Source organism: Castanea sativa, chromosome 6 (genome assembly GCF_040712315.1).
Source record: "Castanea sativa cultivar Marrone di Chiusa Pesio chromosome 6, ASM4071231v1".
NCBI lineage: Eukaryota > Viridiplantae > Streptophyta > Magnoliopsida > Fagales > Fagaceae > Castanea > Castanea sativa.
The window spans coordinates 58,232,855-58,304,943 of NC_134018.1; the positions used below are offsets into that span (position 1 = coordinate 58,232,855).

At 35.1% G+C, this 72,089-nt stretch overlaps 3 protein-coding genes and 2 pseudogenes across 3 annotated transcripts; 3 read left to right on the plus strand and 2 right to left on the minus strand.

Moving 5' to 3' along the window:
- Positions 1–2,602: 2,602 nt before the first annotated feature.
- Positions 2,603–7,739, plus strand: LOC142641275 (granule-bound starch synthase 1, chloroplastic/amyloplastic-like). The gene is made up of 14 exons (XM_075815682.1): positions 2,603–2,985; positions 3,361–3,738; positions 4,161–4,241; positions 4,355–4,453; positions 4,570–4,659; positions 5,407–5,470; positions 5,563–5,663; positions 5,762–5,871; positions 5,944–6,187; positions 6,288–6,464; positions 6,567–6,758; positions 6,879–6,965; positions 7,066–7,194; positions 7,349–7,739. The coding sequence occupies exons 2-14, from the start codon at positions 3,376–3,378 to the stop codon at positions 7,463–7,465; spliced, it is 1,854 nt and encodes a 617-aa protein (XP_075671797.1). The 5' UTR covers positions 2,603–2,985; positions 3,361–3,375; the 3' UTR covers positions 7,466–7,739.
- Positions 7,740–12,716: 4,977 nt separating this feature from the next.
- Positions 12,717–16,841, plus strand: LOC142640270 (granule-bound starch synthase 1, chloroplastic/amyloplastic-like; annotated as a pseudogene).
- Positions 16,842–18,648: 1,807 nt separating this feature from the next.
- Positions 18,649–19,841, minus strand: LOC142641276 (large ribosomal subunit protein P1-like). Its single transcript, XM_075815683.1, has 4 exons — positions 19,717–19,841; positions 19,509–19,584; positions 19,013–19,228; positions 18,649–18,905 (listed from the first exon to the last, which is right to left on the minus strand). Exons 2-4 carry the CDS (start codon positions 19,572–19,574, stop codon positions 18,852–18,854), a joined length of 336 nt encoding a protein of 111 aa, XP_075671798.1. The 5' UTR covers positions 19,575–19,584; positions 19,717–19,841; the 3' UTR covers positions 18,649–18,851.
- Positions 19,842–35,863: 16,022 nt separating this feature from the next.
- On the plus strand, positions 35,864–49,405 carry LOC142640870 (uncharacterized; annotated as a pseudogene).
- A 3,595-nt stretch (positions 49,406–53,000) lies between these two features.
- On the minus strand, positions 53,001–55,598 carry LOC142638567 (UBP1-associated proteins 1A). Its single transcript, XM_075812599.1, has 6 exons — positions 55,151–55,598; positions 54,881–55,013; positions 54,395–54,512; positions 54,225–54,261; positions 53,896–54,139; positions 53,001–53,806 (listed from the first exon to the last, which is right to left on the minus strand). The coding sequence occupies exons 1-6, from the start codon at positions 55,361–55,363 to the stop codon at positions 53,718–53,720; spliced, it is 834 nt and encodes a 277-aa protein (XP_075668714.1). The 5' UTR covers positions 55,364–55,598; the 3' UTR covers positions 53,001–53,717.
- Between the last annotated feature and the right edge of the window lie 16,491 nt (positions 55,599–72,089).

Here is a 72,089-nt window from a genome sequence, read left to right on the forward strand (position 1 = left end):
TTGAATTTTCATGCGATAGATATTGCGACTACGCAAAATTCAGTAATCCAAATGTTGGATGATCATTTGTCACTCCCACTTAATTTCTTTATTTTTGTAAAGATTCTCCAGTTCTTAACATAATTCTTCTTATTGTAAGTTACTAGATTTAGACGGACATTCGTGGTACTCAAAATTCTTGGCTGTCCCAATGGGTTGGCACTTTTTGTAACACACAAGATCGACCATTTCCTGAATTATGCATGAGAAAATTATTGAAAAGTAATCATAAGTAAAAGAATTTGTAAAAAAAATTGTGTAATGTAATTAAATTAGGATTTATTTAGAAAATGCCAAAAGCAATTTAATAAACACTTCATTAGTGCAGGGTTGCTTTATTCTAAGTCTCTAAAAAGCAAATAATGAGTTCTAAATGAGTTTCAGTTAGCTCAACTGGTGAAGTTTCTGATAATTGAATAAGAGATTTAGGGTTCAATCTCCCATCTATACCAAAAACCGATTGTTGTCTTTTCTTTTCTTTTTTTGAGAAAGAAGCTGACTTGGTTTTATTAATTTGAATCAACTACATCCATTTGTAAAATCGAAACAATATACGATGAGACATCTTTCATTCATACTTGAAAATCTGGTATGCGTAATCATAATAAAGAGCATAATCATCAGAAGTGAACGCCATAAGTTGAAACTAACTCTCTCTCTCTCTCTCTCTCTCTCTCTCTCTCTCTCTCTCTCTCTCTATATATATATATATATATATATATATAAACTACGAAAATCTCTTATCGTCGATGAATAAGAGATATGAGATTCGATCCTGCCTATACCAAAAAACCAATTGGTGTTTTATCAAATTAAAAAAATAAATCTGGAAAATATTTTTCAATCATTAATTTTTTTTTTATTCAAAAAATTTGAAGAAAAAAAAAGTAAAAAATTTGACATTTAACCGAAACATTTTTAAAAAAAAGTTGATGGAGGAACCTTAATTGAATAAACTTGATACTTAGGAGGACTGAAATAAATAAAAACAAAGCTAGAGGACTAAACGAATTCTGATGAAACTTAGATGGTGCATTTTGCATTTTAAACTTAAAATAATACCTTGAATAAAATTATACTTCAAGCTCTTTTAGAAATGTAACATAAATTTCATTATATATTCTATATTATATTAATAATCTATCATAACTTTTGTTTTTAATAGTAAAAGTTATTTCATACATGTCATGTTTGCATTATGTGACTTAATATAAAAATTACAAATCGTATAACATAATTTCACCATATGCTTAAATTAAAACTATGAATTCTTTAACTCTTTTTAAATCACCCACTCAATAATTCTCTATTAATTAAAAGTAACAGAAATCCTCTAAATACAAAAAATCATTCCATGTGAAATTATAAGATCTCTTCTATATATGTCTTCAAATCATATTCCTTGGCAAACAAGAAATATTCAGTAGTTTTTTATAATGATTAAATTATTTTTTTTACAAGGGTTAGACATTCCTTCCACACACACACAAAAAAAAATCCTCAAAAGTAACCAAGTTGACCTTTCTATCAAAAAAGGCCAAATAGGTATCAGGTATCCAATAGGAATGTGACAATTTTTGACATAGACATTATGATCTTCACACTACTCTCAATAAAAGTGTATTTAATTTCTTAAGCCACAACATTTATTTATTTTTTTATTTTAGAAACACACACATATATATAAAAAGGAAGGGAGATGAGATAAAAAAATACACACACACGTCAACACTAAAACTACATGCCACAACATTTAAAATTTTAAATGAAAATCACTTTGCTATATGCTAGACATAAAATCTTAATTAAAAATTGAGAGGATCATGTTCCATAGTTTGATGTCGTGATCTCAAACAATTATTAATAACAATGAAAAGCTCATTAATTAATAATTACATGTTGTGAGCCATCTATAGGTAATTAAGCTTTATCTATGCTATCACAATTTTTTTTTAATGTTTTCTGTAAAGCATTTTCTTGTATCATATTGATAGGATTATGATAGTTCAAATGATCTTTACAATCCTTACCCTTTCCCTATAAGCACTACACCCTGTAACCAACTAACTACTTGACACCCGGGCCCAACAAACTAATAGCCCACAATTGTAGTACAATAGCAGTACAATTTATCTGCTCTAGTCACTGCACACTCCCACGCACCCACATGCAGGCACACACGCACGTCGCACGCCCCTGCAGGTATATACACACCACCTTGCACACACACACACGCACACTCTCTTGCACACCCTTACACACTACAACTGTCACACCTACTTACAAATATCAAGAATATCAAGAATAGCATACACTGTCACAATGCCTGCTTACAAATATCCACATTAGCCTACAACCACTTTCACAATACAATACCTAGCACATATCTCATATGACTAAGATGAAATAAATAAATAAATAAACAGAGGGGAAAGTCCTAGAAAAGTTATGTTCTGTGGTGGGTTCCATCATCGCTAAAGATGATAATAACCACAAGAATTCTATTGCTCATTACCGTTTTATCCTTTATTTCAGTACTACTTCATGAAAAACACATGCTTATTGTCATTTGCAATTTGCAATTTGCAATCTGTAATTAGCATATCACTGGGCTCAGTCTTAAGTCCAAGAAGATATTAACAGAATGCAAACAATTTCTTTGAGCATATTCCACTTTTTATTCACAAAATAGTTGGCCCCATCATTCTCGTCTCTTGTCTTGTGATTTTTAAGCCTCAAAAGAATGGGCGTCTCAGAATCCCCAACCATCGTGTGGTGGCCACGTGGAAAGCGGGACTAGTGGCTTAAACCACTACAAATGGTAGCTCTACTTCTTCTTCCTAATTCATTCTCAGCACCAGTTCAGTGCAGCGTGTAGGAGTCAGGTCTAGGCATTGGTGCATAGTTCATTTGTATATGCTTGGAGCTGAACTCCATTAAGTCAATGTAAGTATCTGTGTTTGCTTTTGTTAATTGATTGGTATGTGGCTTTCTGTTTTATACCTGTTTTTTAATGTGCTTTCCCTTCCTATTTCATGTAGTAAATTTGTAATGTTTTCTTAATGCTCCAAGTCCAATTGGCTACTAACAAAGTGCAGTCAAGAATAGATGACTTTAGCTTTTCAGCCCGTGAATTTGCTTTTAATAACTTGTTCATCGCTTGACCCAAAAGTATATATGTATTAGTCACTTACTCTTGTGGTTAGTACCCACATGGGACTTACCACACCACTCACACGCATGAATATTCCAATATAACGTTAATAAGCATCAATGGTTTATATCAAATTGCTGTAATATTCTTGTTTCATTCTTTACCAGAACAAAATAGCACCAATGGCAACTGTGGCTGGTTCAAACTTTGTATCAACAAGTTCTCGTGTCAACTATGGATCAGTAACTTCTGGATCAGAGGCTAAAGTAGCACTGATGAAATTTGGATTAATAAATCACACCGTGACTCACAATGGGTTAAGATCTTTGAACAAAGTGGATGAACTAGTGCATGTCAGAACCATGGCAAAATTATCTGCCAGGCAAACCAGGAGTAAAACATTCAAGAGTGGGAATGCATGGACTTCACGGACCATTGTTTGCGGAAGTGGGATGAATTTGATCTTTGTGGGGACAGAAGTAGGTCCCTGGAGCAAAACCGGTGGACTTGGAGATGTTCTTGGAGGTCTGCCACCAGCAATGGCGGTCAGTTGAATTAGCATTCTCTTTTGCCTCATTCTCTCTTTAACTGATAAATGTATTGGAAGGACTCAATTGCCATATATACAAGTTTCCATGAGAATATGCCACCAATTGGCAATGCTTTAGGAAGTAGAGATTTAATTGTATAAATTTGGTAGTAGAGGTTTAACTATAAAGCTCTTTAGTATTTTGAATGTTTTGTTTGACAAATGACAGTAATTAGCGTTTTAAAGTTTTGGATTTATAAAGCATAAACAATGAATATTGTAAAGGTTTTTTCTTAAAAGCTTTTGCCTTAATGTTGTTTTCATCTTCAGGATCCTCTTTAGCTTTTGCAAAATTGTCAAACCTTCGGCAATTTCATCTAAAAATGCTTTGAGACACACTCTATAACTTATAACTCACTAAACTCAATCCTTGTCCAGGCCAACGGGCATCGTGTTATGACTGTCTCTCCACGTTATGACCAGTACAAAGACGCGTGGGATACAGAAGTTGAAATTGAGGTATATTGTAGTCTACATGCATGCAAACTTTATTTTTCATTTCCTTTTTGGAGGTTTCACTCTAATAGACAATTTTCTGAGTTTAAAACATTGAAATACCACTTGATATGTAGCTTAAAGTAGGAGATAAAATCGAAAAGGTTCGCTTCTTCCATTGCTACAAAAGAGGAGTAGATCGCGTTTTTGTGGATCACCCAGCGTTTCTTGAAAAGGTTGGTCCATTTCATTATCCTTTCATCTTACTTTCCAGGTACAATTTTTAATGTGTCAAGACTTTTAGAGAGTCAAACTAACATAGGCTTGAATCGATTGATAACTGAACATATAGGTGTGGGGGAAAACCAAATCCAAAATTTATGGGCCTATTGCTGGAGAGGATTTCCAGGACAACCAACTTCGATTCAGCTTATTATGCCAGGTTCATAATCTCCATCATTCTAGTTGTATATGATATGCTTTTCTGATCTATGCAGTGCTTCGCTGGAAAATAGTTTGAGAGCAACATAATTCGTTGCACAATAGCTTTCCATCATAACCTCTGCCATACCAAGGGAATGTATAGTAACCAAAGTAGTAAGAAAGAATGGGACTTCTATGGTATGCTGGTATTGTAAAAAAAGGACAAAATATTAGAACTTTAGTTATTAATACATCAAAGATTTAAGGGTTAAAGACAATAGTTTTGCACCAAAATATATAGATGACATACTTGAGCCTTGAGGCATGTATTAGCAATAAGATGACAAAATAAATTTCACAACTATTAAGATGACATGTTATGATTGGTGTATAATAAGAATAATGTCAGTACGCAGTGAATTCATATTGATGTAACACTAATCATAGCTTATCATCTCAACAAGTTATGAAAATTGTTGTCTCTAGTAATGCTCATGTCTCAATTTCCTTTGTGTGGCTCAATAAGGTTGTTTGAAATAGAGGTTGCACAATAAATTAATGAGTTCATAAAACTGTTGAGAATAGTATGTTTAACAATCACAAATTAGCGTGTGTATGCAATCCATGAATGTCTATTCTAGTTTCATATTTCTGTATTGATTATCTATCCTTTCTTTAATGTATCATGTTTATCCATATCCGACCCAAAAACACCATATTCACTCTGGTTATAGTTCCCAAATTAATCAACTTCTTTGGCTTTTAGGCAGCTCTAGAGGCACCAAGGGTTCTAGCACTTAACAGCAATGAATATTTCTCTGGACCATATGGTACGGACATTCATTTGTGAGGAAAATTAGAATATAAACTCCTTCCACTATATAAATTTTAAGCATTGCTTCTTTGATATTCCTGCGTGCAGGTGAAGAGGTCATATTCATTGCCAACGACTGGCACACTGCCTTGATCCCATGCTACCTGAAAACTATATACAAACCCAAAGGCATATACAGCACTGCCAGAGTAGGTTCCTTGTTTATCTGTCTTGAATTATCTATATAAGAATTCTGGTTAACACACCTTTTACTCAAAAATGGATTTGTGCTTTATAAAATTTTCAGGTTGCCTTTTGCATTCACAACATTGCTTACCAAGGCAGATTTGCCTTCTCAGATTTCTCACTTCTCAATCTCCCAGATGAATTGAAAAGCTCTTTTGATTTTATTGATGGGTATGATTTTGATCTACTCAATATAACAAAATACTATATGATGAACTTCATATGACAATAGCAACTTTGCAGGTATGAAAAGCCAGTTAAGGGAAGAAAAATCAATTGGATGAAAGCTGGAATTTTAGAATCAGACAAGGTTTTAACCGTGAGCCCATACTATGCCCAAGAACTTGTTTCCGGAGAAGACAAAGGAGTGGAATTGGATAACATCATTCGTACAACTGGCATTCAAGGAATTGTGAATGGCATGGATGTCCAGGAATGGAACCCCTTAACTGACAAATACACAAACGTCAAATATGATGCTTCAACTGTAAGAATCTTTTTACTAACCTGTGTGTTCACATCAATCATTGTTTTTGTTTAACATCCCTGCTTCATTACCCAATATTTCTCAAATTTGGCATTCATAGGTGTTGGATGCAAAGCCTCTTTTGAAGGAAGCCCTCCAAGCTGAAGTTGGATTGCCAGTGGATAGAAACATCCCTGTCATAGGCTTCATTGGTAGACTTGAAGAGCAGAAAGGTTCAGATATTCTTGTAGAAGCCATTCCCCATTTTACCAAAGAGAATGTTCAAATAATAGTCCTTGTAAGCCTTTTTATATTCCCCATTTTGTTTTAATATCATAATAGTGATCGTACCACAAAAACAGATTTGAAATTTATTGTGAGCTTTGTTATATTTTTTAAGGGGACTGGCAAAAAACCAATGGAGAAGCAGCTTGAACAGCTGGAGAAAATATACCCTGACAAGGCCCGAGGAGTGGCAAAATTCAATGTTCCCCTGGCTCATATGATAATAGCTGGTGCTGATTTTATACTGGTTCCTAGTAGATTTGAGCCCTGTGGTCTCATTCAATTACATGCCATGCGTTATGGAACTGTATGATGCCTACTCAAAGTTTCCCAGTCTGCTACCTATTGCTATAGCCAATATGTTTCTGCATCAAAAACTAACCCTTTCTTTTCTTACTACTTTACCCCCATTCCAATGACACTGCAGGTGCCTATTGTTGCCTCAACTGGTGGATTGGTTGACACGGTTAAAGAAGGCTTCACAGGATTTCAAATGGGAAGCTTCAATGTTGAAGTAATAACTCATTTCCTTTCACATGCTCCGTAACGGCAACTTTAACTTATGTGTATTTTGGTGTTGAGTTATACATGAATTCTAACCAATGATGTTCCAGTGTGAAGCTGTTGATACTGCCGATGTGACTGCAGTGGCTACAAATGTGAAAAGGGCCATCGCAACCTATGGAACTCCAGCTTTCACTGAGATAATACAGAATTGCATGGCTCAAGATCTCTCATGGAAGGTGGGTGAAACCTCTTGCCAAGTAGATTCAAGTATAGTTTAGCATCATGAAGCTACAATAGAACATTTCTTTTCTTTCGTTATAAATTATTGTTTGGTTGATTCAAAGTCCATAGAAGATATGCTAATCTGTAAATCATGTTGTATTGGCGCAGGGACCTGCTAAGAAGTGGGAGGAGGTGCTGCTAAGTTTGGGGGTGGCAGGAAGTGAACCTGGAATCGAGGGTGAGGAAATAGCTCCACTCGCAAAGGAAAACGTTGCAACACCTTAAGAGCTATGGGAGGCCTAAAGCAAGAAGCACTCCAAAGAATAAACACAAAGCATCTGCTACTGTTTGTCTAACAGTCATAGAGCTGCCTCTATCATTATTCATTCTCGCCGGGAAATGTGTTGTTGGTCTTAGAAGGTAGTAGTAATAGTATCGAAAAATGTGACACCAACAGTCAGTATTTAGTTTAGGATTTTGATAGCCGAATCCCAACTAGTCCTTATAACTCGGAGAGTATACACTATGAGGGCGTTTGGATTCACGTCCAGCCCACGTCCACGTTTTGGAGACTTTTTTTTTTTTTTTTTTTTTTTAAGTAGCCGCACATATTGACTTTTAGCTATGAACAGTACACAAAATTACTGTTCATGGGTCCCACAAATTTCACTTTTCATCAACTTTTTCATTAAAAATGGGTCCCACAATACTATTCACACATTTAAAAATTATTTTGCTACAGTGTTTTCAGTTTTCAGTTTTCAGTTTCAGCAAAATAAGTTCTATCCAAACAGACCCTATATATATGATGATATAATCTGCAAGTAAACAAAACCAACAATTGCATTCCCGAAGACTTTTCACTCGTTCTGTCCGTTGTGAATAAACCAATCGTCTTGTTATAAACAGACATGCCAACAAGATCAAACTATATGGTTTTCTTTATACAGTAACTTCCCCTTTCCCATGGTCGCTGCGATAAGGAACAATAAAGAAGTTACATGCCATTGTGCCATCCACTCCAGCACTGAAAGTAGATGTCACAGGCTCAATTTTGCAGGGTTGCTGGATGATTTTAACCCAATTGTAACAGAGGATTGCTGGATGATTTAAACCCGATTATAATTGACGACGTTTGGACGAGTCTTTCAAAAGCTCACATGTATATATAACATGGCATACAGGCTTTCTATGTGCAATAAAATGTTTGGACATGAACAATCTTTCAAATGCTCACATGGCTACATAACCCAGGCATGCAGTGCTTTCTATGGGTGCAATAAAATGCTTTCGCTATTAGAAGGATTCTTTTCTAGTTGCAAATGGTTTGATACAGGTCAGGCTTCTTTATGACCAGGTTTTGCTCAACCCAGAGCTACTTGACTGAAGGGGGAGAGATGGAGTTCATCTGGTCCAAAAGCTCAGGCAAGAGGCCCTAAAACTTTAAAAGACCACTTAAAAACAACTGACGATGAGTCAAGAAGAGCTGTAGATGCTACCAGAACATGACCATCTAAACTAAAACTGCAGAAACATTACATTCAGTTTTTTGGAGGTGAGGTCTACCTTTAGTATGATATAGAAGCCAATTAAAGCATAAACTAGCCTACAGAGCATTCACTCATCCAAAGTCAAAAAGAAAAAAGAAAAATAAAAAAGGGAGAATTCAATTTAAAGTAGCTACAATAGAGTCAAGATTTAGCACACATACATACTAAGCTAATGCATTTTTCCTTAATCACTAGTTAGATGCGGTCAAGATAGCATGCAATTTGAAGTGGGTTCATATACACAAAAGAACCATACGCCGGCATTAAAGCATCTATTAAGATAAAAGCACAATGCAAATAATTCACATTTACCAATCACACAAAGGCATCTTTCATAACATATACCCAGTGTGCAAGACATTGGACCATACAAACCTTCTACCATATACAGCGTAACAGCAGTGAAAGAAACACTACCGGATCCAGTAGCCCTAAAACCAGAGAACATTAATCTTATAGACAAAAAGATAAATCAACTCCCACTCCCAGCACAACATTTTTTTTTTTTGACAACTTCCAACACAACATAGTGTAGGAAGCTGACTACAAAGCCCTAATTGAAATCTCAAAACCATACACAGCAAAATGTATGGATGAAGAACAGAGCACACAGCGACCAAAAGATGTACCGCACAGGTCAATAGCGCCTCATTAACAACATTCAACTGCTAAACATACATCTCGATTAGGTAAAACTATTTAACTACTATAGCAACTTGTTAGCCTCATTGCATACGCGACAACACAAATTCAATGAATAACAGAAAGAAAAGTTTATTATTGTCTAAAAGTATTGATATACTAACATATCTTCAAAAACACAATCGATCAAAAACACACTTCACTTCTCATCACTTTGTCCTTAGAAGACGCAACTTGTAACTAAAAAAGAAACAACTACTACATTGACAAAGCCAATAACACTTTCATGAGCTTAACCGTCCATGATATACCAAGAACAACCTCCTCATATTCAATTGTTGATGCAGAATTCCTTGTAGAAATAAACCTTCCAGAATCGAGGACCACCCAACATTGCAATCACTAATTCCAAAAATGTTTTGTTGTACACCATATTTTCTTCTTTACTTTTCAGTATGCAAGAATTGATTTGCAATGGTTGGATTTATATAGGCTTCAAGAAGTGTGACAAAACCTATAAATCACGTTAATTTAATGATGATACAACAAACAATTTTTATCATTAAAACAAAGGCATGACTGGGATATAATTTTAAATTCTATATAAAGCAAACGTAAGGAATACACAACAATACTTTCCACATATTATTTTGTTTTTGATATATTTCAAAGCGCAACATCATCCAGATTTTTCTTTATTGAGAGAATCCAGATTATTACCAAATATGTTTATAGGTTTTTATTTGTACTCCTTAATGTTATTGAATTTTCTTTTTTGAATAAAAAGGTATCATTATTGAATTTTCATGTGATAGATATTGCGCTATGCAAAAGCCAGTAATCAAAACGTAGGATGATTATTTGTTTCATCGTGATCCTAGTCCTACCTAATTTCTTTATTATTGTACAGATTCTTTGCATCTCCAAGTTCTTATCATAATTCTTCTTATTGTAAGTTACTATATTTAGAGCCTTAGAGGGACATTCATGATTCTCAAAATTCTTGGCTGTGCAATGGGTTGGCACTTTCTGAAACACAAGACCTTCCATTTAACGAATAATGCATGAGAAAGTTATCAAAAGTAAATGTAAGCAAAAGAATTGGTAAAAAAATGTGTAATGTAATTAAATTAGAGTTTATTTAGAAGATACCAAAAGTAATTAAATTAAAACTTCATTAGTGCAGGGTTGCTTTATTCTAAGTTTCTAACAAGTAAATAATGAGTTCTAATATGTTTTAATTAATATGTAATAAAAGCCAAATAATATATAAAATTTTAAAAAATTAACTAATATATTATTATTATTCTTATTTTCCAACTTCCATTAAATTTTTTATAAACAAAAATCAGAAAATATTTTTCAATCATTAAATAGATTTTTTAAATTTTAAAAATTTTGAAGAAAAAAAATAAAATTTTGGACAAGAACAATTAACCATAACATTTAACAGAGGTTGATGGAGAGGATTAATTGAATAAACTTGATACATAGAGAAAACTGAAATAAACAAAAACAAAGTTAGAGGGCTTAATAAATTATTATAAAACATATAACATTATATATTAAAATTGAGTATCATGCTTGTGAGGGGTCCAAGAACCGAGGAGTATCAAACTGTGGAATAGCTTGCATAACCTAGGCCAGAAGGGGTAAATAAGCTCTGACGATTTCGCCCACCTTAGGATGGAAGTAGAATTAGGACAACTAGTGTCTTGTGAAGGCCTAGGGAGAGGAGAAATGACAATGATGGGAACAAGGATGGTGAGAGGAAGTTTCTTGAAGGGTATACTTCCCACCTCCGCATTCAATGTCCTACATCAACCTTATCAGCTGCATTAATATGGAAATGACTCCTAAACAGTAACTCCACAACTAACAACTCTTTTTACCACCTTCAGCAGAGTCCTGATAGAACAAGTATCCTGAAAAATGCCCCTTGAGGTACAAGTGGAAGGCTAAGATGCTTTGAAAGAGGATATAAAAGGAAGGGAATCCTCCAGAAGGAGGGGGATGAATCTTGAAAAAGCTATTAGAACAGGAAAAAGAACAAAGAGTAGTCTGATGTAAACTTGAACTATACTTAATACAAATAGTTGATCCTCGGACTTGCCCGAGAAAGACTTTATTCACAATTGCTGTATCGTTTATAACAATCTGTGACTTAGGCTCCTCAACCTTAAGCTTGGACTTAGTTTAAAATTGCATTTGGACTTGAATTTCTCTCTCTCTACAAATTCTATTGTTTGGGCTTGATTAAAAGAACAAGGTACCACTAATCTAAATGGGCTTGGGCCTTTATTTTTTAAGTACTTACACTACTCATAAGTTTGTTTACGAACACATTATTATATTTGTGTTTAACTCCTTTGATAGTTGAATCTAAAATTGGGCTTAATCTTAAGTAGTTGGTTAAATAAACAAATACAAACAAGTTTTTTCATGAGTCAAACCAAGTATATTTGACTTCTTAAAGTTGTCATTAAACAACTTAATTTATTTACAACATTAAATATCAAAACACAACTTGGTTTTTATTTTTATTTTTGGCAAACTAACCTAATGCGTTAACTCTACTTATCTTTTTTTTTTTTGTAAAAGAGTTTCAACCTATGGCGTTCGTTCTTGATGATAACTTTTTATCATCAAACCAAGACACCAATCAATTTTTGGTGTAGGCGGGGATTGAACCTCAAATCTCTTATTCAACCAACATAGACTTTAACAGTTGAGCTAACTAGAACCCACTACTTGCCCATTAAGTTGTGACTTGAATGTACTATTTTCTTTCCTCCCTAATAATTAGTTATAACATTTTATATAATGATTCACTATAAATATATTAAACTATTATCATATTTTACTTTAAGTGAAACTGTGTTATCAAATATTTAAACAATTAAAATACTACTCCAACTAAAGTTAATTATAGTTCTCAAAAAAAAAAAAACTTAATTATCAAAAGTTTTGAAAGTTTTAAAAATAACTTTATTATATATCTTAACTTATTAAATTATATATTTTGGTTGTAAATTAAATCATATTATTTCATTTTATTTGTTGATTGATTAATGAAATTGACAATCGCATGATCACTAAGGAGAGAACATTATCCAATAAATGTTCACAAATAATCTTCTATTGCTAGCCTTGAAATCTCTCTTAAATTGTTACTATTTCCAGACTTCCAGTAGATGAGTCTATGTGTCTGTGTATAGTGGATTTCAGTTAACTCAACTGGTAAAGTTTTTTATGGTTGTATAAGAAATCTGGAGTTCAATTCTCGCCTACACCAAAAATCGATTGATGTCTTAATCTGATGATAAAAGCTATCAAGTATATACATGGATTGCAAAAGGTTCCGAGTTGCAATATCTCATAGGAACATGAGGGTTCTATGTATAATAAAATTTATTTCCTTGGAAACTCAATTATAACCTAAAAAGTAAAATGAAAAAAAAAAAAAAAAAAAGAAGAAGAAGAAGAAGACAAGCAGAAGAGCAAAACTAAGTGCGGGAGAGAGAGAGAAGTGCTATTATTGTTCACAAAATATTTATGGGCCTATTGCTGGAGTGGATTTCCAGGACAACCAACTTCGATTCAGCTTATTATGCCAGGTTCATAATCTCCATCATTCTAATTGTATATGATATGCTTTTCTGATCTATGCAGTGCTTCGCTGGAAAATAGTTTGAGCATAATTCGTTGCACAATAGGTTTCCATCATAACCTGTGCCATACCAAGGGAATGTATAGTAACCGAAGTAGTAAGAAAGAATGGGACTTCTATGGTATACTGGTATTGTAAAAAAAAAAGGACAAAATATTGAAACTTTAGTAATTAAAACATCAAAGATTTAAGGGTTAAAGACAATAGTTTTGCACCAAAATATATAGATGACATACTTGAGCCTTGAGGCATGTATTAACAAGGTGACACAAAAAATCTCACAACCATTAAGTTGACATATCATGATTAGTGTATAATAAAAGTAATGTCAATAGTGAGTTCACGTTAAAGTGATATTACACTAATCATAACTTATCATCTCAACAAGTTGTTAAAAAGTTATGCAAATTGTTGTCTCTCGTAATGCTCATGTCTTAATTTCCTTTGTGTGGCCCAATAAGGTTGTTTGAAATAGAGGTTGCACAATGAATTAATGAGTACATAGAACTGTTGAGAATAGTATGTTTAACAATCACAAATTAGCGTGTGTATGCAATCCATGAATGTCTATTCTAGTTTCATATTTCTGTATTGATTATCTATCCTTTCTTTAATGCATCATATTTTATTCATATCCGACCCAAAAACACCATATTCACTCTGGTTATAGTTCCCAAATTTATCAACTTCTTTGGCTTTTAGGCAGCTCTAGAGGCACCAAGGGTTCTAGCACTTAACAGCAATGAATATTTCTCTGGACCATATGGTACGGACATTCATTTGTGAGGAAAATTAGAATATAAACTCCTTCCACTATATAAATTTTAAGCATTGCTTCTTTGATATTCCTGCGTGCAGGTGAAGAGGTCATATTCATTGCCAACGACTGGCACACTGCCTTGATCCCATGCTACCTGAAAACTATATACAAACCCAAAGGCATATACAGCACTGCCAGAGTAGGTTCCTTGTTTATCTGTCTTGAATTATCTATATAAGAATTCTGGTTAACACACCTTTTACTCAAAAATGGATTTGTGCTTTATAAAATTTTCAGGTGGCCTTTTGCATTCACAACATTGCTTACCAAGGCAGATTTGCCTTCTCAGATTTCTCACTTCTCAATCTCCCAGATGAATTGAAAAGCTCTTTTGATTTTATTGATGAGTATGATTTTGATCTACTCAATATAACAAAATACCATATGATGAACTTCATATGACAATAGCAACTTTGCAGGTATGAAAAGCCAGTTAAGGGACGAAAAATCAATTGGATGAAAGCTGGAATTTTAGAATCAGACAAGGTTTTAACCGTGAGCCCATACTATGCCCAAGAACTTGTTTCCGGAGAAGACAAAAGAGTGGAATTGGAAAACATCATTCGTAAAACTGGCATTCAAGGAATTGTGAATGGCATGGATGTCCAGGAATGGAACCCCTTAACTGACAAATACACAAACGTCAAATATGATGCTTCAACTGTTAGAATCTTTTTACTAACCTGTGTGTTCACATCAATCATTGTTTTTGTTTAACATCCCTGCTTCATTACCCAATATTTCTCAAATTTGGCATTCATAGGTGTTGGATGCAAAGCCTCTTTTGAAGGAAGCCCTCCAAGCTGAAGTTGGATTGCCAGTGGATAGAAACATCCCTGTCATAGGCTTCATTGGTAGACTTGAAGAGCAGAAAGGTTCAGATATTCTTGTAGCAGCCATTCCCCATTTTATCAAAGAGAATGTTCAAATAATAGTCCTTGTAAGAGCCATCACACCAGATCATGTAAAAATTTCCTCTATTTTACACAAAAAACCTCCTTTTAAAATTTTACACATTCATTTTTACAAATTACCCACATCAGTTCATCTATCCTACTCCATCTATTAATTAAATAATAATTTTTTCACTTTTTTATTAATTTTCTCAACTACCCTACGCGCGTATTCATTTCTTCTCTCTTCAGTTCTAATTAATTTCTCTCTCCTTCTCTTCATTTCTTCTCTTCATTTCTCTCTCTCTCTCACTCTCTTCTCTACCCAGATCATCTCTCTCACTCTCTCTCTACCCAGAGCTCTGATCATCTCTACCCAGATCATCTCTCTTCTTGATCCGATCTCTACCCAGAGCTCCGATCATCTCTACCCAGATCATCTCTCTTCTTGATCCGAGCTCCGATCGAGCGATCCGAGCTCCGATCCAGCGCTCCGAGCGCGCTCCGAGCGCGATCCGAGCTCCGATCCAGCGCTCCGAGCGCGACCCGAGCTCCGATCCAGCGCTCCGAGCGCGACCCGAGCTCCGATCCAGTCGCTCCGAGCACCGATCCACTCCGATACACTCCGATCCAGTCGCTCCGAGCACCGATCCGAGTTTCGATCCACTCCGATCCAAGCTCCGACCGCTCCGATCAAGCGCCGATCTATATTTGTGTATCTATGTTTTTTTTTTTTTTTTTGAGCAACTGTCTGTGTTGAGTTTTAGTTGGGTTGGTTGAGAACGGAAAGGAGAGAGAAAAAAAAAAGGAGGGAACGGAAATGATAAAATAATGCTATAAACGAGCTACAGTAACCGTGTATATTTACACGGTACTGTAGCTCGGGGATGAGTTTCCACATTTTTACCCAGTTTTAGATACACTGATGTAGCTCAAAATGTGTAAAATTGAAAAAAAATTGCATTATACATGATTTTAGATACACTGATGTGGATGCTCTAAGCCTTTTTATATTCCCCATTTTGTTTTACTATCATAATAGTGATCATACCACAAAAACCGATTTGAAATTTATTGTGAGCTTTGTTATATTTTTTTAAGGGGACTGGCAAAAAACCAATGGAGAAGCAGCTTGAGAAAATATACCCTGACAAGGCCCGAGGAGTGGCGAAATTCAATGTTCCCCTAGCTCATATGATAATAGCTGGTGCTGATTTTATACTGGTTCCTAATAGATTTGAGCCCTGTGGTGTCATTCAATTACATGCCATGCGTTATGGAACTGTATGATGCCTACACAAAGTTTCCCAGTTTGCTACCTATTGCTATAGCCTATATGTTTCTGCATCAAAAACTAACCCTTTCTTTTCTACTACTTTACCCCCATTCCAATGACACTGCAGGTGCCTATTGTTGCCTCAACTGGTGGATTGGTTGACACGGTTAAAGAAGGCTTCACGGGATTTCAAGTGGGAAGCTTCAACGTTGAAGTAATAACTCATTTCCTTTCACATGCTCCGTAACGGCAACTTTAACTTATGTGTATTTTGGTGTTGAATTATACATGATATCTAACCAGTGATGTTCCAGTGTGAAGCTGTTGATCCTGCCGATGTGACTGCAGTGGCTACAAATGTGAAAAGGGCCAATGGCAACCTACGGAACTCCAGCTTTCACTGAGATAAAACAGAATTGCATGGCTCAAGATCTCTCATGGAAGGTGGGTGAAACCTCTTGCCAAGTAGATTCAAGTATAGTTTAGCATAGAACATTTCTTTTCTTTCGTTATAAATTATTGTTTGGTTGATTCAAAGTCCATAGAAGATATGATAATCTGTAAATCATGTTGTATTGGCGCAGGGACCTGCTAAGAAGTGGGAGGAGGTGCTGCTAAGTTTGGGGGTGGCAGGAAGTGAACCTGGAATCGAGGGGGAGGAAATAGCTCCACTAGCAAAGGAAAACGTTGCAACACCCCAAGAGCTATGGGAGGCCCAAAGCAAGAAGCACTCCAAAGACTAACACAAAGCATCTGCTACTGTTTGTCTAACAGTCAGAGAGCTGCCTCTATCATTATTCATTCTCGCCAGGAAAAATGTTGTTGGTCTTAGAGGTAGTAGTAATAGCATTGAGCGAACGATGTGACACCAACAGCCAACATTTAGTTTTAGGATTTTGATAGCCGAATCCCAACTAGTCCTTGTAGATCGGAGAGTATACACTATATATATAATGATATTATGTGCAAGTAAACAAAACCAACAATTGCATTTAGACTTTTCACTGGTTCTGTCCGTCACGAATAGACCAATCGTCTTGTTATAAACAGACATGCTAACAAGATCAAACTACATGGTTTTCTTTATACAGTAACTTCCCCTTTCCCATGGTCGTTGCAATAAGGAACAAATAAAGTAGTTGCATGTCAGTGTGCCATCCACTCGAGCACTAAAAGTAGATGTCACGGGCTCAATTTTGCAGGATTGCTGGATGATTTTAACCGATTATAAAAGACGAAGTTGGGACATGAGTCTTTCAAAAGCTCACATGTTTATATAACATGACATACAGGCTTTCTATGTGCAATAAAATGTTTGGAAATGAACAATCTTTCAAAAGCTCACATGGCTACATAAACATGGCATGCAGCGTTTTCTATGGGTGTAATAAAATACTCTCGCTATTAAAAGGGGACTCTTTTCTAGTTGCAAATGGTTTGATACAAGTCAGGCTTCTTTATACCCAGGTTTTGCTTAACCCAGAGCTACTTGACTGAAGGGGGAACGACGGAGTTCATCTAGTACAAAAGCTCAGGCGAGAGGCCCTAAAACTTTAAAAGACCGCTTAAAAACTACTGACAATGAATCAAGAAGAGCTATCGCTCAGAAAAGAGGCAAACTCATTATGAAATATCCAGCATGAGCTGCACAACTACACAGTGCATTCACTCACAGCCTACGGATGCTACCAAAACATGACCATCTAAACTAAAACTGCAGAAACCTAACATTCAATTTTTGGTGGTGAGGTCTACCTTAAGTATGATTCAGAAGCCAATTAAAGCATAAACTAGCCTACAGAGCATTCACTCACAGCCTACAGATGCTACCAAAACATGACCATCTAAACTAAAACTGCATAGACCTAACATTCAGTTTTTGGTGGTGAGGTCTACCTTAAGTATGATTCAGAAGCCAATTAAAGCATAAACTAGCCTACAGAGCATTCACTCATCCAAAGTCAAAAAGAAAAAAGAAACATAAAAAGAGAGAGAATTCAATATGAAGTAGCTACAATAGAGTCAGGATTTAGCACAATTTATAAGCTAATGCATTTTTCCTTTATCACAAGTTAGATGCGGTCAAGAAAGCATGCAATTTGAAGTAGATTTCTATACACAAAAGAACCATACACCAGCATTAAAGCATCTATTAAGATAAAAGCAAAAAGCAAATAATTCACATTTACCAATCACACAGGCATCTCTCACAAAATATACCCAGTGTGCATGACATTGGACCATACAAACCTTCTACCATATACAGCAGCGAAAGAAACACTACTGGATCCAATAGCCCAAAAAACAGAGAACATTAATCTTATAGACAGAAAAAGATAAATCAACGCCCAACACAACTTTTTTTTTACGACTTCCAACACAACATGGTGTAGGAAGCTGACTACAAAGCCATAATTGAAATCTCAAAGTTATACACAGCAAAATGTATGGATGAAGAACAGAGCACACAGCGACCAAAAGATGTACCGCACATAACAAGTCAACGGCGCCTCATTACCAACATTCAACTGCTAAACATATATCTTGATCAGGTAAAACCATTTAACTAATATAGCAACTTGTTAGCCTCATTGCATACGCAACAACACAAATTCAATGAATAACAGAAAGAAAAGATAATTATTGTCTAAAAATTTTGAAACACTAAAATATCTTCAAAAACACAATCGCATAACGTTCAAAAACACACTTCACTTCTCATCCTTAGAAGATGCTTGTAAGTTGTAACTAACAAAAAAAACACTACATCGATAGGGTCAAACACTTGAAAATATAAATCCAGCTAGTACAAAACAGCTCCTAATCAAACAAGCTGAACCCCATATCATCATCACTCTCTTCCTTTGGTTCTTCCTGTAAAGTCACAAAAGAAGACACACAACGATCAGATAACTCAGGCCAAAACACTTTCAACGTGGAAAACCAACTCAGTAAAAAATTACTTAATTGCTCCTATTTACCTTCTTTTCCTCAGGTGGAGGAGCAGCGGCAGCAGCACCGCCACCAGCACCAGCAGCTGGTGCAGCAACAGCAACTGCAGCACCACCGCCGGCGGACCCAGCGTTCAAAATGAGATCCTCAATGTTTCTCTTCTCGGCAAGCTTGGCAAACAAGCTTGGCCAATAAGATTCAACGTTCACGTTTGCTGCCTTCACCAATGTGGCAATCTTCTCCGACTATTACAAACGATTTAAGGAAAAAAAACACACACACACAAATACGCACATCTTCCAGAAACATCCACACTAATAACTATGCTTTCTTTTGGTTTTTCACAGAGATCATTAAACAAAGAAAAAGGGTATAACTTTTTTATTATAACAACACAAGATTATAAATCTAAATGGGTTTCGCAAATATTGAGAAAAAAAAAAAAACAATATTATTTTGATTTCCACCATTTTCTCTACAAATAAAATATAGATACCCTTATCAAAATCGAAGAGAAAAGGATACGGTGATGGGAATACCATCGTCATGGAGGATCAAACAAGCGAGAGTGCAAGCTTGCTCTGAAGCCATGGATTTTTCTCTGAAAAGAACAAGTTGAAATGAAGGAGAAGATGAGGAGAAATAAACAAATCCAAAAAAACAAACTAATCAATCAATATCACAAATGAATAAACCTGAATATAGCTGAAAAGAAGAGGAAATGATGATTAACCTGAACTGAGGGATCTGGAGATTTTTTGCGATAGCTGTGTGGAATGCCTAGCGGCTGCTGCCCAGAGATACGCAAAGTTAGCTAGGGTTTGAGAATGTGCATATGCGAGGGAGATAGGGTTTTTATTGAGGTGGGAGAGAATTAATGGGCTCGACTCACTCGTTATTCGGCCCACTTTAGATTAGGCAGTCTATGTAAATGGACTAGGCCCATAACTTAGTTTTATAACATGCAAATTGGTATTTTATATTTTAATCTTTTAATTTTTTTTATTTTATAAATTATTTGATGTTATTGATTGGTAAAAAAAATTATATGTGACAAGTTGTTATTGATTGATAAAAATTTTTTGTAAGTTATGAGCTCATATTAGAACTAATAATAGCTCGCCACTTAAGAGTATTTGTATTACAAAAACTTTTGTTTATTTTAGTATATGAACCTATTTTTTCTATTTTACACAATTATTTTTCAAAAGTACTTGTTGTTAAATTATATATTTTAAAACTATTTGAATAACATGTTCATTCTTCATGCATATTACCACTTTCTTTAGACACCCCACATCACTCACACACACCAATAGAAAAAATAAATTGAGAAATTATTTAAAATATGTTATTACACATGAATATTAGTCATGTAAATTTATATGAGTACTAATATTATAGTTATGAGCAAGGTGTGCATAATTTTAGATAAACTAATATGGGTAATTTTTTTGGTTGGTTTGCCAAAATTTTGCATTTATACTATTTTACATTAATTGATACAGATACTCTAAAAATTGTTATGAAAATATTAAAGACAGACTATTAGCTAAAAGTAATAGAAATTTACTTAAATTCTAACTAAAACTTATCAAACAAAAACAAATAATTCAATGTAATAGAAATTTACAAAAGTTGTGACTAAACTTATCAAAAAAAAAATCATGCCACGTATAAGTATAAGACATTTGGTATAATATCAATCAATTAGTCATTACTTATTATCACCAATATATTCACAGTAAAATTAATATTATATTAGATCATGTCAAATCATAAAATATTATATTATGTACTATATAAAGTTAAATCTTGTACATTATGGTTGTATCAAGTAGTTCTCTTCCATCCAAAAAAAAAAAATAGTTCTCTCCTTGAAGCAAAAATAAATAAATAAATTGTTCTCTCCTTTTTTTATTATATATTAAAACTAATGTGAAAATTTATTATTATAATTGTGAGGACCCGAGGACCTAAGAACCCGAGGACCCGAAGAAAGGAAGGCCAACATACATTATGCAAGATGAGGTAAAGGAGGAAGAGAAGTTCTCTGGGTGTGCCCGAAGATGAGGTGGCGTGGATGATGGTTACGTAAGGGACATGTTGCAAATATCTGGATGTAGCAGGCTGATTTGGAAGGTTGCATTAAATGCTCGGCAACAACCATTCTGGCCGCATTAATTAGCAAGCATCACCTCTATCCGTCGCATTAATGTGGACATGACCTGAACAGTGCGGAACGCAAAGTAGAATCTTGCCCCGTTGCCGACGGACAGATGTCATGGGAAAAGGATCGCAGATTGCAAGGTGTAGGGCTATGATGAAAGCAGAAAATAATATAAATAGGAATCAAGAGACTACGAAGGGGGACTTTTGTTGTTGAACCCTCTCTACCAAATGTATTGTAAAAGGACCTTGAGTAAATAAACAAGCAAAAGAATCCTTAAGTATACTGTTGTATGTTTATATTTTTGGTCCTTACAATAATTGTTAAAATTTTTTAAAGAATACTAAAATCAAAATCCTCAAACCAAGTGTTTTTTTATAGAAATTGATTATCTATTTTGTAATTTTTATTAATCTACATCAAATATATATTTTTTGTTTTAATAATAAATTTTGAGTAATGTACTCGTGTCAATCTCACTTAAACTATGTAACTAATGTAAATTCATGTTTTAGAACAAAATTTCATTATGTGACTCACCGTAAGTATAAAACATTTTTAACATAATTTATTTTAAATGAAACTCTATTAGCAAAGAGTTAATAAAACTAACATACTATTCTGATTAACACTTAGTTTTCGAAAGTTTCAAGAAAATTAATTTTTTTATTATTTATTTGAAATTATTTTATGATCAATTGATATATATATATATATATATATATATATATATATATATTTATATATAAAGAAACATGATCTTATACAATGTGCATTCACCAATTAACTTAAATTGATATTTTTTTTACTATCTATTTTATCAATAAATTTTAATAATATATTTTTTTCTTATGCTAAAATATTAGTCTAACATAATATTAAGACCAAGAAACTATGCATGCATCTTATGTATTAAAATTTAGGTAAATTTTATAAAATATCAAAACAAAGTTTATTTGAGCAATCAACATATTTGACATGATTTGATTATCATACTTTTTTTAATTGAAAATACATAAAACATAAAAGACATGTATATCACCTATAATTCTAAAACGGCATTGCTTGTTATTAAACGAAATTGATAGGAAAAATATTAGACAATTTATGGATAAAAAACTTCATGAGATATTGGAGGAAATCAAAGAAAAATATGAGATTATTAATTCTGAATCAGAAAAAGTTTTTTGGGAATTGGCTTTTGAGGAATACGAGAGATTAAAAATTAAATAATTGTGTTGAGTAGCACTCCAAAAGATGATATATTGACTGGGGTTTCAAAGAGTGTGCAAATGGAAGAAGATAAGCTAGCGTTGGGTATAAAACTCCTAAATTGCTATTTTAGCAACCCACTCGCTCAAATTGATTACAATTTTGTCTTATGTCTGGCCATCCTTATCCTCATGTCCCATCTTTAATGCTAGTTAAAAAAAATAGAATAGCTTCTGAGTACATGCAACACGTGTACACAAACATTAGAGGTCTAATGAAAAAATTATTACACCTAGAATCCCATAATACTCATAACACCTCTAGGTATTTTGTGATTGAAAAAAGTTGTAATTTCAAATTATAATAGATGCAAATTATTAATTTTTTTCCAAATTTATAAAATTTACCTAAATTTTAATGCATAAGATGCATGCATAGTTTCTTGGTCTTAATATTATGTTAGACTAATTATTAAATTAATGGTTTGAATCGTACCTCAAAAACAGGGCAATTGTGGAAATGACATTTATATTTAAACTTCACTTTCCATGTTTTACGCCTAAACAACATGCTTTTAATTTGTCCAGTTTTTTTTTTTTTTTTACAACAGGTTAGATTTAATTTTCACTTCCCATGTTTTACTCTGGAAAATTGCACCAACCAATAGAATTATGCCACATCACCTTTTTTTTTTCTTTTCTTTTTTTACAACAGGTTAGATTTAATTTTCACTTCCCATGTTTTACTCTGGAAAATTGCGCCAACCAATAGAATTATGCCACATCACCTTCTTTTAACTTATCACTTAAATCCCTTTCCAAACAGAGAACAACGAATTACTTTACCAAAAAAAAAAAAAATTCAACTGGAAAGCAAGTTGCTTCAACATCTATAGATGTTCCAAAAAGCAACGTAGGATTCGGATTTAAGTTCCCAAGTTTCTCCTTTGGTGGATCTATGGAGCGCATGGCTGTCCCCAATAGGAAGATACCTTCTCACTTCATTTTCATTTCAATGAGTAATATATTAATTTGGGTTTGTTGGTTTGAATTTAGGTTTAGTATAGTTGTGTTTGGGATTTTGGGTTTCGGAATTGAAGTTTAAGGGTTCTGGGTATTGCTAGTTTTGTGCTAATATTGCTCATTACTAATAGCTTAAGGCTTGTTCCTCAAAAAAAGAAGAAGCTTGAGGGTTTTTTTTTTCTTTGAATCTATGAACTAAGATTACTTTCTGTGTTCTAAATTATTAGTCTTTGAATTGTTATTGTTGGGTGTGCTTTTGAGAAGCTTTTATGAACCACAATATAGTTTCATTTCCATAACATTGGTTAGGAGGTTCATTTTCTAGTTGGTTTTCCACCCACTTCTTTGTGTTTTAAGAGCTACAATTTTGTTATGTAGTGCTGTTGCATGACTTCACAGTTCACTCTTCTTTGTGTCCTAATAGCAACAATTGTATTATGTAGTGTTGTTATATGATTTCAGTATGTTAAAAAATGTTGGCTCACAATAGGTAAGCATGTCTAATGACTGTTTAGGCAAGTATTGGTGTTTGAAAACTTAAGTTTCGACCCTTCCCCCATGGCAAGCTTTTAGGCAAGTGTTGGTTTTTAAAAAACTTAAGTTCCTCTTTTTAGATTGTTTAATGTTTGCTAAATAAAAGATCTTGGCAATATTTTTGGGCAACAATTTGATTTCATTGCTGCAATGTTTGTGCTAGGGATTTTTGATTTTCTGTCTTGTGGTTGAGCATTGTAATTGACTCTCAGTCACTCTTTCCCCCCTTTTTCTTTCCCATTATGTGAGTGCTTTATTTTCTACAATGATGTAAGGTGTCCAATATATTGGTAAAACAAATACAAAACTTTTGGATTAGACATCAAACTGATTGATAATGCTTTGAGCAACACTCTTCTCACCGATCTATTGTTATTGGCAAAGGATACAAATAGAATGTAATTCAAATGTTACTTTCAGCCCTTTAGTCTTGATAAAATAGTTATGCATGAGCTATGAACATACCTTTCGCTTTCGATGCTACATGAGGCCCAAGTTTTCCTACCTTTCATATTCGATGCAAAAATTTGCATACCTCATAAATAAATAAAAACACCACTTTTGCCTAAATATTATATGTTTCTCCTCATGATCAAATTCATATATATTTACTTCTTGTGATTGCAAATAATGCCTTACATTGGGAAAACACAAGGCATAACTATTTAAAGAAACCTCTTTCATCATGGGGCAATGATGGGTTAGTATTCTTAGGATAATGCTTGTTAGCATATTGCCAAGAGATAATTTCTCATTATATGAGTGAAAACTAAATCATAATTATAATATTTGTATCAATCAGATATATCTGCTTTAATAACTAATGTTTTATGTCGTTAAATGGTTTCAATTTCAACTAATCTATATTTTTTGCCTTAATTTATTTTTTCTCACGTTCATTGCGTTTCTTTCTAGCATCTTGGCCTGTATTAGTATCTGTAATGTCAGCATTGAATCCTTCAAGCTGCTCCAAGGAAGCTGAGTGCCACATATGGACGACTATCATTTCAGTTGGCACAAAACTTACAAAACAGAAAGCAAAGGGTCATTCATAACTGTCAAAAGGCAAATAACGCAATTGCTAAATACATGACAAGTCTGATAAAAAGTGTTGTTGCATTACATATCATACTGACATATTACTACAATGAATTTCACTTTAGAATTCGTGATGAAGAAGATGTTGAAGTAATTGAAGTGTTACATTCCTTATATCCACTTCATAGACCTGTTGTGGCGCACTACTTGACGGACAGCCTATCCCAAAGTATCATACGAAGTAGGTTGGAGATGGGAATGGCTGTGGTGTGCATTAGAGTAATTGGAGAAGGAAAGCATGCATTCAACCTGCATACTGTTGGACGTTACATGCATTCAACTGCACCTGGATACATGCATGGATTCGCTTTAGGGTAGAAGTTATACCATTTTTTTAAGCTTTAAGCTTTCCATAGGCTGTACCTGGATTTATACATGGATTTGTTTTTGTTGGGCTGTACTTGAAGAGATAATAGTACTGGGCAGTAAACTTTCAATTGTTAGTGAATGTGAATTGTACTTAGTTTCTAATAAATTGGTCTTTATACAAATACAATTAATTGCAAATGAAATGCATACATGCGGATATGCAGAATTGTAAATATGAAGCTTTCTACAGAATTGCATAGAATGTTTCTTTACTGAAAGCATCAATAGACATATGAAATGTTTCTTTTGTTATGAATTCAAATATTTTTTTGACAACTGATATTTTCTATTCTAGAGTTTATTTAGAATAATGTGAGCATCATATTGTGGTTGAAGGGTGTTGAGGTTCAAAAAATCATAACACAAGGCCCAAAGAAATAGCACATTGGGCCAACCCCATGGAAAGTAAAATTGAAAAGAGGCTGAGCTCCCAAAAGAAAAGGATGGTAGACCTAAAGGATTTGAATCCCAAGATCCATGAATGGGCAAGTTTTAGAGCCCATGAAACAAAGAGAGGAAAGAAAAGGGCTCAGCCTGCCAAGATCAGAGGACCAAAGATAGTCCAATAGAAAGAACTGGGCCGGGATCCCGGAGACTACCAAGGGCCCGGGATCCTTGGGACGTGCAGCATAGCTAAAGTGGGATTGGGACAGCTCAAAAGGGGAACCAAAAAGCACAAGAAATGAAGGACAGATATGTCCTTCTCAAGCACTCAGTGATGCAGCAAAGAACCAGAGAGCTTGGAAAGCAACAACTCACGAACAAGGAAGCTGGTACCTCGGGAAACCTAGGAACAAGAACTATGAAGGGAAGTAGCTAGGGGAACTTTCAACCTGGCAGAAATAGAATTGGCCACTTAGGAAAAATGACAAAAATGAAAAGCGGCCAAAAAGCTGAGGAAAACAAAGAAGCCTTGGAGAAAGAGAAATTGAAGTTCAAACATCTTAAAATGGAAGGTCAGCAAAGGACTTTTAGAGAAAAGGCATTAAAAGAAGAAAACTGTGAGAAACAAGGAATGGGCCAGCCACCAAAGTTGCTGGCACACTGCGGGCTTTGTTACCTAGGGGAGCAAAGAAAGGAAACCAACGGTACCCCGGAGCCTTGAGGCGACGCTATAAAAGGAGAAAGCAGCAACAGTGAAGGGGAATTTTTTCAGCAATAGGGAAATCAAAATATAATAAAAAAACTCTGTAAAACTCAAAGAAAACAGGGGAATATCTCCCGGTATCCCAAAAACAGCCGCTATAATACAATACTTGGATTCAAAAGGATTTAAACTTTGCAAGTTTTAGAGGTTGAGGTAGTCATCTAAGTCTGCAATTTTTGAGCTTATTTGGACCTTGTAGCACGATTTAGTGAGCACGTTATAATCCAAAAAAACTCTGTAAAACTCAAAGAAAACAGGGGAATATCTCCCAGTATCCCAGAAATAGCCACTATAATACAATACTTGGATTCAAAAGGATTCAAACTTTGCAAGTCTTAGAGGTTGAGATAGCCATCTAAGTTTGCAATTTTTGAGCTTATTTGGACCTTGTAGCACGATTTAGTGAGCACGTTATAATTCATAATTAAGAAAACTAATGGAGTCTTTCTTATTAATTTGAGATCCCGAACAATTATTTTGTGTGTTTCTTTATTACATTGCCTTCCTTTGCTATTTTCTTATTATTCAATACATATATTCTCGATTGCTAGTGTATACGTATTGCAAGAGTCTTGCCATGTGCACCACTTGGTTTTGTAAACAGCTAATTTAATTGTGGTAAACCAAGCCCAGTCCACCAAACAACAAGCAAGACACTCGGGATCTTTGTTAGGTACTGTCCACAAAAGGACCCTCACAAAGGGTTATTATTGGGAGCGGAGCATGAACAAAGGATGAGGATAGCTCAAAGGAGAAGCGTAGTAATTCATTGACAGAGCTATTTTTGCTTCTATCATAGACAAATGTTGTCCAATGCATATTCGAGGACCCCATCGGAACGGGAAAAATGAAACTTGACCCCTTGTAGCTTTTGAAAATCCTTTAGCAAACTTATCTAGATTGAAGTCCTTTGCATCATCACCTCAAATTTATGTATTTTTTAAGGTTTAATGTGTTTTATGGTCCTAGATGGCCTTTGCATTGGGTTGGAATCCTTGGTTTTTTATTTGTTAAATATGTAATGTGACATGTCTTGTACATTTTTTAAATTTGCTAAGCACTATTTTTTATAATGATTGCAATTGCTCATTGTTACGTTTGTGTGAACAGATCTTCAATAATCAAGATGATTTAAATTCATTGTCAATTTTATCTTTATTGTTTTGAGTATGATTTACTTGTATAATAAAACCCTTTCCCCTTGCATATGCATTATAATATGTATGAGCAGCCTCTAAGTTATCAAATACCATATCAAGACATGCGTCTGAATGCCTATTGCATGCAAAACGTTGATTTGAATCATCCAATGAGAAGTCTACATTATTTTGATTTTTGTTTATTTCTGACTCATCATGTACTAAGTCATCTACCATATCACAAACACAAAGTGAGATTGTTTCAAGTTCTTTGTTGTTTGCATTCATATTTTCAATTCAAGTAATTTTAAATTTCAATATGACCCATAAAAAACAAAAGAGAAGAAAAATTCATAAGCAACAATTAAGAATAAATTTAAAATTTGTGTTATTACAATGCTAAACTTGCCCAATTTGGTAACTTGTTCTATTACAAAATTAAAATTTAATTGGAAAATTTTACGCTAATATTACAATTATCATTAAAAAATGATCGTTGAAAATTGGTAACGTTTCAATTTAATTTAGGATACAAGTAAAGAGTAAATCCAATCACTTAATACAGAACCAAACAACCAATTTGATTGTTTGAAATTCAAACTAATTCCACAAAAGCACAACAAAGGCAAGTACATTTGAACATTCTGCTCAACAACTCAATAAACTTTATTACATAAAACAGCTCCAAGTACATCCTTAATTTTACTTTAGTACGTATAGAGAGCAAATTGACATTACAAGTAGGAGACAATTAACATTACAAGTAGGAGTAAATTATATTTGAAACTAAAAATACTATAATAGCTATCAAATAAATGATACCAGTTGCATCCTAGACGCTAAAGTTGACAATGGAGAATTCAACAACCACACTAAGTAAACTTGTTGGAAAGGCACCTGTAAGGAAAAACAAGATTTTCATTCAATTAAATTCATTTCATAGTTGAACTAATATAGAGACTAAAAATATAGAACTCTTTAGTGCTGGATTCCTAATTGAACAAGATTCCAAGAAAAGCAAATCCAAAACTTTAAGTCAAGGTTAAAAAAAAACATAAATTGAAAAATAAAGAAATATAAAAAATTGAAAGAAATATATATAGAAAACAATTCAACAATCTTATCATAGAAGTAACATTCTTTTAAATCTTCTAAAACTGGGTTAGGTAACTACCAACCCAAAAAAGAAAAATCAAATTCAATTTAGTCAAGCAAAAAATTGTGCATAATCTATGTTAAATGACAGTCATCTCCTACACCTTATGCCATGGACTTGAGCATTAAGCTCTCATAGTAGAGCCATACACAACAAACAGGACAGCATAAAGATATAATGATTTGCATAAAAAAAAGAAAAAAAGGATAGCATAAAGATATTTGAGCAAACATAAACATGGTATTCATTAGCAGATAATAGAAACTATGGCCAAAAATTTCCCTGCAATTTTCCTTGTAAAATTTTCATTAGCAGATAATACTCTCCTAGGTATCAAATCAGCTAATTACACTTCATTTTTATCAATGTTTTGTTTCAGTAGAACATACAGATTAGGTGTCATTTGACCATGTAAATAAGATGATATAACCAGGCTTGACCATTCTTTTTTTTTTTATTTTTTTTTTTACATGTTTTGGTAATTAATGACTCCGGAGTTGTTGGAGTTGGAAACTCCATTTCTCATGCACAAAATATCCATATGTGTGGCTTAAGAGAATATTTTCTACCTCTTCCTTTTTTGTTCAACTTCCAAAAATTTTCTTTTTCACTTCCAAAAATTTTCCAGCCTTTTCCAAAACAAACACTATTCCTACCTATCCCAAAACCCAACAAATCTCAAATTAGTTTGGTATCAAAGCTTTTGTCCTGCATTAATATTTGAAAATTCACAAAATTCCTGCAATTAGAACTTATACTCCTGGAACTTCTACATTTCAACTAATACTCTTGGAACTAAATTAGAACTTATAAGAACTACAATCCTCCAAGAACTACAATCAGATTCAGTTACGGGTTGAACCCTAACACTAAGGAATCTAATCAAAACCCATTAAGAAACCAAAATACAGAAGAAAAAAAACCATAAATAATTCATGAGGCTCCAAAAAAACCCACAAAAACCCATCAATAATTTGAAATCCAAATTGGGGAAAAGGGAAAATCATGTAAAAACAAACCTTTGGATCGTGGCTCACGGCGGCTCCGATATGTTTCCAAGCTCCATGCACGGCTCTGGCGGCCTCTATGGCGATGAGCTTTGGTGTGTGGTGTGGTGGAGGTTCAGGCAAGCAAAGATGGAAGAGGGAGCAAGTAGAAGTCTGAGGGCTGTGGGTTTTCTTAATTCGTTCTTTGTTTGGAGAGGGATTTAAGTGATAAGTTAAAAGAAGATGATGTGGCAGGATTCTATTGGCTAGCGTAAAACCAGTGTTTTACGCCACAGCTTAACCGAATGTATTCTCTATTTATAAATATTAGTTTAGACTTTAGATTGGCCCCATAAGTCCATCTCTACTTTGCCCTCTTAATTTGTTCCTCTGTGATGGTTTCTGTAGTGATTAGCACTGCCGGAGCCAGTTTTGCTTATTTCTTTGGGGGAGCCTTTTCCAATAATAGTTTAAATGAATAGGATCCAATCAAGGGGCAACCACTACCTCTTCCCTATTACCGGTGGGTTTTCGGATGTGGCTTAGTCTTTTGGCTTTTAGTACTATTATGGCCAAAGCTCCATTATTCTGGTGGTGTGCTAACTCTTCATATGGGAGATAAGGATTCGGGACAAAAGGATATTTGTGGTGTAGCAAAACTGCTTACTGTGATCACAACCATCAACCTGTGTGGTTGTTTGGTCTTGCCCTTCAGAAAGCTACCTTTGCAAGTTCGTTTTCTTGTGCTCTTTTAGTTGAGTAGTAATCTGGCACTACTACTCATTTGTTTTTTTATTGTCAATTCATAAATATATCATGACTGAATGTTAACTTATATTGTATGAATCTCGGCCAAAAAGTTGGATTTCTAGTTCCACTTTGTGCACTACCAAAAAAGATGAGATTGTAGTTAAAGCTGAAAATCTTTTCATTGAGAAATTCAATAACAAGCTTAGATTCCTTGCCAAAAAGTGATGTTAAAGACACACAAAAGGGAAGTGCTGTTAGAGGTGAGACAAGGGCACCTACGGCTAATCTTTATACTGTCAAAGGAGATGGTTATGAGGGTGAAGCTGGAGCAAGTGGAAGCGAACATGCTAGAGATGGTCGGGTTTCTAGTTCCATTTTGTGCCTTACCACAACAGATGAGAGTTTACATGAAGCCGAGAGATATATGAGTGAGATTAGATTGGAACTCGACTCCTTGTTGCAATTTATAGAAAAAATTAATGTTATAGGTGAGGGGGAGGGAAGTGCGGTCAGAGGTGAGACAAGGCCAACCTCTAATCTTTATGCTGATAGAAGAGATGGTTATAGGGTGAAGCAAGAGCAAGTGGAAGTGAACATGCTAGAGATGGTCTTGGGTTGATGTTATAGCTGTTAGGATTTGTGCCCTTAAATCCTATTGTATGATGCTATGTATGATATTATGTATGATATGATGTATGACTTAATATTGTGATTGATAAAGTTATTTTATTATTATCTAAAATAATGGTAACATGAATATGAGACATTATCATATAGTCCATGAAATGTATTGTATGTGATTTATGTGAAAAGTCACAGAAGATGTAAATCACAAGTTCTTTGTAAACTTAGAATTTATAGTTCGTAGTCGGTGATGAAATTGGGCATTTCATCTGCGAAGACTATTACGTATCAACTAAGATGATTTGTCTTGATCATGGAAGTGGTGACTTCTAGTTGATATGTTTTAAGAGTTAAGACATATTGAACAGGACCGCTGTGAGATTTATTATTCTCATAATGACTATCAAATGAATAATAAATCTCACGACTTCTATTTTCATGAACTCTTAATCCTGAGAGAATAATGGACTTGATCATAAGGTGTGGGTTGCTTTAATATATTAGGAGTGAGATCTAAAGTGACGGTCAAAACCTCAGTATGTTGGGCAGCCACATTTAGTGTTGATGGAACATATATTCTCAAGATGGAATTCATAGTCTCTTGATGGAGATATAAAATATTCCCTTGAGATAAGTTTAATGGGTTCAGTTATTCAGAGAGTTAGGCCTAACTACTTTAGTAAGAAATTGCTAAAGTATATATTTATGAAATTGGATTTCATAAATATATAATGAATAACTTTAATGAATTAAACTGGGTACTCAAGGATAAGATGTAGTAATTTACAAAGTGGCAGTCTACATTTATGACTTTGTGTTACTACGAATATTTTATGAAGGGGTTACGTGTATAATAAAGTCTTGGGATATAATTTATTAATAAGGCTTAGAGTGCAATTATATTTATATAGTGGTATTAAATATAATTAATGGTAACTTTGGACTTGTCAAGAGTTGACGGAAAAGCCAAGGCCCATTGGAGCTAGTGTCTTATTGGTCCCTTTTGGTCCCACTCCAAGCCACACACTAAAGCCCCAATTGGAAAGGTCCAAAGGCCAGCCCAATTAGATAATCAGTTAGTTATAAAGGGAGAAGCATACATAATTTTTTTTAAGAGATTAGAAAAGAAAAAGAAACGGTGTGTGAGAGAGTGTGAGACACACTTTCATTCTCCCTTTGAAAAACTGATTGAGAGACCACACGTCTTGGGCGTAAAGTGGAATTAGAGTGAAGATTAAAAGTGTTCCCAAGTGCTTCTAATCTTTGTTTTGAATTTCTCCACACCAAGGTACGCTATCTTGTTCTTAAATTCTGAAATTTACTTTATGCACGTTATCAATCATGAATGAAATAGATCCTTGTTTGTTGCTTCCGCTGTGTGTTTTGTATGAGATACAAAACCAGAATTTTTCCTTCAGTAGCAAGTGGTAGCAAACATGGCAGTTAAATTGGTGGAAGAGAGGAAAATGGAGGCGGGTATGGGGGTAATGGTGGAGGGGGAGGCAAGGGCGAATGCCAAGGTGACCCCAAACATAGAGAAAGTTATTCATTTACATAATGGTATTTCTTTTCTTGTATTAGCATTAGTCTTATTTGACAAGTTTTTAACTTTTATGTATAACTTTTTTAAATCTCAATTTTTCTTTACTTTTTTTTTTTTTCAAAATACAAGTTTACTTTAGTACACTTTAAGTAAAAAATGACCAGCAAAAAGCTAAATAAGCTTATATCAAACACATGTTGAGTAGAGACTTTACCATATCATATAAATAAGCTAAATAATTACACATCATAAAAATAAGAATTTACCATAAAATTAAAGAATACTGGAAAGATATTACCTTAATGATGCTTTAAAGAAGTCTTATAACATGAGAATAATTTACCGTCAATTCATAAGTTTTAGGATGGCGGAGTTGAGACTTGGACAATGTCATTGTCTTGAGGCGATACATGCCGTCTACGGGATTTCTGGTGTAGTAGATTAAAAGTATTGTGCATGCTGCGCGCCCTCGGGATACAACAATTTGTGTATAAACAAACCATTCACCATTCTTACTTTTCCACAATTTATATTCATATTCTTGCAAGTTCTTGTCATTTGGTATTAGAGGCGATGATCTTGAGATGTTCAAATCCAATGCAACTCATCAAGCTTTCATGGAGTTTTATTTTAAAAGCGGAGATCTTTTTCAATGACTTGTCAAGCTCTATGAATTCTTTGCTCTATACAACACACCACAACATGGCATGATTTCCAGTGCCTCATGTTACGTAGAAAGGGAAGCGTGAAAATGGTTCCAAGATGCGAAGGCATCAAGTTTGTGCATAAATTTGGAGTATTTCATATGCGCCATATACTATCATGATTTGTAAACATAAATATATTAATTTATTATTTCTCACTCTTACTTTATTATCTCTTACTCTCAGACTCTCCTTTTTTTTCCTCTCCTCTCACTGTTTCATCCCCTCTCTCTAGTCCTTCTCTTTAGGACCTTCGTGGCTGAATCGAAGTTGGGAAGGTGGTAGATCGGCGGTGGGACCTCAGTGGCTGAATTGATGTTGGGGAGGTGGTAGATCGGCGGTGGTGGTAGGTTTTTATCAATAGTGATGGTGGGTTTTGTGGTGTGTTTTGATCACGGTGGCGGTGGGTTTTGAATCTTTTGATCAACAATGATGGTTGTATTCATGATGGGTTTTGATATGAGTTTTGGTGGTTGTTGATGTTTATGGTGGATGGTGCCTACATATAGGCAAAAGTTTGTTTTATAGACTGTTATGTGGAACTATATTTGTATTCGAACTTAGGCTTGCCCATATCAAAAGTTTACAAAAGCTTTTGTGGGTTTATAAAATAACACAAATACCAGTATCTAAAATAATTAGTAACTTTGTACTGTAGCTATTTCATCCTATAGCACGAGTTGATTTAACTCAACCAGAGAGAATTTTGATTTTGAGCCCAGAGCAACCATCATGGAGAGCGCACTATATATTGAAATTCTACCCTATCTTTAAAAGTAAAAATAAAAACCTTTTTTAGAACAATCCATTTGGTGTGTACCCTCTGAATTAGATTTTTATTCAAATTCTAGCAATTTAGAGTATAAATGTTACCCTTGCACTTAAACTACATCTTTCTGTAAGCTATAAATGTGTAATTTATTTGTGATTACCAGAACAGCATGAACAAGATATGTTATCTGCATGGAGTATTCTCATAAAGGATGCTACTAACAAAAGTGACTGCTCTCATTGTCATCAAGCAGAAATCAGATTGCTTAATTAAGACAAATACTATTAGCAAGAAAAAGACTAAATATATAAATTTGATCTTTCTTTTTACATTTAAAGGAATCATTGTTTTCTTGCAGAAACCAGACAAGAGATCCAGCTTGTAATCAAGACCATTAGGCATTAAATGAATTTAGCTGTTCAGAAGCAATTCTAGATCTAAGTTCTTGCAATAACTCCTTCAAGTGCAAAGGCACCTATGACTTAGCATGCAATGAACTTTACATGCATCACAATGAAAAGTGCTTTTGAATAAGGAATTAATGACTATTTCCAGAAAAATCATCACATCTCTAATTATACACTCACATACCCGCACCCACCCAGATAAGAAAACCAAACATCCCTACTTTGCATTCTCATATTTACTTTAAGAAATCTACATTCAGTCCTCAAGTTGTTCAGCTTTCCATAGGTTTTCAAACCTGAACTCCTAGCTTATTGCAATATTAAATGTCATCTCATGCTTGATATGATATCCAAGGTCATATAAGTGGTCCTTACATATGTTGTGCTTGAATGTTTCTTGATTGGCATTTGAGCTCTCCATTTTTCTTTTGTAGTTTTAGGTTGGTTGGTTGTTGTTGTTGGTTTTGGCTTCTTTTTTTTTTTTGTGCCTAAATTGCAAAGTATACCCTTAAATTTGGGATTGCTTGGATCTTGCGTTCTAAAATTTGAAAATTTGAATTTTACAGCTATTAAGTGACATGTTGGCATGTTGATGTTCATACATATATATATATATATATATATATATATATATGCGCCAAATCAACCCTACAAAACACTATTTCACTTAAAAGTTAAAACAATTATTTCATTTTCAAGTTTGCAATAAAATTTCAAGTATCTTTCGCATAAATAAAAAAAAATGAAAAATTACATTTTACCACTCTAAACTATACCCCATGTTACAATTCGAATGAACGTTTTGTATTTTAAACTGTGACTCTTGTTATATTTTGCACACTATTGCTAAGTTTGATGTTAACTTGAATGAAAATTCAAAATTTAGGGTGTAAAGTGTAATAAGGAATATAATTTAGGGTGATAGAGTGTAATTTATATTTTGTTTTTAAGGCATTGAGAGGAGGGGCAATTATGTCTTTTCACATGGTATCATATTTTTATTCAAAGTTTTTTTTGAGAAACAAACGCACACAAGGGAGAGGGAAAAAAGGTTCTAACACAAAGGTAGATAACAAAGTGTAATAATGGTCATAGTTAGATTGTAAAAAATGTATTATAAAAGTTTAGAGGGCAAAATGTAATATAATGTATAATTTAGGAAGGTAAAGGGTAATTTCCATCAAATAAAGTGGAACTGCTGGCCACTCCAAAAACGGCGCCGTTTGCTGAAGAAGTTCCCGAGCCATTCAATTTCAACCTATTCGGCTATTCCCAAATCAAAATCCAACCCATCAAAAACCTTCCTTTTCCTCCAGCTTTTCTTCTTCTTCTTCACTCTCTCTCTCTCGCTCCCCCGTAAACCCAAAACCATGGCCAAAGAAGCAGACCCATCCTTAGGGTACCTCACCCGCAAAGACACGGAGGTGAAGCTTCCGAGACCAACACGTGTCAAGAACAAAACTCCGGCGCCGATTCAGATCACCGCCGAGCAGATTCTCCGTGAAGCGCGTGAACGCCAAGAGGCTGAGATTCGGCCTCCGAAGCAGAAGATCACCGACGCGACTGAGCTCTCCGAGTACCGGCTTCGCAAGCGGAAGGAGTTCGAAGACCTAATCCGCCGCGTGCGATGGAATATCAGTGTTTGGATCAAGTACGCGCAGTGGGAGGAGTCTCAGAAGGACTTCAATCGAGCTCGCTCCGTCTGGGAACGAGCTCTCGAGGTGGATTATCGGAACCACACGCTGTGGTTGAAGTACGCAGAGGTGGAGATGAAGAACAAGTTCATCAACCACGCCAGGAACGTTTGGGACCGAGCCGTCACTCTCTTGCCGAGAGTGGATCAGTTGTGGTACAAGTACATCCACATGGAAGAGATGCTTGGCAATGTCGCCGGAGCCAGACAGATCTTCGAGCGGTGGATGAGTTGGATGCCGGACCAGCAAGGTTGGCTTTCCTACATCAAATTCGAGCTCCGTTACAATGAAATAGAGCGAGCTAGGCAGATTTTCGAGCGGTTCGTGCAGTGTCACCCTAAGGTCTCTGCTTGGATTCGCTACGCCAAGTTCGAGATGAAGAATGGTGAGCCTGCTAGGTCGAGGAATGTCTATGAACGAGCCGTTGAAAAACTCGCTGACGATGAAGAAGCCGAGCAGTTATTTGTTGCATTCGCTGAATTCGAAGAGCGGTGTAAGGAATCAGAGCGTGCTAGGTGTATCTACAAGTTTGCTCTTGATCATATACCGAAAGGAAGGGCTGAGGACTTGTATAGAAAATTTGTAGCATTTGAGAAACAGTATGGAGATAAGGAAGGAATTGAGGATGCCATAGTGGGGAAGAGGAGATTTCAGTATGAAGATGAAGTGAGAAAAAATCCATTAAATTACGATTCATGGTTCGATTATATTCGATTGGAAGAGAATGTTGGGAATAAGGGTAGGATTAGAGAAGTGTACGAGCGAGCCATTTCGAATGTGCCTCCTGCTGAGGAGAAGCGGTATTGGCAGCGATATATTTATTTATGGTAAGTAATGTGGTTGAGAATGCAGTTTTAAGTTCGATTAATTCAAGTTCATATGCTCAATTTTTGTTGCTGATTTTGTGTTTGTGTGATTTTTAGGATTAATTATGCGCTGTATGAAGAGCTTGATGCAGAAGATGTGGAGCGCACAAGAGACGTGTATAGGTAAGTTTGTGATTGTCAATAACTTATTTTTGTGGTTGGTAAAGTTGATGTACTGCATAAGTTTATGACTTAAAAATGTGGCAGATAGCTCTAACGGATTGTCTTGTTTTCAATGTATGCTTTTGCATGATGTTATTCATACTTCACTTGTATTTTTTGCATTGTGTGGCCAAAATAAATTCAAGGTTGTAATTTAGATGTTTACACGTGGTGGTGGTGGTGTTTCACATGCTAGATTGATGCAGTTCTCTTTCATTTGTGGTTCTTGTTTCATGCATAGTATACGGATCCTATACCATAACTTTAGTGTCCTTTAGTAGCAATATTTAATATGTTGTGAAACTCACCTCCAAATGAATAACACTAGTACACTAAAAAAATAAATTGAAAATGCAGGTTTGCTCTAAGAAATCTGCAAATTAGATTAAAGGTGCTTTAAATTTGAAATTTTTTTTTCAGTTACTTCTCAAAATGTCAAGCTCCATACCCAAAAATTTGTTAGGTTTATTTTTCTGAGAGTATAAATTGAAAAGTACCTCTGATGTGGTCAATAATTCTAATCTGTTTATGTTCAAAAGAAGAATAAAATGGTTTGGTTATGTTAAAAGAGGAGAGTGATTAGTGTACCAATAAGAAAGAGAGAATTAATTCAAGTTAAAGGAACAAAAAGAGGTGGAGGAAGATGAATAATAACATTGATAGAAGTAGTGAAAAATGATTTATCAACTAAGGAAGTAACATAGAATATGGTTTTGGATAGAATAGAATGATGGAAAAGAGTATTGACTAGTCTATGGAGGATCCATAGACAACCCCAAAATCTTGGAACTAATCTTTTATGCCTTCAAGTAAATTACACAGGTTGTTAGAAGTTGTAGAATTAAATTAGTGGAAACATAGAAATTATTATACTGTTTATGTGATGTAGTAGGTCAGTGAAAAGATAGATAAAATGGAGTGGAAGTAGTGGGCTCCAAATCTTTCTTTGCATTATGAATATGGTCTATTGAAATCAAACACTGTTTCAGTATCAAACAGTAAAAATTTGGGGCTTTTAAGTGAAACACAGTTTCCCACTATAAAGGAAAAATAATTAGCGATTGAGAGATCTGAGACTATAAAGGGGAGAGAGAGAGTGAGAGAGAGATTTGAGGCTTCCATCACCATCAGGCCTCTGCCCACCATCAGACTACTGGAATCGCTACCAGTAAAGTTCTATTTTTCATTATTTATTTAACTTGAGAAGTTGAATTTCGTTTGGAAGTAAAAATCAGCAGCTGGAACCCTCATTTTCTTTTGTCTATCTGGAATTCTGCATCCACATTCAATGACAGTTCCTGCCTGTGCTGAGCCTTGTCTGACTGTGAATATAAATCAGAGTACTTTTTTTTTTTTCCCTGAATAAATCATAGAGTACCTTGGTGAAATACCAAGTTTGTTAAGAGTTCTTTTCATTCATGTATTTTTTTTTTTTTTGATAAGTAATAAGCTTTATTGATATAAAAAAGGAACACCCTAGTACACGGGGAGTGTACAAGGGATCAAGAAATCAAATACAAAAATTGCAAGAGTCTAGGAAATCAATAAAAGAAGGGAATGATTGTTTTTGCAAAGCAAACAACCAATACTGCAAAGTTCTAAAAAAGAATAGCTTGAGGTTCGGAATAGATCTCTCAATATCTTCAAAACATCTACTATTTCTCTCCCTCCAAAGACACTACATTAAGCAATATGGAATGATGGACCAAATATAACCATTTCGATGACGACCAAAACTGCCTTGCCAACACCCTAACAACCCCAAAACAGTGTGCGGCATAACCCAAGTTACTCCAAATAGACCCAAAACCATAGACCATAGATCCATAGCAATAGGACAATGAAGGAATAAATGGTCAACCGATTCACCATTTCTTTTGCACATGTAGCACCAATCCAAAATCCACACCTTCCTTTTCATAAATTATCAATTGTCAAGTATTTCCCTAAGTCAGTAGTCCAAACAAAGAAAGCTACTCTAGAGGGAATCTTTTGCTTCCAAATACTTTTCCAAGGAAAATCATAGATAGTGTTGCCAACTAAAATTTTATAATAATCACTAACCATGAATCTCTTATTTTTGCTAGGTATCCAACACATTTTATCCTCACCAAGTCCCCTTATAGGAGAACCATATACGTTTCCATGAAGACTGACATAGCCTCTAGTTCCCGAGCATGCACACCCCTAAAGGATCTCATATCCCAAAAGAGGACACCATTGGAAGACTTCATCAGCTTAGCTGCACTGGCATCTTTATTCCTGCAAAATATGAACAAGTTAGGATATCTAACAGCAAGAGATGTCTCTCCACACCACCGGTCTTGCCAAAACTTCACTCTAGACCCATCACCAATATCATATAGAATATGGTGTGAGAAATAAGGCCATCATTTACTAATATTTCTCCATAAACCAACACCATAAGGGCCATTCACAGATTTGGTACACCAGCCCCCCCACACACATATCCATATTTCATCTCTATCACTTGTCTCCAAAGGGCATCTTTCTCAATCCCAAATCTCTATAGCCACTTCCCAAGTAAAGCTTCATTGAAAAGTCTTATCTTCTTTATCGCTAAACCACCCAAAGAAATAGGAGCACAAACAGTAGCCTATTTAACCAAATGAATTTTAGGTTCATCTCCAAAACTACCCCATAAGAAATTCCGCTGAAGCCTCTCAATTTGGTTAGCCACACTAGCAGGTATAGGAAATAAAGATAGAAAATAAGTGGGTAAATTAGATAGGGTGCTTTTGATTAGGGTGACTCTACCTCCTTTGGATAAATATAAGCGTTTCCAACCTGCCAATCTCCTCTCCATTTTCTCCAAAATTGGATTCCATATAGTATTATCCTTGAATTTAGCACCTAAGGGAAGACCCAGATATTTCATTGGAAGAGAACCCTGCTTACAGCCAAGAACAACCAGCAATAGGTCAATATTATGGACTACCCCGACTGGAACCAATTCTGACTTGCCCAGGTTTATCTTTAGACCTGACACCGCCTCAAACCATATAAGAATCATGGGAAGAATCAAAATTTGTTCTAAATCAGCCTCACAAAAAATTAAAGTGTTATCCGTAAAAAGGAGATGAGACACCGCCAAGGATCTTCCCTCCAAATTATCCACACTAAATCCTGGCATACGTCCTTCATGAACTGCTTTATCCAACATTCTTCCAAGAGCTTCCATCACCAAAACAAGCAACAATGGAGACAACGGATCACCTTGTCTCAAACCTCTAGTGCTACCAAAAAATCCACAAGGAGAGCCATTAATCAAGATGGAGAAACGGACTGTAGAAAGACAAAAGAAGATCCATTGTCTTCATTTGGCAGAGAACCCACTTCTTTCTAACATTTGCAGAAGAAAGTTCTAGTTTACATGGTCAAAAGCCTTCTCAACATCCAGCTTACAAATCAGCCCCGGTGCCCCAGACTTCAATCTACTATCAAGACATTCATTAGCAATAAGAACTGAGTCAAGGATCTGTCTGTCCTTCACAAAAGCATTGTGAGATGTTGAGATTATATCCCCCATCACTATGTGGAGCCGATTAGCCAAGACTTTAGTAATAATTTTATAAACACCCCCAACCAGACTAATGGGCCGAAAATCCCTAATCTCACTTGCTACATGTTTTTTTAGGAATGAGAGTAATAAAAGTTGCGTTTAAACTTTTCTCAAACTGACCACTAGCAAAAAAATGATGAAATACGGCTATAAGATCAGGTATAACAATCCCCCTGCAAGCTTGGAAAAAAGCCATAGGGAAGCCATCTGGTCCAGGAGATTTATCACCATGAAAACTCTGAACGACATCAAAAATTTCTGTCTCTTCAAAAGGTCTCTCTAACCAATCTGCATTATCCCCAGATATCATTAGAAAAACTAACGAATCCGGAAACGGTCGATCAACCTGCTACTCAAGAGTACAAATTCATGAAGAAATGAGTAATGCAGTTTGCAATTGTACCCTGATCCGAAGACAAGGTACCATTAACCATTAGGCTTTCAATACCATTATTTTTCCTGTTAGAATTAGCCATTCTATGAAAAAATCTGGTATTGGCGTCCCCTTCCTTCAAGTGCAACACCCTAGACTTTTGTCTCCAACTAATCTCTGCCATAAGAGTTAACTTTTCAATATCAGTACGAATATTAGTTTGTTCTAACTTCTCCTCAGTTGTTAAGCTATTTGTCTCCCCTTTAGCATCCAAAACATTCAGGTTGCTCCAAAGGTCTTGTTTCTTATTTGTGACATTGCCAAACTCAGTTTCATTCCACTTTTTTAAATCCAACTTCAAGGCAGCCAACTTCTTAGCTAGAATAAAACTTGGGGTTCCTTGGAACAAATAGGATGCCCACCACTTCTTCACTTTCTCGACAAAATTATCTACCCTCAACCACATATTTTCAAAACGGAAAGGAATTCTACCTCTTCGCTGACTCCCACCCTCCAACAAAATAGGAAAATGGTCAAAAAGTACTCTAGATATCCTTTTTTGGGTGAATTGTGTGAAGTGATCTACCAAAAGTGGGGAGAAAAAGAACCGATCTAGACGAGAAGCTGAGGATGTATTGGACCAGGTGTAAAGGCCCCCTTCCATAGGTATATCCATCAACCCATGCAAAGAAACAAAGTCAGAAAATCCACACATAGCCCGAGAGTAGGTAGCAACCCCCAAACGCTCTAATGGGAAACGGATTATATTAAAGTCACCTCTGAGGCACCATGGCAAATCCCACCAACTGATCAGCCCAGTTAGTTCCTCCCACATCAGCCTACGCCTTTTGTTCAAATTTGGCCCATAGACGCCTGTGAAAGCCCACTCAAATTGGTCGCTTACATTTTTAAACTTGCATGAAACCGAAAAATGCCCCACCACTTCCTCCACCTTTTCCACTACCTGTCTATCCCACATCAATAAAATACCTCTAGAAGCACCATCTGAACCCAGGTACAACCAATCTACGTATGGACAACTCCAAATACTTCGGACAATACCTCTAGTAATCCACTCTAGTTTGGTCTCTTGCAAACACACAATATCAGCCTTCCAGGATTGCAACAAGTTACAAATGTGAAGCCTCTTGTCAACTTCATTCAACCCTCTGACATTCCAGGAAAGTAACTTCAAATTCATTGAGCAACAGAGAGAATCTGATTCCTATTAATACCACTTCGCCTAATAGATGTAGAGCCATAATTAATAGAACTAAACAACCCCTTCAACTGTCTTAAACCTTTCACCCCCGAACCTTTTAAACCACATGTTTTCTTGTTCACCTCAGCCCTCCGATTTAATTCAGCTTCAACAGCCAATAAAAATTTTGTTGCTTGATCTTCTAATCCCTTAAGGGACGTGCCAAGGAAGCTATCGAAGTTATTGAATTTCTTTTGAAACCATTTGGAATAAGGTTCCTGGCTCTCTGAAGTATCCACGCCCACAACTGACTGCTCTACCACGGCCAAAGGTAGAGAAAAAGCAAGTGGTTCAACATCTAGGGGTTGATCAGCTTCCTCCGAGTAGGTATTCGAAACCCAGTCCTCCACCAATACTTCATCCTCTTCAATAATAGCTGATGACACATTAGTAACGTCAGAAGACTCCAACGGAACTAAGGCCAGCTGTTTTTGCTTTTCCAATACCCCTGTAGCTTCACACCGGGGCAAAGAGATCTAAATCGGAACCGCAACCATCCTCCCATCACGTAATTCCAGTACCCATTGCTCCGAATTCCCCCATTTCTTGACTATATTGCCGGAATGCTCCTGGAGAATCAGTCGAAGGTCACGCTCTAAGATCTCATGGTACATGACGACCCATTCCTGGCCTCCTTGGCCTCGTTAGAGCCGAGAAGCTCAGGCTCGACTACATCAGAGACTTGATTCGAGTCAATCAGCGCTGAGAACTCATACTTGGCGTTATCGATCTTATCGGAGTTGAGAATTTGAGTAGCGGCGACATCGGAGACCATCGACGACATCAGCGGCCTTATCGGCTCAACCATTACATCGGTGCTCAGAGTATCTAAAGCTGAGCACGCCGAGACCGATGGACACAACAAAGACTTCCCTAGAGGTTTGGTCTCTCGCATCGGTAAAGACCTGGTGGTCACTTCTTTTCTTTTGGGCCGCTAGACCAGAGTGGGCTTGGGCTTAAATTTGTGGACATGAGGTGGGTTAATTGGAATAGAATCAGCAAGTGCGTTGGGCCTAGAGACAGCTTGCGTGGGCACACCAGAAGGACTTACACAACCCATTTCCTTAATGTTGGAGCACTTAATTTCCCACTTACCGTTCAGCCCATGCTCCAAACTTAAAGATACTTCTAGCGACAAAGGAGATTTAGCGCCATTAAGAGCATCGTCCTTAATTTCAAGCATGATTTCAGCCCCAGGTACCGCTCTTTCCTTCCCAACAACCCTATCGCGCGAATCATGGTTTTGATTGCTCAAGCTAGATTTGTTTGAATTTTGAATAATGGGCATTAATTGCTTTCCTTTTCTGCTTCCACCATTGTTTTTCCGATCACCGTCCACCGCTGCCGACAAATAGGATTTTTGATGTCTGAACTTTTGCACTGTCAGGTTCAAGGCAGATTGAGATGTCGGTTTGACGACAAGTGTGTCAGGAGCAATAATAGCCTTATGTAGATGAAATCCAAACCCTCTCCACCCACTACCTTGCTTTCCTTCCGGCACAATGATGAAACCCCTCCGACGACCATGAACAAGTTCAGAGATCATAAGAAAGCTTCCATGTCCATTGAATCCCAGTTGCAAAATAAATACCTTATCACTATCCCTAAAGGTTCTTGCAAATTTTTCAGGAGGTGTATTTGACATGAGATCCTCCACATAAGTTAGCAAACATTTAGCACTCTCTTTACCCATGAAAACCGATCGGAGAGAATCCTTATTCCTTTCATATATACGTAACATGTAGTAAGTACCTCCCTCCTCAACTGAAAATTCAAACGTTTTGGACTCGACGAAAAAGAAAATGGAACCTCCCATGATAACCGAGAAAATAAAAACCAGAGAATTTTGTGACTAATCCGAGGTAGCCAGGCCTCAAAACATGTTGGAATCTATGCAGTCACTTAAAATTATCTATTTATTTTAGAAAGTAAAACTACAGAACCAAAGTGCAAAACATGCTTATTACTTTCTTTCTTTTTTGAGAAGTTTAAAACATGTTTATTACAATCCCCAAAGTAGGATGTGTACAGAAATAAAACTTGTTTACAAAATGGGGAGATGTAACATGATCTAGAGCTTAGTACCTCATAGCTTGGAGGCATGAGATGTTTTCATTCATGTTTCATGGTGAACAATCACACGTGCACTATTGATAAGCATGTGCATTCAATTGCATGACAAGGGCTACTACATATGTTGTCTTGAAATCTTTTAGTTGAGGCATATGATACTTTCAAAGAGTAATTAAGGAGATGATAAGATAGAATGACTTTGTATAAGATAGAAGGTGAAAAAGAAGATACAAAACAACCCTTATTAGTCTGTGAAGGATCTATAGACAACCTCAACGTTTGAGAACTAAGGTTTGTTATTGTTATATCCTGGTGCTGGGGAAGCTTAATGCTCTAATACATTTACTCCTAGGCGTATTTTATAAGTAGTGGGTTTATGTGCAAAAAGGGAAATGACATTCTTAAATTAGGAGGGGATGAGGTTCTCTTTGATCATATACTTTGATTTTACCACTATCCAGGGAACTAGAAGGCTCAAATGCATATAATTTACCATCTACTACAACACTCAGTTTTGTACTTGCCTGCTGTGCAGGCCATTCCTCTCCCATGCCATTTGGCATTTCAACCCAGGAATTTGTGTCAGGGTCATAAGTTTCTCCTCCATCATCAACAAAAAAGGTCCGTGAATACAAACTTTGAGGGACGCTTAACCTTCCCACGTTTGAAGTAATAGGCTTTAGCATGTCAACCAAAAAGGTGGTGGGTAACACTTGCGCTTTTGAGAATGGCATGCTTGGAACTTGGGACCATGTCCCCTTTGAGGGGTCAAAACCTTTAGCAGACTGAAGAGGAGTCAAACCACACATATGTTATATTTAACAGAGGGAGGAAGGGGGGGGGGGGGCAATGAAATCCTTTTTTTTTTTTTTGTTTTGTTGGTAAGTACCATATACGTATTTGGGTTATGACAACTAACATTATTTGTGGTGGCATTGGGATACTGGGTGATAAAATTTGTGTTAGAAGGGGATGAGGTCCTAGGAAGCATGGACGCGGCGCCAAAGGTGCCGCACCCGCATCCGACGCGGCGCGACGCACGAGGGACGCCGCTGCTTGCGCGTCAGTGCCGCGTCGGCCATGTGTTTTCCTTTTTTTTTTCCAGCCGACTTGCGCCGACGTGGCTTGAATCGCGCCGACTCGGCGCCGATTCGAGCAGATTTGGGCCGATTTGGCAAGAATCGGGCTGTTTCAGCCGTATTGGGACGTATCGGCCGGCGACCAAAACGGCCGAAACAGTCCCAAAACGGCCGAAACAGGCCGAAATAGGCCTTGAATCATGCCGCAACAGCCGAAATCGGCTCTAAACGAGACCCAAAAACCCTAAATCTGTCCTTCCTCAATTTTATTTTGAATATTTGTTGCTTCTTTTGTGTTTTCATTTTGGTTTTGTGTTGTGTTTTGTGTTTCTTGCTTTATTCTTTCTTTGTTTTGTGAATCAAGGCATAGTAATATGTTTTTTAAGAATGTTTTAATAGTAAAAATATATAGAAAATATAAATAAAAATATTTTTAAGAATTTTTTAATTGCCGAGTCCCGCCGCACCCGCACCCACCTTTTTCAAAAATTGCTGAGTCCCGCACCCGCACCCGCACCCGTGCTTCATAGATGAGGTCAAGCAACCTAATGTTTGTGTTGTTATTCAATGGGAGTAGCTAGTAGTCGGCAACTATGTGATACTTGGCCAACACTAGTGATATTGGCTTGATGGCAAATTTGCGGATGCTGAATGACTTTGCTTTGGGGCCTTGGCAGTGGTGTTGGATAATTTGTCTTTGTGGTGGTGGTTGTGATTTGCAATGGGTGGGGTTCTGGGCTTGCTGATGATTGAGAAAGAAACATTTTTGGGGTTATTGGTCGTGTAATTTGCAAATTTTCAGGCTTTGTATATGTGTGCTACACTTAAGCCTAGTTAAAGCACTTTGATCCAAGTATTGTGCCATTTTGAAATCTCACAAAGATTATTCACAATTTAGGCTTCATCCTCCATTTTATAGGACATCCCATTTGTGCTGCCATATGCATAAAATGATGGTGCTTGCATTTGCTGAATGCTGCACATAGGAACCTTAGCATACAATTTTCTATGTATTAGGTCTTGAGTGAAGGAATGGCTTCTCAAATTAATTATAAAAATAAAAAGAGAAAGGCTTAGAAAGGCTTCTTCTTCCCATATTTTGTAGGCTAAACACTTAAAATTAAAAATGAAAAAATAAACTAATGATGGCTTGAACTCTAGTCTTTATAACCATGGAAAGCAATGTAGTTTATACGCTAGGAAGCACGGACACTTCATTTGGAGTGCCATATTGGTGTCATACCCGCTGTGTCATATAATTTTTCAAAAATTACTTGTATTGCCATGTCATACCTGTACCCATGTCTATGTTAGTGCTTCCTAGTTTATGGTTATAACTTATAAACAATTTGTCTGTTGATTACTTAATAGATGATCATAAATTTCAGGTATGTAGGAGATTTTATGCCGTACAATCAATTTGGTTTCAGTTTTTTTTTTTCCCCTGTGAACAATTAATAAGGAATTGTAAGTGTTTACAATTTGAAAATCTCTCTGATGACATTCATTATAAAAATTATTATATGAGATCTGTTAATGCGAATTAAGTGACTTACACAGTTATTCACAATGGCACTTGTAACTGGTTTTCCTATGTATGATTCACGTGAGTGGACAAACCCAAGTGACTTTGAAGAGATTGCTCATGTACTGTTAATTTTTCCAGGGAGTGTCTGAAGCTCATTCCTCACGAGAAATTCTCTTTTGCAAAATTATGGCTTCTAGCTGCTCAATTTGAGATCCGTCAGCTAAATCTCAAGGTTGCATAACAAATCCTAGGAAATGCAATTGACAATGCTCCTAAAGATAAGGTCATTTACTAATTGAGTTTAAATATCAACTATATTTGGCATATTTGGCATATTCTCACACTTGTGATTGTACTTTTTAACCTAATAGATATTTAAGAAGTACATTGAGATAAAGCTTTAGCTTGGAAATATAGACCATGGTTGAAAACTTTATGAGAAGTATTTGGAGTGGGTGCCTGAAAACTGTTATGCATGGAGCAAGTATGCAGAATAAGAGAGATCTTTGTTTGAGACCAAGTGAGCTAGGGTGATCTTTGAGTTTGCAATTGCCCAACCAGCACTGGATATGCCAGAGTTATTGTGGAAGGTACATGCAATAATGCATTCCTCATTTTACTCCTTGCTAAAAATACAGTTAGACTATTTATTATTCATTTTAACTTTCATTCCTAATTGTTAATGGTCCTTTTAGTTGTATAATCACTTTTCACCATGAACATTTGTTTTAGGAAGATGTTTGCAGTTGCTGTTTCTTGATTCATTCCATAGTTTCTTCAGTAAATTTAATGATAGTCAAAAAAATGAAAGAAGTTATTGTTTCTTGATTCTTAATCCTACTATGCCTGAAATAATGAAAAAGGGGCCCATATCTGATAACTAAGTGAAGTAAGTTGGGTCATTTCTGTCTTATAGTCTGATTTCTTTTGCCACTTTGATATCCCATAATTCTGGATGTGATGATCACTTTTTTGGTTAGCAATTTGACTTGATTGTAAGAAAGCATTGACATATTTTTTAAAGCTTGTTGACTACATTGATTTTTAGATAACTGATAATAATAAATCTATTTATTTTGTGACAGGCATACATTGATTTTGAAATATCAGAGGGTGAATTCGAAAGGACCAGAGAGCTCTATGAGAGGCTTCTGGACAGAACTAAGCACTTGAAGGTCTGGATAAGCTATGCAAAGTTTGAGGCGTCTGCCATGGAGGAGGATGCAAAGGGTTCAGACTTGGCAGAAGATGATCTCCAGGATGATCTTCATGAAAAAAAGAAGCAATGCATTCAGCATGCTAGAAGTAAGGAATTTTTGGTGAAATCATATTGTTTACTTCTTTAAATTTATGATTTGATTGTGTTTTAAATCTCATCACAAATAAAACAAGCTCTAACCCTTTTCTTTTGTTTTCTATGAATCAGGGGTTTTTGAGAAAGCCATTAACTACTACAGAACATCTGCACCTGAGTTAAAAGAGGAAAGAGCAATGCTACTGGAAGAGTGGCTGAACATGGAGAGCAGTTTTGGGGAGCTTGGTGATATTAGTTTAGTCCAGGCTAAGCTGCCAAAGAAGCTGAAAAAGAGGAGGCAGATGGTGTCTGAGGATGGTCCGGCTGGGTATGTTAACTAACTTATAAAATTCTTATTAAGATTTGATATAATTACGTTCCTTACATTCTTTAGGTTTTTCCCTATTTGCCTGTGCTAACAAGTTTAAATTGGCAGGTACGAGGAATACATTGATTATATGTTCCCTGAGGAAACTCAGACGACTAATCTTAAAATCTTGGAAGCTGCGTATAAGTGGAAGAAGCAAAAGATGTCTGATGAAGACTAGCATGGTAAACCTGTTTTTGTAGAATTGTAGCTTTTGGTGTAAATACACAATTGTTTTTTTTAATGTTAATTGGGTGAAAATGAAGTAGTTTAGCTGCTAATCATATTTTTCTGGAATGAAAGATTTCACCCCCAAAATCAGTTGAGGGAACTAAAGAGTTCTATCGAGTGTCTAGAGTAGATTTTGAGAATTTATTATCATAGTGATGAAACAACATATCCTTCAAGGCTGAAATTTATTTTATCAATTCCTGAAATGCACTTTGAACTGATTGTTGATTATAGATAGTGTCATGTGATATCCACTATGGAGAAATTTTTCGTAGACATTGTAATAACTTATGGTGCATTTACTGTGGTATTAGTAATGCCACAGATGTGGGTAAGCTCTAGATGAATTTGCCACTGTTGGAAGTTTTATGTTGCATGCCTTTTTGATCTTAAGTTTTTCTTTTGTTTGGGTTAAGAGAGAGTTAAAAAATGTAGCCAATAATATGGCTAAGTGCTGCTGTCTATAATTCAGTACTGATCTGTAACAGTTCTTCCCTTCCCCTTTCAGTCTGGGAGTTTTGGAAGGCTGATGTTGGATTTTCTTTTTGAAACTGATGTTGGATCTTTTCGGTTTAATGAAAATTTACTAGTTTATTATTATAAAAAAAAAAAGAAGGTCCCTTCCCCAAGCCCATGCCCCATAGGTAATATGGAACCAATAGTTTAAAGGTTTAAAGCTGTAACTTTTTTCATAATATTCTCAGCAACTACTCCAGATGAGCCTGAATTTCCTTTGGATGAGGGAGACAGTAGTTAATCTGGAAAAAAAAAGAAAAAAGGAGAATGGGTTGTGAAAGTGAATAAGATCAGGTTGTAAAGCTTATTAATGTTTTTTATTTTTTTATTTTTTTTTGATACCAGGTCCGGAAAGTACAAAGCATAAATGTTTTAGTTAGTACCAGACATATCCATTACACCTTAAATGTTCTGATAAAAAATAATGAATGTGAGAATTTGTTGCACTTTTAGCCATATTAGTCACGCGGCATAATTGTCTAAGATTTGCAAACAGTGCTCTACAACTCCAATGGGTCCCCTGGACTTGTTGCCAACTTTTTTTCCGTTCCTTTACTGTTTGTGAGGAGGAAGATATTTGAGAACCCCAACTGTGTTACTTTTTTATGACTGCAGCTTGTATTGCTATCTGCTTAGCTATAGCTTTGGATTGGGCTTTTGTGGTATCACAAACTTCCAAAAAAAAGTTTCCTTCCCTGTCAAAGCCTTGGAATGCAATGCCACTTCCTGTACTTTCTTTTATGTTTAGAACCGTCTGCTTTGATAAGGAGCTGCCATTTCTTTCTAAATTGGCTTGATGTTGGAAGCAATGCCACTTCCCACATTTGTGTGTGCTTATTGTCACATAAATCCATAATAAGAGGACCATTTTAAGTGCTACTTAAATGTCCACATGTATAAATTTCTAAGGTCATGAATCTTGTGAACTAGACTAAAAAATTACAACTACATGAGAGTGGCAAGGATAGTGTCCATATGATGTATGTGGTCCTTATGGTGCATCATCATGCATATTAGTGGAAAATATGAGGGGTGGTTGGGGGAATTCCTCCCGATTTATTAGAAACAAGTCAAAGCTGTATAGGCTTACAAATTCCTTGCATAAATTTGTAATCTGTAACACATCAAAATTTTTCCAAATTTCCAATCATCCAAATGAAACTTTTTTGGTGAAATTTGCAATTTAGATAAAAAAAAATTATTTGAAAATAGAAACTCAACAAATGAAACTTAAAAAAAAAAAAAATCAATTTAAAAACATTTATGAAGTTAAAATAGTTGTGGAAAATTCTATAATTTTTTTTTTGGGTGAAAGAAAATTCTATAATTCTAACCTTGTAAAGAGGTCTTCAATTTCCCATTTCCTCGTATCTATTGCCTATTGGTAATTTACCAACATATATTGTGTGGGAAGCATGACCAGCCATATCTTATACAAGGACACAGTTCAGTAATCACAATTACCTGCACTGTCTGCACACATAAGAAGATGAAAAATAAATAAAATCCAAGTGACTTTTGGCTGGGGTTTTTTTCCCCTACGCATTTCCTAATGGGATGGAATGCAATATGGAAAACAGTAGCAGTGCGATTTTAGGCTACCACCGGTAAGCTCCCTTTTAATGTTTTGGAATTCGAATGGAGTCAATGGACTACATACGTCACATGTTTTATTAAAGCGTTTTTACATGGGTTTAAAAGGTCAGGTTTTTGGGTTGCTCTTTTATCTTGGTTGCACTTCAGTTAATACTTAATACATTGAATCAGTCAATGACGCGAAGTACAAAACAATGATTCAAGTAAAGTTGTCTTTAGATATAGTGCAGTGCCATACTGGATTCAATGTCTTTGACAGAGCACACATATTTGACTGTCAAGTAACACTAAGACAACATTTTTTTTTCCACCTAAGGCTAGACCATTTATATTTTGCACCAATCAGAACAAATTATGTCAGGAATTGTGAAAAATGTTGTATCCTTAAGACTGATTGATGACAACATGCCTCCTCCAACTGGCTACAATAGAGCATCAGATGGGTTTTGCCAGCTTTATCACTAGTGGAAGATAATTCTGAGAGGCATGAGAATCAAGTCATAATTGGGCTCCTCTTGGTTTTGTTAATGCTGAGGAAGATGACTTGGCTCAATGGATTTTGTCCCCTAGTAAATAGATATGGTACAGATTCTACACAAGTACTTAAACAAATAGTGGCCAAGAGATAAACCCAACCTGGTTTCATAGAGAAGCTCGGAGCTTTTAAGATTCGACAATTGAGATAAGCCAAATTACTCTATCCAGTACCCACAATTTATCCTAAAAAATTTAGAGGATATATTCTCTCTATTGTGATGCATGATACACTCACCTTGCATACAATAACGAAAACCAATTCAAAATTGTTTAAGAGGAAAAGATAATGCTGCACCTTTATCCTTTGTAACAAAGAATACTAGTATCAAACAGTACTCACTCTTTTCCATGACCGAATAGTCTGGGTTTGGTATAGTGGGCAATCATCATTATCATACAATGAAGAAAGAAGCTTTAGAAGTAAAAGTGGAACATCTATTCGCCATGATCGCTTCTCCTATAATAATTATAAATAAATAAATAAAAAAGAGCAAAAAACTGTTTTCTTCGGCCCCCTTATCATCTAAACCCTTCCAAACATTTGGATTGAAACATGCTTTAGGCATTTGATGATTTTCTAGTTTGAGTTGAAGAGATGCATTATTTTTAAGAACAAGCCCTTATTTAGGATGTATTTTCTTTTTGTTATGAATAATATATCAAAAAAAAAAAATCCCAACATTGAGTCCTCAATTGCTTGACAATTATAGTGATTAAACCTAAGTAAAATTGTCACCGCTAATCCTGTTACTCTTTATTCAAAAAAAGAAAAAAACAAGCAAAGTTTTGTTTATTATTTCAATGTAAAAAGCAATTACTTGGTACAATCAACCCTTTTATTATATAGTATATGATATAATTTATTTAATATATGATATTATTATACATGACAAAGGAAAATTTGGTTTGTGTATCCATCATCACTTCTTTAAGGAGATATATATCTACCGCAGGATAACTTTTGTTATTAATATTCTTATTATATGGTAATATTATTATGTCATGGAAATCCAACCATATCATAGCACATGAATTTTCAAGAATCACAAGCATACATGTGCGGCAAGATCTGCGAGCCCAACTTTGAAACAGAAAAAGGGCCATCACCCATTGACCCACTGTGAGATCCCCTTGGATTCTAAACACATTCTATAGTGCCCAAAAGGTGTGACTATGCCACCGAAGAATCACAATGAGTAAAGAATGCCGACTGAAAGCGAAAGATGAAAATAAAAAGAGATGATTGTCTGTAAGAAAAAGAAACCAAGAGAGACATAATCTTCTTTTTTCCAACTAATCCTATCTTAAAAAGTACCAATAATGAAAAATGAAAAAACAAAAAAAATTACAAGTTAAATGGCTGAGCTATCCGGGCTCACCTTTTCTTCTTGACCAACCAATCGGGGTTCAAAGATACAAAATCAATCTTTTGAACCCATTACTGCCAATATAAACAAGTTAATGTCATTGGATGCTCTCTGCGTCCGAGACATTACCATCTAGCAATTAGTGTATAAGGTAGAATCCAAAGCCAATATTTAGTTTCTACCTTATGCCAATACACAAATGAATATGGTTGTCCTAATCCTAACAACTACTTAAAATTTAGAAAAAAAGACTCCCTACAGTTCTAGACCAAACATGTATGATGATGAAGATGGTAATATTGGGGCATGAATTGAAAAACGAAGCAAAGATGGTTAGTGGAACAAGCTTTTAACATAGCTCTATATGCCTGTTCCATGTATGAATCGATCCCGCTGAATTCTTGGATTCCTTTCCCTTGTTATGCTAGCTGATCAGAAATCCTTTTGAATCATATCAGTAGCTTAATATTCTTTCCTTATTCACTTTTTTCTCCTTTTGCTCTTGGCCCTTTTCACCCTTTTATCCATGTTGTTAGTCTTGTAAGAAGACATTGTTTTTCCCTCCAACGGAAATTTAAGTTGATGGATTCTGTTCAGAAGCTGTCCCAGAGGCTTGTGTAGCACCTGCAGCTGTTCCACTCACCCCTGCTGTTGATGTTGCACCTATTGCAATTTGCATGCAAATTCTATGGTAAAAATGGATTGCATTTTACTTAAAAATGAACATTGGAGAATGGTTTAAAATCTATCACCTGTGCTATTAGTTGTTGGCATTGAAGAAGGAAGAGAAAGTATCCCAGTAGAGCCATAGTTCTGAGGCAAATATGGGTACTGTACCATTTGGGGATATTGAACTCCAAAACCCTGAGCCTGGCTACTTTGTGCGTATTGTGCATAGAATGGGTAAAAATTGTGGTACATCCCAGGTGGTCCTGCTGCCCCAGAGGTGGCATAATAAGGAGAGAATTGTTGACCCCCATAAACACTGTAATAGTTCTGTAATATTGACATCAAACTCAAAATCAAGCAATGTAATGTAGTATTTACCATTTGCAATATATGCACACACAAATGTACTAACCATAGGATACATAGCATCTTGGGAATATCCAGTGTACCTGAAAGTTAACCAAAAAGATTTTTAAAGGGTGAAAATAAACACAGATTGATAGGGAATAATAACAAACCAATAATGAATAGAACAAAGTATTAATTAGTCTAAGATTTTTTCCTAGGATCTTTCTAGCTTACCCATAAGCTGAATAAGGAAATGTGTATTGACCAGTTGGTTGATGGTAATATGGAGATGAGGATCCATGATAAGTAGGCGAAGCTACCAAGCCAGTTGCCGGTCTAAACCTTCCTGAACCTGACATTTTATTTTAAAACAAAATCACTTTTTTTATTTTATTTTGGGGTACCCAACGGCATTCAGATCCATATATATTTATAGCATCAAAATACATATTCAGTGAAATCCATTTGCAATAGCTTGCTAAGGTTGAAATAGAGACTGGAATGATAATGAGCATGTTGTGTTGGATACCTATAATCCAACATTACTCATTTCCACATTGTCTCATGAATCCATATCAGATGAATACTTAATGATCATTGACCTTGGCTAGAAAGTTGATATTGGAGGTGTCCATTAATTGTCTATATGCCATTTTCTCCACAAAAAAATAAAAATAAAATAAAATAAAAGGAAAAAAAGAAAAGAGAAAGATGGAAGACCATGTTGAGGAGTTGGTGGACGAGTCTTCTGGGCACCAAGAGATGCCAGATTGCAGTTTGCTCTCCTTCCGTCAATCACGGGAGATGGGTTTTGACATGCTCTCATGGCTGCCTCTGGATCCTTAAATGTAACCTAAGAAACCAGAAAAACAACATAAAGACCCGGGTTTTTTTTTTCTAATCAGACAAACAAATGAAAGAAACATATATATAGGCAAATGCCATTGGAAAACTTATGAAGGATCCAAAGAGGAAAGGAAATGGGCTTACAAAACCGTAGCCCTTGGATCTCCCAGTGTTTTTATCCGTGATAACAACAGCCTCCAAGATCTCACCAAACTGCTCAAAATACCTTCTCATTGTATCCCTTTGAGTCTCCCAAGCCAACCCACCAACAAAGATTTTGGTTAAAGTTGTGTCATTGTACTGCCCCGGATTGCTGTTGTTACCACCCACCATCTGAAATTGCCTTTGTTGAGACATGAAAAATATCAAACACACACAAAAGAAGCAAAGCAAAAGTGCCAAAAACCCCCCCCTAAAGGAAAAGCAAAGACGAAAAAGAATATGAATGAAAACCCAGCAGAAGAACAAAATCAAATGATCTCTCTCTCTCTCTCTCTCCACAACCCAAATATAGAGAGAGAAGAAAAAAAAAAAAAAGAGGCAGAGATTTTGGTAATTAAAAGCAGAAAGAGGCAATTTGTTTTTTTGAAGATCACATCAATGAAATCACAAACACTCGTGCACTTGCGATTCCGTTTGTTGTGTTGTTCTTCTTCTTTTAACTTCGTGTATTTTTTTTTTTTTGGTTTAGAGAGAGGCCTATAATAACTGCCACTTTTTCCACAAACACAACAACAACAACAACTCCTCAGATTCCTCAACGATACTCCGTAACGAGAATATCATTACTGTTGAGGTTGGAAAGGAAAGGAAAGGAAAAAGAAAAACTACCTAAGAAATAATATTTATATACAACACAATTAATAATGTTATATGACACAGAGAAAGAGATTATAAAGAAAGAGAAGAGAAGAAGAAAAAAGAGGAGAACGACAAAAAAAGATAGTAGTGGGCACCCACTACAATAGTAAGCGTAGAGATAGAGAGAGAAAGAGAAGGTGTCCAATGAAAACATGCACTGTATTAAAGACCAAAAGACCAACCTTTTTTGCTGTATCACCACTTTCTCTCTGCTACAATATTGTTGTTGTACATGTTAAATAATAACAAATAATATACTATATATTTATATATATATATATATATATATATATTTGTGGGAGGTGGGTCTGCTCAGTGCTCACTGTTGCTCTCTCTGCCTTTGCCTTTGCATTTGCATTTGAATTTGCATTAGCATTAGCGCTACACAACAACAACAACAACAACAACTACAACATCTCTGCTGTGCTTCGCTGTATTCAACCTTCCATTTTTTCTCTTCCAACCTCCTCTTGTTATTGCCTGCCTCTTCTGTTTATGGCATCTGGTGGGGCTCAGTGCTCTAGGATATGAATGATGCCCCTGATACACACACACACACGCACTCTCTTTTCTCTCTCTCTCTCTCTTTCTCTGTTTGGTCCTGTTCAACTTCCTCTCTGAAGCTGCAGCAATTCTCTTAACCGAAAAAGTACAGGAAATGGGGTTATGTTTTGGTGGGCCAAAACTTTCTGGCACAACCTTCTAAACTTTTTTATTTATTTTTAATTTTTAGTATTAAAAAAAATTATGAATTAAGCTGAGATTAATTCTGGGGGCACCTCAGGTTTTGACAACTAAGCAGTGTCATTCCCTGAATTTAGCACTAACTGAAAACTCAAAACTACCCTCTCTTTTTTTTTTTTTTTTTTTTTCTCACTGAAAGTCTAAATTGGGTGTAAAGCATTTACTCACCTTAACCTATCTTATCAAACGTCCTAGATTCACCAAAACATCAATCGTGGTCCATGGTCCTCCTGCCTTTTCCAAATTTGTCTAGAGGGGTCCCCTCTCTTATCTCTAATTAATGGTTTTCAAAGTCCTCCTAATCTAACTACGTACGTTACATAGATGTCACTTACTTGCACTGCATTATCATTATTATAATTAGTTCTGCAACCGCGTGAGACAGAGTTGTCAACAGCTGACCTTAAGCTTGGATTAGGATTTAAAATTCGAGTTGACATATATAGAAATATGACTTAATTAATTAAGAATAATGTTACAAATACAAACTATTTTATAAATTTTTTTACAAATTACTGATGTGGTGAACGATTATTGGTAAATGAAAAACTGATATTAATTGTAGGCTTAGATGAAAACCAATAAGAGGTTGGTCCTATCAACCTTTTGTAAAAATATTTTAAAATAGTTTGTGACGGTAACATTACTTATTGATTATATATCATAATAAAGAATATTAGGGGTGTTTGCAGTGCAGTTTTAGACCAATTTAAGCACTACATTTTTGTGGTGCAATTTGGCCAAAACTATAACTGCACTGCACCTTAGTTTTGTAGTCACGTGTGCAATGCGGTGCGGTTTGGTGTAGTGTACAAATACCAAAAAAAAAAAAATACTATTAAACTTTTGAACTTTTGATTTTGTGAGAGTGAGTGTGAGATGGAGTATTTAACCAAAATGAAGCCGTGAGATTGGAATGTACTAAAACTAAGCTGATTACTTACTTTATATGATATTAAATTGCTAATATAAATTTAATATAAAATAAATATATGTGTGTGGCGTGGTATGGTTTTGTTATCATAAAACCACACACCACACCGCAACACTACCACTTGCAATGCGGTGCGGTTATTCCATTTGGTCGGTTTGGGTGCGATCTTGAGCGATTTGGTGAACACCCCTAAGTAATAGCATTTTGAATCTCAAAAATATTATAGATTTTGTTAAGAAATATGTAGCTTAATGGACACTTCTTAATGTTTTTAACATGTATTTTTTTTTGAAGTGTTTTAATTTATAACGTTTGCTTCTGATAATTGCCTTCCTTATCCAGTAAATTAAGACACTAAACGGTTTTTTGTGTAAGTAGAAATTAAACCCCATAAAATGTGAGGTAGAGTGAAAATATGGTTAGATCTTTAGATCACATGTTTTGATATCGTTTTGTTCTATCAATTTCGTTGGCAAGATGGAAAAAAGGATAAAAAATGTATAAATAATAGAAAAGTAAGAATGATGGAAAAGAGGAATGATAGATTTTGGTGGCTTGAATGGAAAACTACATCCACCCCGACTCCTCCCTCTTTTCCATCAAACCAAACAATAGAAAACTACCATTTTTCAACCTTCCCGTTTTCACCCAACCAAACAAAAAAGTTTAATTAGATAAAAAGTGGTGAATTAATATTATCCAATTAATTGAGTTAATTCTAATTCACAACAGGTTGATTTGATTGTGCTCAAGGCAAGTAAAGAAGCAATAATATAAGGAAAAAGGAGAACATTGTCTTTTTGAAGATGGTGGTGGAAATATAGGGGCACCCATTTTGATTATTTAAAAAATGAATTTTTGGAATAAAATAGTAAGAAAAGGAGTAGCGTATTTAATGATCAAATAAAAAAATAGGGAAAAAAACAAGTGGTAAGCGTGGTATGCGGCATCTAAAATGGTGAAATGGGATAAAGATTAAAGAGAAGGGGAGGAGAGAGAAGAGGTAATTAGAGATACATCTCTCCACCAGACATAAATTAAAACACTGAAACCGAATCATGACTATCGCTACCACACAACGGCTTTGGACTGTCGGAGAGATCGGTCAAACTTCTCCTTTTTTTAATCATCATTTTCCATCTTCTTCTTCTTTTAGTCTTTATTTTATTTTTATTTTTATATCATATTTCTTTATATATATATTTTTACCACTCTGTCCTCCTTTTCCTTTTTAAAATTTTATTTTTAACACTCTCTCCTCCTTTTTCTTAAATTTTTTATTTTTAACCCTCTCTCTTCTTTTTTCTTAATTTTTATTTTTTATATTTTTGGCTGGGCTTTTTTTTTGTTTATTCACATTTTTCTCTCTCCATTTGTCGGCTCTCTTGGCGGCTATTTTTCTATTCTACTACTACAAGTTACAAGTTACAACCACTAGCCAGCTGGGCTTCGGATAGAGGGTGTGAATGTGTGAGATTGAGTTTGCTAATTTCTAGTTTTGTTTTTGCTTTTGTTTTTAAATATCTTTTTTTCTTTTTCTAAACCAAACTTTCATTGGGAAAAAACAAGAACAGACAACAGAGTCTAATTTCCACAAACACTGAGAGAGGGAAGAAAGAACTTTACAAAGTTAGAAATAAAAAGCACAAAAAAACAACATTTAGCAAGGACATGGGCGACCCCATTAAAATCTCTACTAACCCATATGAAAGTGCAAATGGAAAATAACTTTCTGAAGTCCTGCACATTTGAGAGAATGTTGCAAATGCCAAATGGTATCAAAGCACAACTTTGAGTCACCTTTCAGCACAATCTCAGAAAAACCCTTCTCCCTTAGCCAACTGAAGAGCTTAGAGAACAACAATTGCTTTTTCCATTAAAGGATTCATAGCTGACTGCTCTTTATCTCTGGCTTTGATGATCATATATACCTCCATCATTTCTAGCCACCATTGCTAAGGTTGAATTCTTTTTTTGTTTTTGTTTTGCTAAGTGCTAAAAGGTTGAAAAGTACTTATCATTTCCGCAGTTGATCTTGTAACTTACACAGTGTGAAAGTTTAGATGGACATATAATTTTACCAAACCTGTTAATCCAATTAAATAACAGTTTCATTACATGTATGTCTTAAAAACAAAAACTTAATAATTCATTCTTTTCTTATTATAGAGAATGTCTCTCACTCTCTCTTGATATTAACTTTATCAGACTTCCTAAACAGGTTAGATGGTTTTCATATCATCATATGATATGAGCATCACATGTACAAATAGTTTGTACCAGCTTTTATAATAATTACAAGTAAAATAATGATCGCGTTTGACAAAACTTGTTTGTGTCACATATTGCGTTTGAATTTGAATGTACATCTAAACATATGATTAGAATATAAGTCATTGGTGTCCACAAATGATCTCAAAAATACCCCTAAAAATGTCATTTATAATTATATTGCTTAAAAAAAAAAGTAAGAAAAAAATTTGGTAACAAATTTGTTTGTAGCATAAGTCTACAACTTCACTCAATATCTTTTTATTGAAGTGAATTTTGATAAATTTACCGTTAGATTACATTTTCTTTTTATATCCTTTATATTTGCATAATTTCTAGAAGATTAAAGATTAATAGTTATGTCATCAATCAGATGATTAAATTTTAAGTTTTTGTAGTATAAAATTATACATAAAAAATAAGTTTATAGATCGAATAGTAGATAAAATCCGATTGACATTAAAATTTTATATGTGTGTTAAGGATAAAAAGAATATACAATCTAATAGTTAGATTTCCAAAATATTTAGCAATTTTAATTTTTTAAATTGGTGTTATAGATTTATGCTACAACTAAGTTTGTAGCCAAATTTTGTCCAAAAATTAAATATGGACAAATAATTAAATAGTAGAGTATTTGATGTCTACTTAGCTAAAATATCAAAAATAATCTATCATTATAGTTTAAGTTGTTAAATATTAGCATTGATACATCATGTTGAAAATGCTTGAATAGATGTAAAAGAGAAAAACATAAAATAGGAACACAAGAACATAAGGGTTACGTTATTCAGCCTTATGACCTATGTCTATGGAGGAAACCCTTAAAAGCTACATCTTTATTATATAAGAGCGTAGTACAAAACTTGTGTTACAATGAACCATAACATGAATATATAGTAGGCTGAATCTTAGACTAATAAATTTTTAGTATAAGTAGGAGATTTAAGCTTCGACCTATGCTAATGAGTTTATATATCTCTAAATTATAGTTAATATTATATTATTAAAGTTAATGATATAAAGTTATTTTCATTTATGAACTTATGAATAAATTGATTCACCAACCATGTTTTGTAAGGAATTACATATTTTTACTAAGAAATGTGTTATATATGTGTATATATATATATATATATTTGTAAATTATAAATAATAATTTAATATCTTATTAACTTATTTACAAGTTTAGATAATACATAATCAAATTGCAGGGGGCAAAATATGGATAAGTCCAGTCCACACAAATCTGCAGTATATTTTAATACTTAAACCTATAAATGTATAATAGACTAAATTATAAAGTACACCCCTAAAGTTTGAGGGTGTTTGTTTTTATACCCCAAAAGTTCAAAATTTGGATTTTATCAATTGAAATTTAAAGGTGTTTAGATTTTATACCCTAAAATTTCAGAATTTAGATTTTATTCTCTAAAGTTCTGTTATATTTGCATCAGCAGCCCTTGTCCATATTTTCTATAAGTGTCACATAAACTTACTATGCGTGTTTAGTTCATCTAATAAAATGATACAACGCCATTTTTATTATGCCGTGCCATTTTTAATTATTTAATTTTTTTTAAGCTACCAAAATGATGTGAAAAATCAAAATATCTCAAAACTTTAGGAGGTAAAATTTAAATTTTGAAACTTAAGAATGTAAGATTCAAACACTTATAAAATTTAGGGATATAGTTACAATTTAGCTTATATAATATTATATGCATTCAAATTGATTGAATTTTATACTCATGAGCTTGTTTATATACACATTATGTTTACTCGTTTAATAGTTAAGTCTAAATTTAGACCTTTTTTTTTTTTTTTTTTGTGAAGGGTCTAAATTTAGACTTGATATTGACTTTTTTGCTAAATAAACTAATATAAATATTATTTTTAAGTCAAACTTGAGTGGTTTATTATTAACTCAATTCATTTATGGCCTCTTAAATAAATGAATAAAATAAAAAGTAAAAATAACAATAAAAAAGTAAATGAGGTTTGTCAAATGTAAATAATGAACTCCACTTCAGGAAAAGGTAACTCTCCTTTTGCCTCGTTTACTCCGCCGTGGGGTTTCACGAGTGTCCTAATTTCATTTGTTAGAATTTAGCTGGGCCCAAGTTGATTTGGAATGACCCTTTTGCCCTCCCATTAATCTTGGTTTTGTTTCAGGCTTCCAGCTGTGGGTCTTAATTTTTTGGGTTTTAGATAGCCGACTACATCAATTTGGTTTAGAGGTTTTGCTGCATGGCCATGTTAATGGGCCTTGAGATTATCTTCGTGGGGCTCCTTTTGGTCATCCTTATGAGCTGGTTCAACCCAAACTTATGGGCCTTGCTTGCTGGCTTTGTGGATCCAATTTAAATGTGGTCCAAGTGCTTATTAGTTATAGTTAGCAGTTCGGTCTGAATTTATGGGTTGTTGTCTCGGCCAAGTTGTGGGTCTTGCTTCTTGATTCCAAGGCCCAAATTTATGGGCCGTTGATTTGAATGGTTGGTGCGCCTAATCTCATAGTCTATATTAACAAGGTTACATGCCTTTTTTTTTTTTTTTTTTTTTTTTTTTTTGGAAAAAATTACACTTTATCTGTACTATATACTAAATTACACTTTACACCATAAAATATATATAAAAAAGTCATAATTTAAAAATTCCGAAAAAAGCTACAAAACAATAAAGCTCTACCTACCTAACCGACCTTTTGACAATAATACACCCATCAAAAATCCCAACCACTATCATGTCCAAGCTAGTATGGCTTTTCTTACTTGGCATCTACTGTCTTGTTTTCTTCAACATCTTTTATTGTTGTAGGTTTATTACTTGTGTCACATCAAAATTGTTTCAATGGAGTTGGGGTTTCAACTGAGTGAGACCTGATAAAAAAATCTTTCTTGCTCAAAAGACACAGAGACAGAGTTGAGGTTTCAATTTGGAATTGACAGTTCTTTTGTGAAAAGCGAGAGATTAAGAGAGTGATTTAAGAAGTTGCAATTTGGGACTTTCATCGAGGTGGTAGAGCAGTGGTGTTGCGGTAGAGCAGAAAATATTTTTGATTTGGGGATTTAGGGTTACAGACTTACAGGGTTTTGATTCGGGGAAAGAGAGAAATCTGAACCTGTACACATGAGGGAGATGAAGAGTTGAAAAAAAAAGTTTGTTTTAAATTGTTTGTGAAAAGGGTGTTTGGTCATTATCGGTGTACTTTCTAAGCAAAAATCATGTGTAAGTTCATGTTTTTGTTAATTTTTGTCTAACTTAATCCTAAAATTAACATTATGGTACAAAGTGTAATAGGGGTCATAGTTTATGGCGCAAAGTGTGTATTTGAATAGTTTAGGATGCAAAGTATAATCTGGTGTATAGTTTAGGGTGGTAAAGTGTAATTTTCCCTTCTTATTGATGAGTTGAAAGTGTAGTCTCAGCAAAAAAGAAAAAGAAAAAAGAAAGATGAGCCGAAAGTGTTGTCAACCCTTAATAACTTGACAACTCGGTTTAAAATACTAGTATTATTATTACACTTTGTACCATATTATTCTAATAAGTATTACTATTTACTCAAAAAAATAAATATAAAAACTTGACAAGTGATATAAAAGTATGCCCATGTGTATTTGTTGCTTTGAGGCTTAATAGTTCTTAACCCGTGCTTCGCACAGTTTTTTTTTATAAAGTATTTAGTTTAAAGTTTATAAACCTTTACTTACCTTATCTCCCACTTTCTTAAAAAACTTGATACTTAAACATGCAATCTAAAATTAAGAAATGCAAGTCTTGAGATTTAATATTTCATTATTTGCATATTTTTAAACATTTCTTTTTGTTGTTGTTGAAGCCTTGAGACTTAAACAAATATGCGCAATATCCAATCATCCTTTAAGCTTATTTTACTTACAATTATTTTATATTGTAAAGAAGTTTTTTAAATCTTAACTATTCTTGAAAATTCCATCATATGTAAAGAATTGAAAACTCCAAATATAGCATAACATGTCATGTCGAGTTTATGCATGTGGACAAAATAAGTAAAAAGAAAAAGAAGAAGCATCATAACCCAAATAAAAGCTTTAATTTATAAAATTTAAAGGAAAAGAAAAGGTTAAAAATTTGATAGAAGTGATAGAAAAAAATAGTACCTTCTTTTTCCTAGGCACATCATCCAAACAAAGCACAATTACAAAGAACAATAAGTAATAGATAAAAACAATTTAAATTAATTAGAATAATGTCTCTTAAAAGATACATTTATATTTCTTCATTCCAAACAAATATACAGTATACACACATTTTAATTCATATAAAGTAACTTAGAGATTTGATTTATTTCTTTTTAAGCGAAACTACACTATTAGTCCTTGAAATTTACTCTATGAGCGCAATTGATCTCTCAAGTTTTAAGAGGACACTATTTGTCTCTCAATATTTTAAAATAAGTGGAATCAGTCTTTATCTTTACCACCGTTAGTGGTTGTTAGGTTCTATACTTATATAGTTTTGTTGGCAAATACGTGAATACAAACTTGTCTATATATACTCATAGAGTCTAAAGAATTTATTAGACAATGCTCAAGATTTAGGTATTTAATGCGCAAGAATAGGAAAGTAGTTGATTCAAGGATATGAATTTTTCACAATTTTGACTGATCAAAATTGAAGTTCGACCGATCGAAAATTGCAAATTAGATCAGTTTGTAGATTTAAAGCCCAACCCATCACCCAATCTACTAGGGTTTTGTGCCACCTATTCTACACTATAAAAGAGGCTCTATAGGATTGGAAAAATAGGGAAAGACAAGTGCCTCTTGTGTCTCCTATTCTAGATCTAGGGTTTCTATACTTAAAGCTCTCTCATATCTTCTACTGGTGATATTCATTGAAGAAACTTAGGATCCGGTGCTGTAAAAGTTGGTGCCTCAAACCAGTTATCAAAAGTGCTAGATCTAAACGTTCAAGTGGGATCTTAAAGTCGTAGACTAGAGGTCTATGTTGGAGAAAATCTTCAATGAGATTTTAAAGTACGTGGATTGGAGGTTCACTATAAAGGAATTCTGTGAGATTCATAGCTCAGATTGGTAACTGAAATTAGATTTATTATGAATTGTTATTCTTGATTGTAAATCTCTAACTATAGTGAAACTGTTTATTAGGACATATGTGATTCATGTTAGGAATATATGTCATCATGTATTGACTAATCTTTTGACAAAACACACTTTACTTGTAATTGGGTAGATCTAGGATGTGTTTAATGTTTCAAGGAACAAAGTTTCAAGATCAAGTGTTAAAACTATGCAAGTCTGTCCAAGAATCAAGTGATGAAGTGCTAGTTTTTAATGCTTGACAGCTAGTATTTATTGAAGTTTAAAACGTTGTTTAAGCCCTAAACTCGATAGCTGCTCGATAGATAGGGTATCTATCGAGATTTATGAAAATCAGATTTTTAGTTCTGATTTCATTCAAATCCGTGAATAGATGTTTAAGCTTTCTTTTCTCACAACCTTAAACATATATAATGATTGTTTTAAGGGCCGTCACAGCTAATGCACATCAATGCAAAAGTTCTTTACAAGCATATTGTGAACCGGAGACATATACCCTAGTTCATCTTTCTCTTGAAGAAGCTGCTGTGTTTGTACACCGTAGGGTTTTGTGACCAAGGAGATTCGTGATCTTCATCGTGTGATGAACTGAAAAACTTTGCAGCTAATATCCTTCTCAAGTTGGTGATTAAGTCGCATACTGGATCCGCGCATCTATTGGTTAGTCAAATATTGGGAGCCGTGCATTAAAAGGAGAGATTGTCACAACAGAATAAGTCCAATTAGGTATTGGGATAAGGGTTCAACTGTAGGTTGGTATAAGGTACTAGGATTCCTTTACTTGTAATCGCTTGTTGTGATAATAGTGAATTCTCGGGAGTGGTGACCTTAAAATCACCCGATGAGGTTTTTGCCTTGGAGGCTTTCCCCATTTGAAAACAAATCACCTTGTCAACTTTATTTTTCACTGCATTTTATTTTAGTTGGTGATTTGTTTGTGTTGCCATGCATATTGCATGTTAATTTGATTAATTAATAAATTTGACTAATTAGTTAATAAATTCACACAAGGAGTCAATACATTCTTGGCTTATCAAGTGGTATCAGAGCGGGCACACTCTGATTAGATTTTAATCTTTACTGTGTGATCCATTGACCCTTGTTTGTCATGGATAGAAGATAATCACTCATTATACCTCTGTTATTTGATGGTACTAACATGCAAACTGGAAAGTACGCATGAAAGCTTTTTTGCAGTCTTTAGATGAGAAAGTGTGGCAAGCTGTGTTAATAGGTTGGACCAAGCAGAAGGAAGTGCCATCCAATTGGGATGATGCAAAGATCAAGGCAACAAACTTCAACAGCAGGACATTGAATGCTTTGTTCAGTGCTCTCACGAATGGGGAGTTCAAAAAGTAACCCTCCACTGAAACTGCGAAGGAAGCATGAACCATTCTCCAAACAACCTATGAAGGAACAAAGGCTGTTAAGGACTCAAAACTTTAGAGGCTTACTACTAGCTTCGAAGAGATTAAGATGGGGGAGGATGAGTCATTTGATAAGTTCTATACCAAGCTCAAAGACATAGTGAACTCGGCTTTTAATCTTGGAAAAACCATTCTCGAACCCAAGATTGTGAGAAAGGTACTCAGATCTCTACCCGAGAGATTTTATGCCAAAATCACCACTATTGAGGAATCAAAGGACATCGATAAGATTCCTTTGACAAAGTTGGTTGATAATCTGCAGACCTATGAGTTGGGTTTGATAAGGATTGGGAAATCAGGTAAGGGTTAGAGCATGACACTGAAGGCCAAGAACAGTGACACAAATGAGTTTTTAGACGATGAAGATTCTAAAATGAAGTCCTATATCACAAGGCAATTCAAGAAGTTCATGAAGAATGCCAATGCGAAGGGCCTCGACAAGGACCGTAGGCGATCTAGTTCTTCTCAGTCTACGAGCTAAGATAAAGGGAAGAAGGATGCTAGGGATGGCGGTCAGTACATTGTTCCCTCAGGACCCAAGTTTTTTAGGTGTCAAGGCATTGGTTACATGAAACAAGAGTGCCCTATTTATCTTAAGTCCATCGGGAAGAACAAGACACTTGCTGCTACTTTGAGCGACACTGAATTTGAGGATGATTTCAAAAATGAGGATGATGGAATCCTAAATGCCTTCATCGCCACTGTCAATCCTACTGAGGGAATTGTAGAAGATGTGAATGAAGAAGAGGACTTAATGGAGTCAAAGTTTGAGAAGATAGATGAACAAGATGACATCCACACTGCCTATGCAAAGTTATATAAGGTCTCCAAAAAGCATGAGAAGTTATATAGGTTGGCTACCAAGAAGCTCAGTAATGTGGAGCTTGAATGAAAAGAAATCTCCACAAAGTTTGATGAAGCCAATCAGATTATTGGAGTACTGAGTTTTGAGAACAATTTCTTGGCTGAGAAGACCAAGAAGCTTGCAGCAGAGCTGTTTCAAGTCCGAGCTCAGCTGGAGAGGACTTCGAGTGCAAAGCTTAATGAAATGCTTAGCCTTTAGAAATCTGCTTCTGATCGAACTGGTTTAGGGTATGATTTCTTTTTTCCTAATACTGCTTCCTCTAGTACTACTGTTTTTGTTTCTCCTCCTAATAATGTTGAATTTGAGAACAATGATGTCAAAACTGTGTTAGCTAGTGAGAATATAGACAAGGGTAAATCTATCTTAGGAGCACCCCCAAAGCTTGCTAATAAAGAAACTTAAAACCCTAGGGCTAAGAAGAGTAATGCTCAAAAGTCTAAAAAGAAGAAGTAGCATCTCTGTCATCATCGTGGAGCAGTTGGACATACTTGACCTAATTGCTATAAGTGGCTAGCCACTCAATAGAGCAATAGCATGATCTCATCGGGAGGCTAGAATTAGTTTTCATCCTATCTTTCTCCTCTTGGAGATCTCCTTAAAGCCCTTATGTTCCTTTCAAACTTGAACGGTTGCAATTCTTCCCCCTCACTGCTGGTTCAAGGGTTCACCAAAGGAAAAGTTTTTTCAAGGTGTGGAAGGAAAAAGACTCTAAGTGATTTAGTTACTTTTCTATCTCTACCTCTATTTTGTGTTTTCATTACTTGTGTGTTTTACTTTATTGTTTTGAGTTAGTCTAGTTTTTATGCATTGCTTTATTTAACATGTTTTTGTTTGTTTGTTTTCAGTTTGTTTTATTTTTTTTTTATAAAAATAAAAAATTGAAAAATAAAAAAAATAAAAAAATAGTGTGTGTTTGTGTACATTAGTACTTATGTACCTTGAATGGCCAATGAAACAAAGTTTTCCAAACTTTGTATCTCTTATAGCTTAGATGAGCATCTCTATGCACAACTAAGTAAGTGAGTTTTATGGCTCGTGTTTGTGATGAGTAAGATTAAGTAATCTCTTGTGCTTAACACTCATATCACTCTTTTTGATGGGAAAGACTAGACAATCCTAAGAGAAAAGCATAAATAACCATCTCACCACTGTTGCCCGTCAATCATGAAATGATATCAGTATGCTTCGGCATAGCAAAAATACAATGTCAAAAAATTAACATAACTGGGTATTTCTTTTATCTCTTTTATATGCCCATGCATAATATGTTTAAAAGAAAAATATACAAATAAAAATTAAAGCAAAAAGAATCAAAATGCTTTAAAATATGATTGCAAGCGTGTCTTCTAGGAGATGTGAGAGTTATAGAATGTATCTCGAAGGTGATAGTCCCCATCAAGCAGTTATGATCATGTGTGAGTTAAATTGATTTACTCATATCTCAAATTGTCATAACATGTAGACACTTATGTAATCTTGCGATGTTTTTCACACATAACACGCAATATTCTTTGCTACTTTTGGTACATGTGTAGGTACAATATGATTTGACCATCACAAGGAACACATGTGTTAATGTATACCCACTAAACTGTCTTGACTTGTTTTTGAAATATAAAATTGGTTAGACTTGTTTAGTGTGTGTGTGTGTTTTGGATCTAAATGCTTGATATTTTTCTTGATTGAGAGATGTTTTTGAGAGTTAAAATTGTTGTTTGGATCTTTGGTTGAGTAGCATGTTTGATTGCATTCATATCTGTGTTTTTTTTTTTTCCCTGAAAAACTGTTTTAAGCAATCTCGATAGCTTCTCAATATCTCTCGACAGCTAGGCTATCTATCGAGCTCTTCAACTTCTTTTTATTGTAATCTCGATAGCTTCTCGATCTATCGACAAAGTTTTCATCTCCTCGATAGTTATTTCTCGCTTTTTAATTCTCGACAGCTCTCGATCCATCAAGAATTATGAACTCCAATTTAAAGGGTCAACTTGTTTTTCATTTTATTTCTCCTTAATCTCTCTCGATACTTTTTGACCTCTCACCTTACCAAACACCTCTCTCTCACTCCAAACCTCTTCCCTAAGTGTTCTTCGGTCTCAAGATCATTTCTTTTCTTTGGTAAGATTCTTTCTCATTCATTTCTTTATGCATTTCATCTTTTGTGACCTTATATTTGGGGTTTGTTGAAAAATTTGGGGTTTTTCAAAATTAACAAGGTTTTTGCAAAATTTTGGGATGGTTTTTGTATATTTGATTCTAAATGATCATGCATTGCATCACATTTGCATTATAACAATGTTTCATGCATTCTAGATGTGTGTTTACTTTGTTGCAAACTTGTGTGTTGGTAGGTTTGGATTGGGCTGAGCCCATGATGCTTTTAAGTTTGCATGTCACATGTTCATGCATTTTTCATGCATACGTACCTTCCATTTTTCTATCATATTGATATTGAATTGTTTTGGTGCTTTTTTGCTTGTCTCCCTTTCTCTCATTCTTTCAGTCTGCATAATAGCACCTAAGCTTAAATCCACTCCGTCTCGGAACCCTCTTCGTTCCAGGGCATCTTCCTTTGATCCTACTCCTTTTATCTTCGGTTCTGTGATGAGAAAGCTTGTAAGGACTTCTCGGGGAACTTTTCCCGACAAGACATTCATTTGAAACGCCAAGTCATTCTATTGGACTTTTTCGATACTGACTTACGCACTGTCATCTATATTAAGGGTTGGGAGTCACTGTGTGGCGTCCCGGTCATGTGCCTTTCGGTGATCATACAGGAGTTTTAGTCCATTATGAACGGATTTGATTATTTAGTACCTCATTTTTCTAATCACGTTCGAAGTACGCACATTGTGGTCACTCTGGATATTGTACGAGGTACGCGCATTGTGATCATCTTAAGACCGTGTCTAAAGATGAGTTTATGTCTTTGTTCTATGAGACTCCTTCTTCTTGGGGTGATAGTTAAAGGTTTCTTAACATGGTGATGACTTTTGTTTTACATCCTTTGTCTCACTATAACTCTATCACAGAGCCTTGTACTCGATTTTTGTTATCCCTTCTAAAGAACCTCTTTATAGACTTCCCTTCTCACTTCATCCTCTCCCTTATAGATGTATATAGGGATACAGCGACCCGTAATAAGCTCATTTTTCCTTAAGCTACCACGAGGTATTCTTCGCTATTTTTCTATCTCCTTTCCCATTTCCGATCATTTCCCTGTCATGTGTGCCATTGATGCGGCGACTGTTAGATGGAGTGAGGCCCAGCTTCGACCGAAGTGGCCACGGACTCAGACGGCGACACCTCCAACTTCTTTAGCTCCATCCACATCCGTTCCTTCTTTTTCTTCTACGGGTGGTGTGACTCTTGATGTGATCATGGCTTAGCTTCAGTGCATGGATGCTCGCCTTGACACTCTTAGCGATGAGTTGTGTCAGGTGAACACCTGTGTCGGTTGTATTGCATAATGATAGGCTCGCCTTGGTGGCTTTGTTGAGTCTTCCACCCCTCCTCCAGAGACTTCTGAGGATGAGGACGACGATGGTGGCTCTGATGGTGGTGGTGATGAGGATGATGGTGCTAACTCCTCCAGCGATGATGAGATAACTGCTTGAGTTACTTGCCCTTTGTCATTCGTGACAAAAATAGGAGTAGTTTTGGGTATGAGAGTAGTCATGTATTTAAGGGGAGAGTTAGTACATAGGAGATTTTTGTTAGGGGGAGTGTCTATACTTTGAGGGATGTAGTGAGGAGTTATGTATCTTTTCTTTTATTTATCTTTTAGATACTTAGTTCATGTACTTTTGGTCTTGTGATCACTTTGTGATAGCAAAACCTTGTATTCTTTATTGATATATATATATATATATATATATTTATATATATATATATATGATGAGGTTGTTATTACAATTTTTTTATTTATCTCTTCATGTGTTGTTGTTTTTTTTTTCCTCTCTTTATGCACATGCTTTTTATATATTTGTATGCAATCTTTTATTTTTGTTTTACACTAAGATGTCTCGATGAGTTTTGTTTAAAGTGTTTTAGAAATACAGGTTGTCCAAGTCTTTCTTGCCATGAATTCTCTTCTTGAAAAGTTTTTCAAGAGTTTGTGTTAGGATAGATTTTATTGTATTCAACAAGTGAGTATGAGTTGAGTGATTTATGACTTCTCTCATATGTTCATTTGTTTATTGTGGTTTTGTTACGGATTGCTAAAGGGGGAGATTGTTAGGACATATGTGATTCATGTTAGGAACATATGTCATAATGTATTGGAAAATTTTTTGACAAAACTCACTTGTAATTGGGTAGATCTAGGATGTGTTTAATGCTTCAAGGAACAAGAGTTCAAGATCAAGTGTTAAACCCATGCAAGTATCTATCGAGGTTTAAAAAACTGTTTAAGCCCGAAACTCCACAATTGCATTTGTGAATAGATGTTTGAGCTTTCTTTTCTCACAACTCTAAATGCACATCAATGCAAAAGTTCTTCACAAGTATATTGTGAACCAGAGACATATGTACTAGTTCATCTTTCTCTTGAAGAAGCTGCTGTGTTTATACACCATAGAGTTTTGTGACTAAGGAGTTTTGTGATCTTCATCGTGTGATGAACTGAAGAATTTTGCAGCCAACATCCTTGTGAAGTTGGTGATTAAGTCACGTGCTGGGATTTACGCATCTATTAGTTAGTCAAATACTGGGAGTCGTGCATTAAAATGAGAGATTGTCACTACATAACAAGTCCAATTGGGTATTGGGGTAAGGGTTCAACTGTAAGTTGGTATAAGGTACTGAGATTCCTTTACTTGTAATCGCTTTTTGTGATAATAGTGAATTCTCGGGAGTGGTGACCTTAAAATCACCTTGT

Excerpts from the sequence above, each read along its gene's own strand:
- LOC142641275 (XM_075815682.1), top strand. The coding sequence starts at position 3,376 with ATGGCAACTGTGGCTGGTTCAAACTTTGTATCAACAAGTTCTCGTGTC. Across the intron at positions 5,872-5,943 it reads TCTTTTGATTTTATTGATGG|GTATGAAAAGCCAGTTAAGG; the intron begins GTATGATTTTGA and ends GCAACTTTGCAG. Across the intron at positions 6,188-6,287 it reads TCAAATATGATGCTTCAACT|GTGTTGGATGCAAAGCCTCT; the intron begins GTAAGAATCTTT and ends TGGCATTCATAG.
- LOC142641276 (XM_075815683.1), bottom strand. The coding sequence starts at position 19,574 with ATGGCTTCAGAGCAAGCTTGCACTCTCGCTTGTTTGATCCTCCATGAC. Across the intron at positions 19,229-19,508 it reads ACGATGGTATTCCCATCACC|TCGGAGAAGATTGCCACATT; the intron begins GTATCCTTTTCT and ends CGTTTGTAATAG. Across the intron at positions 18,906-19,012 it reads CTCCACCTGAGGAAAAGAAG|GAAGAACCAAAGGAAGAGAG; the intron begins GTAAATAGGAGC and ends GTGACTTTACAG.
- LOC142638567 (XM_075812599.1), bottom strand. The coding sequence starts at position 55,363 with ATGTCTCAACAAAGGCAATTTCAGATGGTGGGTGGTAACAACAGCAAT. Across the intron at positions 54,513-54,880 it reads TCCACCAACTCCTCAACATG|GTTCAGGAAGGTTTAGACCG; the intron begins GTCTTCCATCTT and ends ATAAAATGTCAG. Across the intron at positions 53,807-53,895 it reads GCCAACAACTAATAGCACAG|GTGCAACATCAACAGCAGGG; the intron begins GTGATAGATTTT and ends AAATTGCAATAG.